Source organism: Phyllostomus hastatus, unplaced genomic scaffold (assembly GCF_019186645.2).
Source record: "Phyllostomus hastatus isolate PE091 unplaced genomic scaffold, TTU_PhHast_1.1 phas_contig_86, whole genome shotgun sequence".
Lineage (NCBI taxonomy): Eukaryota > Metazoa > Chordata > Mammalia > Chiroptera > Phyllostomidae > Phyllostomus > Phyllostomus hastatus.
In genome coordinates this window covers 86,869,661-86,928,014 of record NW_025333977.1, presented here as the reverse complement: position 1 = coordinate 86,928,014, position 58,354 = coordinate 86,869,661, and the positions used below count along the sequence as shown (strand labels likewise).

The following is a 58,354-nucleotide window of genomic DNA, read 5'->3' as shown; positions in this document are numbered from 1 at the left end:
TGGTTGGGCATAGGACAGGAAGGGATGGAACTCAGGGCTTGGAAAGCCCTTCATTTGGAAGGAAGGTGTGACCATGGCAGGGATTTGAGTAGTGGCAGTGATTTGGGAGAGAAGCAAGCCACCAGTACTGCTGAGCTTCCTGGGGAGTGGGCTGGGATGTGGAAGGATACTCTAAGGAAGGTAATAGGAGATGAATACTGAGTCAAGAGAACAAAAAAGTATTTTGTTTGTGTAGGTGAATGGACACATATATAATGCAGATATGGATGTTCTTAAACGATTACTACACCACCATGCCTTAGGGTCTCTGTCCATCATTATTATGACACTTTTTAAAATTTGACCATGAATGAGTGTCAGCCAGAAGGTGTAAATAATATCCTTCCCAAGAAGGAAGAGGGAGGAAATGGGCTCCCAAGAAAGACAGCAATCATCAGCCAAGTAGAGGAGAATCTGGATGAAAGGAAAATACATTTTATAGACATGATAGGTTTACCTAGGGCTGGCCTGGTTTACCTTTAACTCAGTAAGAACAAGTAAAAACTTTATATTTTTCTTTTTCTTTTTTTTAAATAATTTATTTATTTTTAGAGAGGGAAGGGGAAGAGGGAGAGAGAGAGAGAGAGAGAGAGAAACATCAATGTGCGGTTGCTGGGGGTCATGGCCTGCAACCCAGGAATGTACCCTGGCTGGGAATCGAACCTGGGACACTTTGGTTCCCAGCCCGCGCTCAATCCACTGAGCTACGCCAGCCAGGGCTATATATTTTTCTTTATTAACACAGAAAGAATGGATGGGTTTCATATTTTCCCTCTCTTGCTCTTCTCTCTCCTGCAGAATCTTTCTTTAGCATTCTATTCCAATTTTCTTAAATACAACAACATGCATGCTGAACTACCGTAATGGCCAACAGCCCATGCCAGGGGGTCCCCATTCTGGAGTCTGTGGGTCCCACATGGTTGGGGAAGGTAAAGCAAGAGAATCGTGTGTATAAGGAAGTCGGGGACCTATATTTGAGAACTCCGTTTCTCATTCAATGGAAGTGAAATACAGTTACTACCATGTGGAAAATCCCTTGTATTTTCAGCTATTAACAAGCCATCTGCATTTTTCAAAATGCTAGTAATCACTGTACTATGCCTATTACTATTCTTCAGATAATTCTTTCAACCCAGATAAGGTACAGTCATTTAAATGACTCATTACGAAACTTCTTGAGGCAGAAAATAATTTTTAAGATGTTTATTTTGCCACTGTGCCATTTTACCTGCACTAAAAATTGAGGCCCAGTGACCGGCTGGAGGCAGGTGGCCACCTGCTTGATGGCTGCCATCCTGCCACCCCGTCACAGCTGGGCAGGAGAGGTTGGTCTCCGAGGAACTGAGCTTTCCTATAATTCCTGCCCTGTGTATTTTTTATTGTCAACTGCCACTAAGAGGACAAGTTGTTTGCCTGTTGTAGATACACCTACCAGCATTGCTAAGGATCATATGGGTGCAGTCTGTTTGGATACCACCATACTTCGCATGAAGGCTGTGCTACTTTGAAATTTTTATTGGTTAATTTCCTTACTACCACTTATAGCACTCTATGGCCTGCAGTGTTTTTACATGTACTTTATTGGTCCTGTAGAATCCTGAGATAAGAAGGGTAGATTGAGGAAGTGGAGGCTGAAAACAGGTGGGGTGCTTGCCAGAAGTCCCATGGCTAGTAAGTGGCAAACTTGGGGCACAGACTCAGGTCTTCTGACTACAAAGATCATTACCCAATAATTCCTTCACCTGGTGTCTCTCATTCTTTGAGGTAGTTTTTCTGAATCTAAATCCCCGTCCTAGCTCCTGGAGAAGGTCGGTACTTCTGGGCCTTAAAGAGTATGTTCCATTCTCATTTGGTCTTTGAGCTTTCCCCCAGACATCCCACCTGGTGTTTTGGCCCCTAGTGCCCTCACTTCCACTCAAGCTCCTATCAGACTCGTTTCCTGGGGGCCCCAAAATGCTCTGTGAATGCTCTTAGGTGAGTTGAAACCTTTTCTGCCAGACTTGAAACCTCCACTTTCCCCACATCCTGCACATATACAGTCCCTGTGAAAAGCCATGAATACGCCCCATAAGATAGGCACATTTCATAATTTCTTTTTTGCCAGTCGCATTCTAAAACTTCTTTTTAAAAGTCTATTTCTTAGTTCCTTGTATATGTAAGTTGTTGCCCCCTTGAGAAGGTCTGATAGGTCTCAAAAGGGCTGAGAGGACCCACCCCCAGGGGGAATACTTGTACAGGCAGAGTCTTCACCATTCCATTGACAACCATTGAAGTTGAAATGCAAATAAAATTGAACCCTGCCTGCATGTCTCGGGGGTATTTGTGTAATTTTGGACCTTGGGGGAGAGGTTGTAAAGGATAGGGCATAACAATAATTGAATGCCTGCTTCTTATTAGTCAATTTCCCTGTGTTTTTCATTTTAACTTTCCAATAGCCCTGTAGGTACTATACATACTGCAAAGAGAAAACATTCAAGTTAAATAACTTCCCAAAATCAGTAAGAGGGTCTCTTGACTCCAATATCTTGATCTCCCCGAATCCCTTGGAATGTCCTATTGTCAGGATATTGTGAGGTTTCTCTGTGAAGGCAGCACAGGCAGAGATATCATTTGTAGCTAAAAATAATACACAACCTGAGATGTATCCATTAAAATGCCTTATCTTGATGACCCTAGTACATTCTTCCACTATGGAGTAGGAGTTCTGCTGGAAAGCTATTACTCATAGCTGTTGTTTGAGGGCCAGTTGATTTGGACCAAAATATTCAGTCATTAAAGTTATTGCAATAAATTGAAGCAAGATGACATTGGTTGGCATGTTCCCAGGGATTACGGTCCAAGCAGAGTTCTTTGGACCAGATTTATGTTATAATTTCCTATGGTATTTCTTACAGGTTGTTAACTATTCTAATGCACACTGCATGTGTTGCTGAATTCTCCCAGTTCCACGTGAGGACAGACAAGGTTTCCTGAAGCAGTTTCTGAAAGGTCAGGTGACCTGCCAGAGTCATGCAGAGCTGCAGTTTGAAGCCAGGTATCTGACTCCAAAGCTCATGTTCTTAACCATTTCGTGGTCACAGACAAACACACAAAGATAGGAAATAGGATGGGCAAACATTTGGAGGGTGTCATGTCCTTCAACCAGAGGCCCCTCAGGAATACATCTGCAGATAAATAAAGTGGGATTATGCTTCATTGCAGTGACTGAGAACATACCATGGGGAACTATGAGGTATCTCAGGAAAAAGGAGTTACAAAGAATCTATGATAGCATTTGGGTTTGTGTTGGGTCACTTGAGGAGGTTCTGAGGATGCAAGAAGTGCTTTCTATGGGATCCCGTCAGAAGGTGGGGACAGTTCTGTGACTGCATCTCCATACATTTTATCCATAGGGAAGGACTAGCAGGGAAATAAAGCTGTAATGGGTGAACACATAGCAGCCACTCGTTCTAGCTAGGAAAGGGTGTGTTTGGTGTTTTGTGGGTGGCACAGTGGCCTTTTTTTGTCTGTGCTTAGAATTGTAAAGTGGCTTTGCTTTGCCTCTTTTTATCTTGGTCACAGAGTAACCTTATCTGAGGTTGGGATTCTATGAGATTGTTTATGTCTAATAGGAGAATAGCATGGCCTCGTTGTGAGTGCCAGTCTAGCTTCCGAAGGTCAGGGGCTTCTCTTTTTTTCCTTTTCAAATCGGAGTAGAGGCCACTAGAAAGCAGGGCATGATGGCACCATTTCTCTTTAACACCTGGACTTGGCTGTTTGTCTCCCTCGGGTGTGTGTGTTTGGGAGCGCTGGGGCCTGGGGGTGGGGAGGGTTGGGGAAGGATCTGGGAACAATGCATTTCTCAGGAATGCTGCCTTTTCCCAAGCCGTTTTTGGATCTCCTCATTGGATGTGGGCACTTGATCCGAATTATAAACATGTCACACATGAAAGCAAACTCAATAGCTTACAACTCCTTTGGGTTTCTTCTTTGATTTAGTCCTGGTACAGGATGTGATAAGGGTCTGAATGAGGTGAAGCAGGGGAGAGAAACTAGAGGAAATACTGGATACAGAAGGAGAAAGGAAATTGTTCAGTCAATAGAAATGAGAAACAAGCTCAGTTTCCAATCCCTTAACCGTAGCCCAGCTGGTCAATCAGTTTGGCTGGGATTGGGGTAGAAGAGAGAGGAGATTAGATTTTCAAATTCTCATGGTTATTATTATTCCTTCTTTTCTTGATTGGTATCCAGAGAGTACCTGATCTGCTGCTTAGGGAAAGAAGCAGTTCCTATTTATTATAGCTGATGGGGATAAAAAGAAAAGCTACAGAGCTGAAAATATGAGCAGCGGGCTTTCTAATGCTCAGTGTAAACAGCCTGCTGGGAGCCTGGTAGCAAGCTGCAGAGGGAATGGCCAATCAAGAGAGCAGAATGACCCCTCTGGTGTTGCAATCAGGTAAAACTTACCCAAGAGTTAGTCTGACACATGTCTGGTGTTAGGTAATCATTTTTCCTTGCCCACCTGATAAGCAGGAGGACAGACTTGAAGTGGGAGGTTTCATAAGATGGCTTTGTGTGGACATGTCTTAAACCCAGCAACCTGCTAGCATCTGGGCTCTCCAGCTCTCTTTCCCCCTCCCTGGTCTGGTGGAGCTGGAGGTGGTTCTGGTGAGGCTGGGCCTGGGCCTCACCCTGAACAATGGCTAGGTTCTCACTGTGAGTCCCCTTCTAATATCAGATCCTGGAGGGAAGAGGGGAAAGACTGGATTTCCAGGGAAGGCAGAGGGGGATGGAAGCAGGAACTTGGCAGAGCACAAACTGCCCTGAGGTTACACTGAAGACCCTATAGCAGGACACGCAGAAGTCTTAAATGGCTGAATTTTCTGTAGGGGAGTCCTCGGGCCTAGGTCTGTCATGGCCGAAAGGTGTGTCCTCCCCAAGTGTTGGGGGCTCGGACATGGTGGGTTCAGAGCCTTATTTGGTTTTGGGAGCAGTAGAACCTGTCCATATACATCTTTGGGCGAATTGGCACCTTCTGTGAAGGATGAGGCTCCATGTAGGAAGCTAGCTGGAGGGGGTGGGGCATCTGCTAACTGAAGACTCATTCTCTTTCTAGTTACTTCTTCGCAGAGAAGGCAGGTAGTAAGATTTAAGGAGCAGCAGGTGGGCCATCTTCCCTTATAATAGTTCTTTCCTGCTCCCATGGCTGCCTCAGCTTCCACCAACTGGAGATCAGTTTCTGTTATCAAGGAAAAACCTATAGAGAAGATTAAGGGGGGTGGGCACTAGTTGTCACTCACCCCTTAGTAAGAATTAGTTTTCCAAAAGGTTTTATCTTAATGTAGCTGAGATCCAATCACAAGGAGAATGGAATTTTGTATGTGAAGCATGAAGCTCTGGAGAGGAAGGCAGGGTGGGCAGGACTTGCTCAGCCAGTGGAGAGCAGGAGGACAATGGAAAACCTGGTTAGCAGTGGAAGAAAAAGGCACCGGGACACAGGAGTGTATGTAAGGGGAGGTGGGACAGAGGCATTTCAAAGCTTAGCCCAGAGTAAGTTTCTTCTGCCTCTTCCTGTCTCCTAAAAAACACAGACAGAACCTTCTCAGCCAAATGTAGGTGTCATTTATCTCGACACCCAAGCTGTGTCTGGAGAAATGAAGTGAGACAGGGGCAGGACGGGCCAACTGTGCGTCAGGATGCGCGCCTTTAGCCCCACAAGGGTACAGCAGAGGTGTGCCCTCTGTTCCTCTCTCATCAGCCTAACTCACAGGAACCTGGTCGGGGGGGCTGTGGCATTGGGGTACTCCCTCTGGTTGAGTCAGCTGGGAGTAGAACCCTGAAGTGACAGGTACATTTTCTTCATAGGAGACAGTTCAGTAGTTGGAGTCAGGGATGCTTCCCTTGTTTCCAAGGGCAAGAGAGGAAAAAGATTTGAGAAGCAGCAGCTCCATCACCACTGCTGGGCTTCAGCGTAGTAGGAGCAAAAAGTAAAGGTAAATGTAGAAATTCTAACCATTTAACTGTCTAGCAGGGTTACTGATGTCCAACAGGAAACCACACCCTATTGCATTTTCCATCTTCTGAACTTTAATTCCCATGAGCCTAATAAGCTCTTGCATTCATTGGAAAATCCATTTTGTTAGACTCATATGACCAGTTAGGACACTGGTAAGAACAAAAGAAAGTGAATATATTAAAGGCCCTCTTTATTTATAAGACAGATGCTGAGTTATATGAACTTTCTTCAGGGCCACAAATGAAAACATGGTTCAAAAGAGAAACCTTTTGACAGTAAACAAAAATCACCATAAATCACCTATCTAGTAGCTGGCTTGCCTCTCCTCTATTTGAAAGGTGTTTCCATTTGAGAATGGTAAATACATGTAAAAGGCCTCTACTTTGTCCCAAAAAGCCCAAAACTTTTAATTAATGGGAGGCTGAGGTTACTAAACACATACAGTCTACAATGTCCAAGAGGGCACTGGGCATTGTTAACTGAAGATTGGGCACTGTCCTGGAGAGTAAAAGGATCCCAAAGTGGCATTAAAAGAATTGCCTGAGTGTCCATATATGGGAGCTACCGTAGAACAAAAGGCAAAAGGTACATAGAAAAAAAAGGCACCTTTCCTTGGTTCTTTCACAAATGGAGATGAATGAAAGCCTTTGAAAGCGTCATTTCAAAAGTAGTGGGAAATACAGGCAGATTTGGTGTACAAATAGACTTGGTTGGCTGTGATAACACAGGCTCCTGTGAATGTTTCTATGCCCCCAAATTAAAAGTGAACAGGAATGGGAGTAGTTATTGCCTCTTTTCCAAAGTCTCCCACTCCAACAAACAATAAAATATTGTAGAATCCTAGACCAGGGTAAAAACACAGTGCTGAGAATTTCAGGAGTCCGAGAGCCTGAAGGAGCTCCATACCAACTGATGTGGCAACTTGAGTGAGGACATGTGCCCAGGGGGCACACACGTGGAGTGTCGGGAGAGAGCAGTTCCAGCACCAGATCCAGAGTCACTGGGGGAAGGCGGACACTGTCTTTTAATATTCAATTCTGCTCCAGTAGAACATGGTACCCAGGAGAACCCAAAACTAGAATATAAAAAGAAAAAATTAATAAGGAATTGGTTTAGGAACATCTCATACTGGGAGAAAAATGATGTTAGGCTTTGTGACAATGAATTTTTAAGGGTACTCTTGCCTAAATAACATCAGTCATTTCTATGTTCAACTAACCCCCTTGAAAGTTCTTCCTTCTTCCTGTCAGGGCTTCTTACCCTCTACTGCATTTCTACTTCTGGTATGTGTCATTTTGGAATATGAATTTCTTGCTTCTAGTATGAACTTCTCTTCCCAGGGGACTCTCTCTTTTCCCAAAAGTGCTTGTGATGAACAGCTGCCCTCCAGACACTCAAGATATTTGCCTCAGGCCAGGGGTTAGAATATATGGGTTCTGTGGCAGATCTGCCAGCCACTCCCTGCATCTGCAAGGTAATATAATGACATCCTCACTGATTCCAGAGTTGAAAGATTGAATGAGATAATGAAGTAATAATAGTGTCTAATGTTTATTGATGACTTACTATATATCAGGCCCTGTTCTAATACCTACACATATAACTCAATTTAGTGCTTCCAAAACCCTGTAGGAAACTGAGGCCCAGAGAAGATACGTAACTTACACAAGGCCATAGAACTAGCAGGTGGTGAAGCTGGGGGTCAAGCCCAGGTGGTTGGTTAGCTTCCGAGTTTATCCGTTTAACCACTATGAGAAAGCTGTAAGCAGCAGTGAACTGGACCTGCCCAAGATCTCTTCTTAAGCACAGTTCTTAGGAACCCTGTTGAATTTCTCTGTTCCTTGTAAGAAAGATGTCTGGCCACCTACCTAGCAACTGTTGTGGGGATTTAATGTTAAGAGTATTTGACATGGTGCCTTCTCTGTAGCAGGCCTTCAGTAGACCTAGATCCCTTTCCTATTTTGAACTTCAAGAGGACTTACAAGATCCAGAGTCCAGACCATTTGATGCTTGTAGCAATATCAAAGATTTCAACTGATCTGGAGTTCTAAGATTCTCAAAAGCCTTTAAACATTAGCCCATATAATTTCTGCCAGCATGACACAAAAGAAACTTCACTGTTACCATTTTTCATTCACTCAATAGGGATTAAGCGCTTACTGCATGCTCTGCCAGGCACTGGTCGCCAGCCTTTGGGAAGACACAAGCCCTCACACAGCAGTGGTTCCCAGCGGGAGGTGCGTGCAGGGTGTCTCAGGGGCTCCTGACAGCGTAGACTGAGGGCTCATAGAAGCCTCTCAAAGGAGTTGATTTTCCCTTCCTTCCTGCCTCACTCAGTTTCTCACCCCAAACCCAACATTTAATTAATTAATTAATTAATTACTGAATTTACTGAGGTGACATTGGTTAACAAAATTATGTAGGTTGCAGGTGCACAAATCCCAACATTTCTTCAAGTGTGGTGTACAAACAACTGATAGCCCTTTTAGGGGTCTACAGTAAAAGAATATTTACATAACAATATCAAGACTTTATTTGCCCTTTCTGCTATGTTCACATTTGCACGGATGGTGTGAAGGCAGTGGAAGGAAAAAATGTTGGCATCTTAGCAAAATTCAAGGCAGAGACACGAATCCTTCACTGCTATGCGCTTGTAGGAGAACAAAACGCCAGTTTTACTTGAGATTGTCCTTGATGAAACAGTAAGAATCACTGATTGTATTAAATGTTGACCTTTCAGGACACATCTTTTTAGTATTCCATCTGACAGAAAGGAAGTATCCCTAAAGCGGTTTTGTTGCAAATGGAAGTAGGATGGTTGTCTTGAGGAAAAGCACTTAGGTGACTGAGTTGTGCACCGAACTGGTTATTTTTTCATGGAACACCATTTTTACTTGAAAAAAAAAATGACTAACAGATGAGCTATGGTTATTTAGAGTTGGATGTTTGCAGACATTTTCTTGGAAAGTTGTAAAGTGAGTCTGTCATTTTGAGGAAAACAGCTGACGATATTTGTTGCTAGTGATAAATCTGAGCTTTCAAACCAAAATCATAAAACTTGTATTTGACACCACGAACTTGCTAGCATCCCAGTACTTAAATTCTCTTCCAACATGGCAATATCAATGAATGCAATTTCTTGGTATTGCATGAAGAAATTGACCAACATTTGGAAGATTACATGACACAGTGAATCAATATTTTTCCAAATAACCAATGCACAATGATATAGAATTGTACATGAGTAAAAGATTTATGCCAAGTGCAAGACAAACCAATGTAATGTATTCTAATGTAACAGAGTCTGAAGTTCATTGACAGTTTTAGATTCTGTATTGCAGCCAACCCTTAAAAATATTACTTGTCAAGTTTTGTCTAATACCGAAGAAGAATGTTCACACTTATCTTTAAGTAAGGCTACTGAAACATTCCTGTTGTTTTTTCAACTATTTATCTGTGTGAGGATGGATTTTCTTCAAATCCTTCAACCTAAGCAACATATTATAACAGATTGACTGAAAAACTGAATATGAGAATCCAGCTGTCTGTTCTTCTGCCACACATTGAAGAAGCTTTAAAAAATGTGAAACATTTCTCATTACTCCTTTTCTCATTACCTTTCTGTGGTGGAAAACAGTTACTTTTTCCACAAAAATACGTTGTTAATGCTAACAAGCAACTGATTTATTAGTAAGTATATTGAAATTTCTGTGTTACTTTTCAATAGTGTAAATGTCGATAAAGATAGCCTCCATAGACAAAAGCTCTTAGAAGACCTTGGTATTTTGAGAGAATGAAGGGGTTCTGAAATTAAGTTTAGGACTGTTTCCCTAATGCAATAACTCTGAATCCTGACAGGAAATTAGAATCATCTGGAAAAACTTTATTAAAAATGGGCTCTGCAAGAGGTTGGGGTGCAGGCATGCTTTGCTTTTTTCAACCTTGCCTTCCCCACCCACCGGAGACTTTGATGCACAGCCAGGGAGAACCACCGCTGCACCCTCTTGCTGCATGTGCATCTAGTAACGTGAGCGGTAGGACGGGTGAGACTGGCTGAGGCAGCTCTTTGGAAGGAGATGGGCAAATTAGTGTCTGGCCAGAGCCATCTAGATAGATGACAGTCTTTGATAACCCATTCTAATGAGCTAGTGAGATTTGGAGAACTGGGGGAGCAGGCAAGTGCATCCCAACCACTCAGAAGAAGGATCTGGTTAACAGGGTGCATCCTTTCCCTGGCAGGGAACCTCCCAAGGGAAACTGCTGGCCTCACTCCTGTGCCAGCAGCTTCCTGAAGTTTTATTTCCAGACAGTCTAGTGTGGTTGGGCTAAGCAGGAGCAATCTCAAGTTTCCTCCTTATTATCATCTGCTCAGAAATAACGCACGTGCCAGGTAATACTCACAGTCCAGCAGAGAATGGCAAATCCAAACCAGGCAACCCCCCAGGCGTGCCGGTTCATTGGTCCAGAGATCAGTTCATAGCAGCCCTGGAGGAGTAGGCGATCCCACGTCAGTGTGAGAGGACCCAGTGAGAGAGATGTAAGAGATGCAGGGGGAAGCAGACTGTTAAGTGAATCCAAGTCTAGGCTATTTCCACATCCCCATGCCAGTTATTAACAGTTATTGACAGCTCTTTGCCCAGGGAATAGAAATGATTCTGTCAGACAACTTTTCTATATCACCTTTGTTTTTGTCTTTATCATTCAATGTAACTAACAAAGGTCTTACTATTTTTTTTGTAATGACTTCCAATTAAAGCTTTTTTTAAAAAGGTGCTTCTATTTAGCCTAATATTTTTTCATATTGAATACGTGAGTAATGTAAAATATTCTTAATAAAATTTGCATTTTTTCTTTTCCAAAATATGTTATTGCTGATTTGTTTGAGGGCAGAGTTACTTTTGGTTTGTTTTTGAATCAAGGTGCTTCTGGTCTATAAAAACCAGAGGGATTTTTTTTTAATCATTGAAGGAACCCCTATACCATGCTTTCTAAATTTTAATTTGATGTCATATTTTAACATATCTCTTTATTGTTCCAGTGGGACTCTGAAGAGTCTCAGTGTGTGTGCAAAAGTGTGATTCATTTTATCCATCCAGTTATTCATTCATGCATGCCACAACCCAGTACGCTTTTATACGGCACACTCTGTTCTAGTCACTATGCGAAGCGCTGATGTGATAGACATGTGTAGGGCTAGACCTACTTTCTGGTGACCTTCTCTAGAGCCCTGGGAATCACAGGGAATGCCTAGGAAATGCAAAAAACAGGCTGGTTCCCTGAACCACAGAGGTTCACAGGAAAATGTTCTCAACAGGCTGACCTTGAAGTTTAGGCCCTGCCCAGCGGCTACAGGTGGCCACTTGAGGCTCAGTCTGTTCTGCCTCAGTCCCTTGTTAATCCACTGGCATGCCCTGCCTTGCAATGCCTTGATTTCTCCCCAATTCATCCTTCTCCATCTATGTTACAGGCATCTCCATTCACCTAGATGCTCAGATGAAAAATCTTGGAATTACCCTAAATTGTTTTTCTCTTATTTGACATCATATATAATTCTTTTGGGTCCACTTTTACAATATATCTCAAATCCAAACATGAATTGATTCCCACTACCATGTTGGTCTACCATGTCCTCCTCACTCCAGGATTACTACAAGAGCCATCTAACTTGTCTCCCGTGGGCCCGTGTCCACTCTTGGCTCTCTACTAATATTCATACGATGCCAGAGGGATCCTTGTAAAACAGGAGTCAGATCACTTCACTTCCCTGCTCCAAACCCTCCAGTGGCTTCCCATCATCCTTAAAATGATATCCTGAGCCCTCACAATGACCTACAGGCCCTGTGTGATATGGCCCTGCCTCTCCCTAAGATCCCAGCTTCACTGCCAGAGGCTATGTCACTGTAAAGCTAATGAGCTTGAGCTTCAGGGCTGCTGTTTGCAAGACCATTTCAAAGTCCTGTACCTAATTTTTTATTTTTTTAACTTTAAAAAATGATTTTGCTTATTTTTATTTTTTTAAAGATTTTTAAAATTTATTTTTAGAGAGGGAAGGGAGGGAGAAAGAGAGAGAGAGAAACATCAATATGCGGTTGCTGGGGGTCATGGCCTGCAACCCAGGCATGTACCCTGACTGGGAATCGAACCTGCGACACTTTGGTTCGCAGCCTGCGCTCAATCCACTGAGCTACGCCAGCCAGGGCACTTATTTATTTTTAGAGAGGGGAAGGGAGGGAGAAAGACAGGAAGAGAAACATTGATAGGTTGCCTCTTGCATGCCCCCAACTGGACCTGGCCTAAAACCCAAGCATGTGCCCTGACCAGGAATCAAAACTGGAGACCTTCTGCTTTTCAGGATGATGCCCAACTCACTGAGCCACACTGGCCAGGGAAGCCATGTACCTAACTTTGTGTGCATATTTTTCATTGTTTTTCCTAAGGAGGACCCCTCTCTACAAATTTTGTAAGCTTCAGTCCCTACAAGATCTAGACCCATCCCAGCCTTCCACTCTTCCTTCACTCATTCTGGCCTTGCCACATGGCTTTGCCATATTGATGTCCTCAATGTTCCTCCAAAAAGCTAAGAATGCTCTTCCTTGAGGGCCTTTGCACTTGCTGCCTCCTTCATTTAGAACCCTCTTCCCCAATCTTCTCTAAGTGAGGTGCTTATTTTCTCACCTAATTCAGAACTCTGTGCAAATATCATTTCAACAATGCCTTTCCTGACCATGGTAGAGACAAATACCCTTTTCCCCACGATTCTCTATAAACATATCCTGCTTTATTTCTGTCATGGCATTCATCACTACCTGCAATTTATCACGTATTTGGTGATTTGTCATCTGTCTCTTCAGGGCTTTTTGGGACTATTTTCATGTTCTTTCTTGACTTTGAGCCTGGGCTCTGGAGCCAGACTGCTAAGAGGACAGGGGTTCTGCCCTGTTTGTTTTTGAATCTTTAGACTCTCTAGAACAAGTGCCTAGCACAAAGTAGCCACCTAATAAACATTGATAGAATGAATGAAACATGATGTGACATAATGATACAACAGTATTGCATATGACACAGTTGATCATTCACAAACACTCCTGTATCCATTATTCACTTTATCCGACAATCCTGGGAGGTGGTCATTTGTCCAATAATATGTATGAGCCCACTTATGTCAGGCGCCAGGCCCTGGGCTGGGCACTCAACTGTGATAAGGCAGAAATGGGCCTTGCCCTCATGCAGCTCACAAACAAAAACACAGTGTTTTCCCTTCTCACTTAGTGCCTTTTCATTCTTATAGTGGTGCTTAACTGGATCTTCCTTAGCTCCATCCACCATAACATTCTGAAGGTAGTGATCAAAACTTGCACATTGCATTTCTAGGGCAGATGGACCATGATGTATGAAGTCTGTCCAGAAGGTATCCAGCCATGTGGTATGAAATATAAAGACATTTTTTGAAGAAGGTACAAGATACAAGAACATTGTACACAGGACAATGATGCCTCAGTCCTCTTCAAAGTAGGAACCTTGGGACCTCACACAGTTCTCCCAATTGCCATCAGCTGCCCTGTTTCCTGAATTTCATCAATGGTTTGAAATATCTTCCCTTTCAAAGGTGATTTTAGTTTTGGGAAAAGTCAGAAGTCACAGGGTGCCAAATCTGGGCTGTGGTGGGGCTGAGTCACCTGGGTGATTTGATGTTTTGTCAAAAAACTGCATGAGACATGATGCATGAGTGGGGGCATTGTTGTGATGAATCACCAGTTGCCCTTAGTTGTGGCCTTAAGCATCAATTGAATAGTTACCACAGAGGAATGTTCAAACTTGACACAAAATTTGAAACAGATTTATTGCTCTGCTTGCTCAGTCATTTGTGATGGCCACACAGTCCACATGCTCACTCAGTGGCATCTACCACCCCCACTGACTACTACAATGAAGTTGTCATTCATGCACGTGCATTCCAGTCCATTCTCTTTGGCTGCCAAGTTACATCAATGTTGTGCAAACCACTCTTTGATATTAACAATGGGTGGACTTTTCCCAGTCAGACCTCATGAGAATATGCACATCTGCATCTGAAATACTGTGTATGACTGTGGGCAATTTCTATATTACCACACTTATGATGACTTCCCTAATTTTGTTAGCATTCATTTGTACAATGCAGATCTTGAAAAGCTACAATATGAACACAAAAAAGAGAGCCATTCATCTTTTAATTTGCCCACCCACCAAACATTTATCAATGCCTGCTTTGTGCCAGGCATTATGCTAAGTGTTGAAAATACAGAACTAAATAATGCACGGCCCTCAAGTAGACTAATAGAAAAAACAGACGTGCAAACAAGTAATTACAATTTAGTTCAAGGTGGCAACTGCAATAATAGACATGAAGCGTATGAGGTTGTGGGGTGGCTTGTTTTGCTTTGTGGAGCAGGATTGCTATAGGAAAAATAGCAGGCCCTCTAACTTAGAAGAATGGTGATGTGTAAGAATTTGGGGAACAGAGATGGGGAGAGGATTTAATACATAAGAGATTATGCTGAGGGTGAAGAATGAGTGAGACTGAGAAGTTAGGAACACAGGGAATCGGGGACAAAAGGAAGAATTTCAGAATTCAGGAACTTGACTGTGGAGTGGGTTGAGTGATAACAGGTTTGTAGTTGTGGTGCAGCTGGTGGGGAGTGGAGGTGGAAATGTTAAGGACAAGGTGAGGCCAAGGAAGTGCATGGGCTGGTTCCAGAAGGGTTGTAAAAACAGGTGTAGTGATCCCTCATTATTAGAATATAATAGCATTGCTGTGAGATAAAGTGATTATCTGAAAGCAAACATCCTTTTTGTTCCTTCCTTCCTTCCTTCCTTCCTTCCTTTTTTCTTTTTAATTTTTTTAATTATGATGTTCTTTTTTATTGTTTTTAAGATTTTATTTATTTATTTTTAGAGAGGGAAGGATGGGAGATAGAGAGAGAAACATCAATGTGCGGTTGCTGGGGGTCATGGCCTGCAACCCGGGCATGTACCCTGACTGGGAATCGAACCTGCGACACTCTTTTTGTCTCTTTCAAAGAGATCATACGGTTTGTTTGCAATTACAGTCCAATCAAGATATGTCTGCCTGGGCCAGTTCCAGGGCTGAAATACTGAAAGCATTTTATGACTCCTGAGAGTGACAATTATATTGCACATTATAATTGTAGGCCATGCATTTAATTTTTTATAGCTGTGTAAATATGACTGATTCAAATAATTCAAAAACAATGTTGCTGAAAAGCTAAATGAGGGTTCATTTGAACAACTCTGCAAAATACTCTGTGTTTTCCTTTTCTAGATGAATGCAACCTGATCCTAGCCCAGGCATCTGTCCAGGCGTGGCTGGATGGTCAGCGGTGCTATGCCCTTCATTCTGGAAGCACACTTTGTATTATTCTCTCCAAGACTAAAAAGGCTGATGTTTCTTGATTATTTAATGAGTAGGCACACAAGCAGCTTTCCTCAAAGTGGTTACTTGCAAAGCAGTGCTCAGCATTTTAGAGGTTAACCATTCATGGTTGAGGATTCTCTTCAGGGCTTTTGGGAGTATTTCCAAGTTGTTTTTAGCTTTGAGTTCAGGCTCAGGAGCCACAGGGCTAGCGCTGGAGGCCTCACCCTGCTCTTTACGAGCTGCAAGACCTTGGGCAAGGTATTTATTGGAACCTCTGTATTTCAGTTCCTTATTCATAAAATAGGGATTGTACTGGCACCCGGCTTTGAGCACTAAATGAGTTAATATGTATGTATGGCACTAGGAGTAGTTTCTGGCATTTTAAGTACTCAGTAATTGTTACTTTTCATCATCATTATATCATCCTCATTAGGCTGGAGACATTTTTTAAAAAACCATCTGTATGTAAATTACCTTCTACCCAAATCATTATCCTAATATTTTATTAAGACTATCCTACATTATTACTGAATAAGGAATGTGGATATATAATTACTGCACTTACCCTTAGCAATCACCATTGCTTTGGAAGTGGCAAAACTTCTTTTTTCATATTGTTCCTTCCAATTCACATTTTACAAAAATAGATTTTTTTTGAGATACCAATTCTATACATTGTACAGATTATTTTCATTTAAATAAAGTTGGACTTTGCTATTACTATTCTCATGTCCTGTTAATTTTATTAAAATTTCTCAGATCAGCCCTAGGTTAGCATTCACATTTCACTATGTTAGCATTCACAAACAGAGAAGAAAACAATTAATATAAGCGATAGGAAAAAGGATGCAGAGTTCCTTATTGAGACACCATTATCTATAGTTAACTAGTATGCTTTTCATGAAGCACCGAAGGAACTTCTGGCAGGCCTTGCAGGGAAAGGACTCACCTGACTGTGGTAATAACCAGGCACTCCTAGTTTGCAGGCCTCCACGTTGAGAGGTTCTTTCAGCTTGTTCATAACACAGCACTGACGAGGCCAGGGATAGTCAGCATCGTTATTCTCAGTCCGGAAGGCAGACGTATATTTCTGCCAGTCTGATGGACCGTTCACACCGCAGCATCTGTCCTGTCGGCAGATGAGAAACACAAAATTTTATCCTGTGGCCCTCATTACACCCATCAATGTAGCCACTGAGATTTTTATGGAAAGTGAACATACAAAAAATGTACCATAGTGTACATTCACTAAAAATACCCCAGTGAGAGCTGAAGGTATTGATAACTTACATTTTAGAGTTTGTAACTTATTATTTTACAAACCAGTAATGAGCTCTGTAACCTTTGACAAGTTATTGAAACTCTCTAAGTCTCAATTTCCTTAATTGCTTTTTGTCCTTTAAAAAGTGTTCCTTAACTGTAAAATTGGGATTAATAAAGTACCTACCCCATACAGTTGTTGTGAGGATTAAATTAGTTATTAATACACTTAACAAGTATAGTATGCTGCTGAGGTCACAGCAAACCCTCAGTAAATACTAATGCTTAAGAAATACTAATATCTTGATACAACAATGTGAGAGAGGCACACTTAGTCTCATATTACATATGAGCAAATCGAGAATCAGAAAATTAAAATTTCTAGTGATAAATTATGAATAATACTTTTTGTTTTCCTTTTTTACAGCTTGAACATTTTCTATAGTGATTATGCATTACTTTTATGATGAAAGAAAATAAACTGGAAAAATAATCTAAATCTTGTAACACACAACTATGCCTCCACATAAGAAGGAACAATTAACACACAGCTAATGTCCTTACATTCTGGATAGGATTGAAGGTAGAAGAAAAAACACAATTCATATAGCTTTCCTGCCTTTTTATAAATTCTGCTAGAATATTTCAAGGAAAGAAATTGAAACTATGGGCATCTCTCAACATTTAGAGTAAATATATTCAAACAAAGTGTATGATAAATCAACTATCTTTAAAGCATACCTGTTTATGCTACTGGATTATGGGAAATATCTTAGAAACGAAAATAATCATCCTGTATTTGGACCTGAGCATTTTGGGAAAAAATGGTTAAGTTCGAGCCAAGCTTATTTCAGACTGAGCTTTAAAAGGTCGGTTAGTGGACTTTCAACTGTGTGAACATTCACATTCTCATTTGAAGAACTTAATTCTTGCAAACAAGAGAATGATAGAAAATAAAAAAAGTGGCTGAGGAATTGATGGTCCAAATAGGGTGAAGAAAGTTATTGAAGTGGGAATATTAGAGTGAATTACAAAAATTATAGAAGACAGAGGGTAAAGAGAGAGTTCAAAGAAGATGCAGAGGCCACAGGGGAGTTTGCAGGTGACAGGCTGTGAAACGTGGGTGGTGGGGTGGGCTGGGGGCAGGGCTCAAGGGCAGTGTGGGAGTTGGGGTATGCCAGGGATAAGAATTTATGTACATACAGCAACAGACAGGAGATGATGGGTATTCTAAAAGATTTGGACTTGTGGTGGTATTGAGGTAAACTTGGATATGAGGTGTGATTGCTAAGTAGGGAAAACCCATCAAGTCAACCCACAGTCCTTGATCCTTCATGGGACCGTCCATAGGAAGTGTGAAAGGTGCTAAATAAGCAACAGGGATGGTAACTGCCATTTGAGTTCACTGTGAAACAGAGGAGGCAACATTTTTCTTTTAATGTAAGTGATGCCTGAGTTCTAAAAGACAGAGTGTGTGCTTAATCTAAATTTCTTGAAAATGTCATTATCCCTATACATGCAAGCTAATCAGCATCATGGCTTGAAACAAAATATAGGTCTAGGAGTCTCACTGACTCATGTATATGACTCCTGTCCCCTGCTGGTAAAGAAGAGCAATGGATGAACTAGCCTATGTCAAGTCCCTTTGTGCAGGAAATCCTCTTAGAGGCTGTGGTCCTCCACCCTTTGACTTCACTCCCACATACACAGCCCTGGAGACTGGTCACACACAGACTGCGCACAAAGTGGCGTCTGCCCATGATCCCAGGTCTTACCTGGAGCATAAGTCTGTCCCAAGTTTTGGTGACTCCATTGTTTTTCCACTGGTCATCATTGTTTGGGGGGCTGTTGTTTTGGTACCTCTCCAGCATCTGCTTCAGGAAGAGGTTGGGTGTGAACTAAGGAGGGAGGAGGGGACACAAGAGGGAGAGTTAGTCTGCTAATCTACAAGGAGGCAAAGTGATTTGCTCGGCCCATTGCTGGGGGCACTGGACACTGTCTCCTGGGGTCAAACTCTGCTCAGAGGCACGGACTAGGGGTTGGGGAAGGTATGAGGCTGCTCTGGGTGGCTGATGTCCCCCATGTAAGGAGAAATCCCCATCTTCCAAGAAATCTCTGTGAGAACAGGGTGGGCAGGCATTGATTGCCAGGTGGCTCAGGCTAGGGTTTGAAGAGAAGAGAAAGCAAGATGCTGAATTGAGAAGTCTTAGATGTGGTGGACTGTTGATTATCCTTTTGGGGAACCAGTGGCCATGGCAAAGTGGTGAAGAGCACAGGGATTACAAGCTGGAGCCCTGGACGTCACACTGCCTGGACTCAGGAATCTCCCCTTCCCTTACCAGCTGTGTAACCTTGGACAAGTCACTTTACCTTGTTAGGTCTCCTTTTTATCATCCATAAAATGGCAATAGTCATAATACCTATTTCATAGGGTTATTATTAGGATTGAGTAAAATTATATATTTATTATTAATGTGCATATTAGGGTGCCTGGTACGGAGTAAGAACTTAATACGTGTTAGCTATTATCTTATTATAATGGTAATGATGGCTCATATGATTATTTCACTCTGTGCTTCTGGGATGGTACTCACAAAGTCTCTCTGTGTTGCTGCTGTGATACAAGATGCCACTTCAAAGCCATACACAATAAACATCAGGATGAAATACTGGAAGGGAAACAATTTTTTTAAAACAGGAGTTACATTTATCTCCAAGGGAAGCTTTTTTTAAAACAAATAATTGTTATGTTTTTTCAGTACAGGGGTGGGCAAAAGTAGGTTAATAATAAATAAAATAATTAATAAATAATATAAGAATAAACTATGCTTTGGGTACTCACAACTATAAACCTACTTTTGCCCCCCTCCCCCATATATTCACATAAATATAATCATCCAATAATTCCCATAGTTATTCAACAAACCCTCACTGATCAGCTGCTTGGAGCAAGACTTGGTGCTAATCAGCTCAGTTCTCTCCTTTCCTTCAGAGAACAAACACCCATTGAATACGGAGCTTTCTGAGTCCAGTATCCCAAATTTCTGTTTTAACTGAGAAAAACAGAATGAACTGGTGGGGGGTGGGGGGCGGTGTGCATATGTGCACATGCACTCATGATGTGCTCACGCCGTGCTGCCCCTATTTATGTCTGGAAAACTTCTGAACCACCAACGACCTGGCGAATCTGGATTGATGACTATTTGCAAAAATTCTGATTTTGCTTTGCTCAGCTTTGCACATACACTTTTGGTCCTGTGTTCTTCTGGGAAAGTGGTACTTAGGTCAGTGTTGGTGGGGCCATGCAGGTTATACTGCATGTCCCCCTACCCCCAGCAGGGCCCTCAGGTGCCCTCACCACTAGGCCCAGGGCAAAGCTTCGGCTGGAGGGTAAACAGCAAAAGCACCTTCAGAGGCCTTATAATATTTTCCTCCCTCTATGAACTTTTGTCTTGCTCTTTGTCAAGAGCTTGGCTGGCTCCTGTTAAAGAAGCTCAGAAACCCCTCAGAGACACTCTGGAAAGGAGGCCCAGGGCACAGAGGTTTTCTCTGTCAGCTGCTTGTCAGGTGTCCTGCTCTTTCTCTTCAGGGGCGTGGTGTAGAATGTTCTCTCCAACTCAGTTCCCCTGCCTGAGTCAGGCACACATGACTGGCCCACAGCGAGTCTGAGATGCAGCTGAAGCATGTCTCTAGGGACATCTGTCCCTCCCCTACCTTTCCCAGCATTCCTTTCTCCACCCTCCAAAAGTGGGTGCCTTTGCTCTGGAACTAACTCACACCAAGGAGCCAGAGAATGTAAATGGTCTGCATTCCCTGAGTGCCAGGACAATGTCAGAGCACAGGGATAGTGCACCAACAAGCACCTTCAGTTGCTGGACTGGTTTCATAAAGGCGGAACTCAGGTCCAACAGCACTGGCGTAGGAATGGGGGTGGGACCCCATCAGTGTGAACAACTACTGTCTTGAGCCTAGGGGTAGAGAGTAAGGTTCTAGACCCAACCACCGCGTTTCTTAGCTCTGCTGATTTTTGCATAATATCTCAAATTTACTTCCTCTGCAAAGGCAGGGCATGTCTTGCTGTCTGTGGTTTGGGGCCAAAGCCTCCCTGTGGATACACAGAGTTAGGGCATCCCTGGGCAGGTGGGAGCTGAGGCTGCACTCTGCGCCCTGTGCATCAAGCTCCTCCAGGATCCCCGAAAGGGGAATGCACAATATGAGAACTGCAGGCCAACACACAAAATCATCAGCCTTGAGCCCAAAAATGTCTGAAAAGGCTCATGCTTCCTCTAAAAAATTTATGCATATTTTATATCCTAATATTAATTTTTATATTTTATACCTTAGTTTTAATACTGACTGATATTAAAATAATATTTTTAAATCTCTTCTTGTCAAGAGAAAAAATCTAATTATGAAGTTTTCACCCTGTCCTTTGGGCTACATAACTCCTCGTTGTACCAGTTGAATGTCTGCAGACACCAGTCGGAGAAGCAGAGATCTGGAAAACACTCAATAGGGGTCTCCCCTTTGGGTTCCCAACACTGTAATTTTCTGTACTTGCAATAGCAGAAGGCATCCTTGGCCCCACTTGGATGAGCTTCACTGCAGGGGGCGTCTTCCCCTCCTCCGATCCCATGTGGCACCCTCTACCCACCAAAGGCCCGAGCACTGTGCTCAGGGAAGAATAAACAATCCATCAACAGTGGTCCAGGACACAACTGTAGAGAGTTTTAAGGTCTTACTGCCAGAAGGAGTTTCCTGCTGGACTTCATGATGCCTACGATGCCTAGAACAGACAGGCAGAAGAGACAGATGCCGACAAACATGCCGATCCAGGCTGCCCCGTAGATGTCGTCATTGTTGGTGGCTTCAAGCAGTGGGTAGAGGCTATGCTGGTCCGATACAAAGAAGATGCACTCTGCAGTCAGGGCGATGCCGCACATCTGGGGGCAGAGGGGCTTCTGTCAGGCTCGTGGGAGAGCAGCATTGGGAGGGGATGGAGAAGTAGGGGTTAGGGGGTAAGAGAGACTAATTCTGTCCCCTGCATAGGCTTTAGCAAGTGACTCAAATTCCTCATTGCCAGGAACTCAAACGACTCCTTTCATCCTACTAATTGATTGTATGCCTCTGTCCACATTTTGCTGTCTGTCTCATTGCTATTTGGAAAAAGACCCAATTTCAGACCATTATAAAGTTCTTGAGGCATGAACCACTTAAAAAGCATCTCTCTTGTATGATGATAATCTCCCATGTCCAGTCCCTATCATCAGACTGTAATATTCAAACTGGTCCTGGTTGTATTTATCTGTGCCAGAGAACCACTGAATATTAGAGCTGGAAAGAATCCTGGGGTATCTTTCCCACCCTCTGCGTTTTATGGGTGAGTGGTCTTGGCCCGGAAAGACTTGTCCAGAGTCACATGGAGTCAGAAGCAGGGCTGCGTGGAGAGCCAGTGATCCTGACTCCTAAGTGCTCTCCCACCACAGCGGGCCCCACAGCTTGGCCTCTGAGCTACTCTCACATCCTGGAGAGGCCTCTGTGTGATGAGAACCAAAAGACGCAAATATCTGCACCTAACAACCTTGAAGGCAGAGTCCCATGAAATCAAATGAAGGTGAAATAGTAAGGAAATGGCAGAGCCTGTGTGTGGTGGGAGTCTTCAGGTGCTGCCAGGACTAACACGACTCCTTTCAGATTCTGTGCTTCAAACTCAGGAAGGAAATATCTATTTTTTCAATCTATTCTTTTGCTATGTTACATAGCTGTACATAATTGTTTATATAGTTAAATTCAGGCTAATATATTTTACTAATGCATTTCTTAAAATGAAGAAAAGATGTAGGGAGCCTGTAATTACATCATTATTTTCCTTTAAACTTTCACCTTTGATTGATCTAAAATCATGATTATAGGAAGAGCAGAATTGCCTGAAAAAAAATACGCATTACTTACACCAATAATCACATTTCCAAAAATCAGGAGGCCCTGGAAGCAATGAATGGTGGACTCGTCTTTGGCCATCTTCAGGATTTCCCCCAAGCTGGAGACACAGGTGAGGACATTACGACTTAATAGGAGCAGGCGACAAATACTACTACAAGTTTCATAACATGACTAGGTCACACCATTGTGTTTCGCCTTCTCATTCAAAGCATCCAAATCAAAGACATGAAATCATGCAGCAAGGAGGAAATGTGGCTATTAAACTCAGTAATCACTATCATTTTATAAAAGAAGAAAAAAATCAGGCTTGCCAGTGTCTGATTAATAATTTTCAGGAGCTCTTTAAGGTATGGAATACATGGACCATATACTTCTGAATGATGAACTGAGGTCCTGCAAGTCATCAAGGGCAGAGCTGGGGGGGCAAGGGAAGTTAATGGGCAGGGCTGAAGCTCACCGACGGTCCTTGGGATGAAACACAGAGGGTAAACCCATGGCCAGAGTGGGCAGTTGTTCCCAGCAGGACTCTAGGCAGCTGTTAAAGACCATTATTTTCAGAATGTTTTGTTGTCTTTGAAAATAGTTGGCATTTGTTCTCTGGATCTATGAGTTTGTTTCTGTTTCATTTTGTTGGTTCATTTGTTTTTTAGATTCCACGTAGAAGTGAAATCAGAGAACAAATTATTGATTGCTTAAGGAGATGGGGAGAAGGGGAAGGGGATCAGGAAGGCTAAATTTCCATTCATAAAATAAGTCATGGGGATGTAATGTACAGTATAGGGAATGGAATCAACAAATTGTAGTAACTCTGTACTATAATTAAAAGTAAATTAATAAAAATAATTGGCAAATAAAAATAGTACACTGTTACATAAGAGGAAGAATGGGAGAAAGGAGGGACTAACGTATTTAGTCCCTTCTACATGCCACTCTACTGCGTAGTTTACACATGCACAGCTAAGCCTCTTAACCCATTTAGGTAGAAACAGGAAAAAGGTGAGAAGTCCCATTTTTCAGATGAGGAAACTACAGCTTTAATTTAGGTAAATCAAGTTCCCTGGAGTTATATAACTAGTATGTAGAAGAGCTGGGCTGGAGATTTTGGTCTGTGTGACTCCAGAGCCTGAGCTCGTCTGCCCAGCCCACGTGGGCTCCCAGAAATTCTTTACAAGGTTTAGAGCTATGTATGCCCTAAAAATTAGTGGGCTTCTCCCTCCCTGAGGACTCTCTGGAAGGGATACAAGGGTAAGTGACTTTTGCACTTGAATCACTTTGAGAAAAGCCATTCACATCTCACTGTTTTATTAATTAGCTAATCACTTCATGCATTCATACTCTGGACAAAAATGTATTCAATGATGTAAACTGCATTTTGAGATATACAAAGAAATGTAAGGCAGATTGTTGTAGTCTAGGATTTTGTGCTTCAGGGAAGCTGAAATATGTTTCTAAATAGTTGTAACACATCTAGAAAGACCCTAAGTACTGTGGGGGTTCTGAGGAGGGAAGATGTAAGCCTTGCAGTGATAAGTAGAGTGGAGGGGGGTGGGTGTGGGAGGAAGGTGGGGTGGGGGACATTCTAGGTACAGGGAAGGTCTGCACTAGAGCCTGGAAGAGCCAGGAATCTGTGAGGTCGCAATCTAGCCAGTTTGACTGAAGTCCCGGTTTGTGTGGGGGTCAGTAGGAGACAAGCCTTTTATTTGACTCAGACCTTGCTGAATTTTAACTTCATTGTTACACTCTAATGTAAGTATTAACAATCTTCTAAGCAATCCCAAATATCTCTAAACATTTTCCCTTTCCCATTCACCTGGGAAGCTGTGAGAACTAAAAGACTTAAAATTTATGAGTTTTTAGCCCATAAAAATGTAGTGGGCCCTCCATTACTGTTTGCTGAATGAATAGAAGAATCTGGCCATGGTTTCAAGATCTCCATGTGTAGTTTCTGCTTAGAAATGCCATTCATTACTTTCTGTTGGAAATGTCATTTCATGCTTAGCAATGGCATTCATTCTTTCCAGAGACTGTTACACACTAGACTGAGAGGAGCCCAAGTGCCCTGAAGGAGTTAACTCACAAACTCCCCCAAGGGAATCTTACTCAGGTCATTCACATTGTAAAGTTCATTACTTGTATGCACAGAGGTTACTCCTAACCAGTTGGGTTACTGTCTAAACTTGAGACACAGGTACACAGACCGTGAAAGGTAGGAGTTCAAAAATGCAAGTATAGAGAGTAAAGGGGAAAAATCTGGAGAGGCTCAATTCAGCACCATTATCAACCACTACCGCCGATATGCCCATTTGCCAGGTTGCAGCCTATTTGTGGTGATTAGTTGGGCCTAAAGAACAGAAAAAGCTGTTTGTTCTTTCAAGAAATTTAAAGTGTGATGACAGCAACAAGGATTCAATGCAAAAGTGACTGTAGAATAAAGAGGGGGACAGGGCCCTGGAGAAAAGGAAGAAGGGTGGTAGGCCACCAGAGAGGGGCTTTGTTGGTCCAGAAAGGAGTGAAGGGACCCCAAATAGGCATTTGGCCCCAGTGACCCAATTCTGTCCCATAATATCCATATTTTCTTAATGGGGACCCTGCCGCACACTTTTAAAAGGGGGAGAGGTGATTAAATACTCTGTGGGAAAATTGTAAGTCAGACTCGGGGTGAAAAAATGCAGACAAGAGTGGGAGAAAAGAAGGCAGATAGGAGGTTGGTTTGAGCAAAAAGAAGAGTGAACTGAGGAAATCTAGACAAACACGTGGTAGGAAATGCCAGGAGGGAGCAATGATGTATGATGGATGTAACACAGGAATAGGTCGACAGACAAGGTATTCTGAAGTTGAGGATCCTTAGATTTTTCTCCTTTTTCTCTGTGCATCCTCTTCTCTTTCAGGCCTCTGGCATCAGTATCACATAACAACTTAGAAAATTACTGCTTCTTTTAAAGTAACAAATTGATGAAGAAAGCTGTCATTTAACGAGCATTCACAATGGTCTCAGCACATGCTCAGCACTTAATGTCCATCCTATCAACAGACCTGACAGGGGTCTGAAAAGGGTCTTTTCACCCCAAACAGACCCTTTGGTATTTTTCTCAAAATCTGTATTAGGTTCCTATTGCTACTGTAACAAATTACAACAAACTTAGTGGCTTACAGTGGAATATTACTCAGCCATAAGAAAAGATCAAATACTGCCATTTGCGACAACATGAATGGACCTTGAGAATATTAGGCTAAGTGAAGTAAGTCAGAAGAAACTAATGACCATATGATTTCACTCACATGTGAGATATAAAACTGAAACTCATAGATACAGGCAACAGTATGGTAGTTATGAGAGGTGTAGGAGGCTGTTCTACGTGGCATGGGCCCAGTTCCCACTCAGAGATGCACAGGATCCATGCCCACAGATAGGTTCTCCCGTGGGGAATTAGGCCTGCAATGTGCCTAGGCCGCTTTGAGTCTTGCTTTTTGCTAAAAATTCTCTCACCCTGAAATGAGGACATTTACTATAAAGTAACTTCCTAAAATCCATGCTAAACCTTCCAAGGATGAGTGTAACTGGTTCAACCCCTTTTGCTTTTTCATTTGCAAATATCCCTCTTCTGTGATGTGATTAGCGGCATTGGCTCCTTTGTTTTCTGTAAAAGGTAACCACCTAAAGGGAATCTGTGCATAGAAAATGAGGACCATCATGTAATGGGCGGAGAAACCCAATAAAGGCCTGTCATGGCAGAGGCCATGGCTTTTGGTCCCCTTGAGAGAAAAGCCATGCTGTCTCCTTCCCTCCACCAGACTTGGTAGTCAGTGTGAATGTCTCATTTCATCCATAATGATGCAGACACTGTGGGCCGGTGTCTGCATCAGAGAGGAAAGGGGTTGGGCGGTAGTAGAGGGTAAAGGGGGCCAAATATATGGTGACGGAAATGGCTTTGACTTTGGGTGGTGGGCACACAGGCAATATATAGATCATGCATCACAGAAATGTAGACTTGAAACCTATATCATCTCATTATTCAATGTTGCCCCAATAAATTTAATTAAAATAAGTAAATAAAGAAAAAACCCTACACAAATGTATTCTCTTACAGTTCTGGAGGATATAAGTGTAAAATGTGTCTCACTGGGCTAAAATTGAGGTGTGAGCACAGCTACCCTATTCCTGGAAGGTCTAGGGGAGAATCTGCTTTGTTGTCTGCATTTTGCAGATGAAGAGATGGAGGCTCAAAGAGATTACATTGCTTGGCCACATCACTAGAAAATGCAAAGGCGGAGATTCACACCCAGGTCTGCTGGGTTCTAGGTCATTTACTTAATACTCTGCAGCTTATAAAATCCAGCTAATACTTCCAGTAGAAAAAAGAAACACCTGGTACACTTCCTTGCCACCCCCAGGAGCAGAGAGAGCAGGTGCGCTTTTACTGCTCAGAAGATCTGCCTTGTCAAAGGTCAGAATCTCCAGGCCTCTCTTCATTGACTTCTCCGGAATCTTGTCTCCTTAGCCCCTTGACACTGCACTAAAATTTGGACATTTCCTCCCAACCCAGTGCTGCACCCACACGTTTTTCCCCCAGGAAATCCATCTAGATGTATACCAAACCCAGAGCTCTCTCACCACCATTCAGGACTGAAATTTTTGAAAGTAAAGGATACAAATGTGCAGGTCAGTGTGAGAGTCCACATTCCATAGCCTCTCTTTGGCCACTTGTATTTAGGCTTGGTTGATATCTGGAGAACATTTGTACCACCCCCTGCACAGCCACAAATGTCAAAAGGGATGGCAGACGGGGAGCCCAGTCCAGGCCTCTGGTGGTAGTCTCATGGCTGTGGTCTCATGGAGAGCACATGGCACCTGGCATCAGCATGCCTGGATTCAAGCCCCAGCCTGGCCCATTCTTTCTGTGTGGCCCTGGTCAATGCCGCTCAGTGTCTACTTTTGCATTTATAAAATGGGTGAAACAATCCTTATTTGGAGGGGTTGTTGTGACAAGATAAAAGATGCAGAAGTGGTTGGAAAACACTAAAATTATTTACAAACACAAGAAATTATGAATCATAACCAGGGGGATATTTAAGAAGGGAAGGTATCAGGTTATGGTTTTGCTCTATGCACCAGTGACCCTTGCGCCCTAGGAGGGAGGTTCTACATAAATGGCCCAACCACCAAGGGCTCCAAGGTTGAGGTGCGGCAGCCTCTTCCACCTTCCCTCTGCTCCCTGCCCAGTGGCAACTCTGCTGGGAGGTCCTGGAGACTTTACCCACATGTGCCTTTTTTTATTTTCCATGGAAGTGTTCATGGGAAAAAAATCTCTATTTGGAAGACACAAAATAAAAATAAACCACAACTTCCCAGTTGTGCTTGAGGTGTGGCCAGAGTCAGGTACCGGGCAGCACATTTAGGTGGGAGAGGCTCTCTGTGCATTCCATCAGCATTCCTGAACAGTTACCGCCCACCATTGGGCCCCACCCCTCTGGCTTTGGCCAGGTGATGCAGAGGTGAGCCTTGAGGTTCTGTCTCCTCTGTACCAGGGCTGCTTTCCCCCTGACGCAGAAATTCCGCAGGAAGGACTCTGTTCTGCTCTCCCTGTTCATTCCTTTCCCCTGGTATCATCTGAGGAAGGGCTTTTCCTGTATTTTACTAAGAGTCTCCAAAGCAGGAGAAGGCACTGGGACTCTTTTATTTGTCCTTGTAGGTCCAAGGTAGCAGTGTTTGAAACATAGTAGGCACTCAAATTATTTTTGCTAAATAAAAGGGCAGGTAAAGTACACTTAAAAAATGTATATTTCTCAGCCTACTCCTATCTTTAAGTCTGTCTCTATTTTGCTTGTTAGTTCTGGGGAAGGATTGAAAGTGTGGAGGGATTGAGCAAAAAAGGTTAAAAAAAAGATAAAGAACTCATGGACACAGAAAACAGTATGACGATTGCAGTGGAGGAGGAGTGGGTGGAGGTAGAAGAGAGTATGAGGCATAAATGGTGATGAAAAATAAAATAAATACAAAATTTAAAAAAGGTACAGTAAGTGGGAAAAATGTGTATTTGAATGGATGAATGAATATATGAGTGCAAGGTTTGCCTAGACCTCTACTGCAGAACTGGTTAGAGCTGTGAGGCAGAAAGAACATGGGCTTCGGACAGACCTGCATGTGGATCTCGGCTCTACCACGTGAGTGGTTTTGTGACCTCAGGTTGTTGAGCTTCATCTCTAAATGGGCATTGTAATGCTTAACTTGAAGGGTTACTGTGAAATTAAATGAGAATATATATGAAGTTCTACCATCATATTACCCATACTGTATTAACTTTCTTTACTTTTGCCTCAGTTACATGAAGCAAGCAGACCAGCTAATAGGCTAAGTGAATGGTGGAGGTACCTAAAACTGGTGATTTAATTGTGTTTTAAAACTGAGCCACATTTTCAAAGGAACTATGAAAATATGGTGTCCATATGTAACTAATATATAAAACCAGATAAAATCTGGCTGAAACGAGTAGGAAGTCTGGGCCTCACAGAGCTTCTCCTAATCAAGTCTAAACTTCCTAATCACATGGCTAGCCCTAGAGTGGTCAGAGACCACTATTTTAAAATTAACAACAACAACAAAAAAAACCCCATGAAGGAGTCCTGACTGGAATGGCTCAGTTGGTTGGGGATCATCCTGCAAATGAAAGGTCACAAGTAGGATTCCTGGTCAGGGCCCACGCCTGGCTTGTGAGCCGGTGCCTGGTTGGGGCACATGTGAGAGGCAACCAACCGATGTTTCTGTCACACCATTGATGTTTCTCTCCCTTCCTCTCTCTCTAAATAAACAAATAAAATCTTTAGAAAAAAGAAAAAAAAGAAACATGAAGATAAATTACTGAGCTCAGGAGGAAGTTACCCAAGATTTTAGCAGACACTCGAGAGTGAAGTTGGAAAACTCTGGTTGAAATGTGTAAATTGATATTACATAGTCTTTGCATCAAGGAGACCCCCATTCAACACTGATTTTCACGGCTCAGTCGATTGAGCATAGTCCCGCAGAGAGAAAGGTCACTCTTTTGATTCCCAGGTAGGGCACATGCTTGAGTTGCAGCCAGGTTCCCTGAGAGGAGTTGTGTGAGAGGCGACCAATTTATATTTCTCTCACAAATTCTCTCCCTCTCTTTTTCCCTCCCTTCCCCTCTCTCTAAAAATAAAATAAATAAGATCTTTTTAAAATTTTAAAAGAAAGAGACTGCCATTCAGTGGGAGATTTCTAGGAAAGGCTCCTAGAAAACTGGGGCAAGTGAATTGACATCCATAATAGTAAGCTGGAGGAATCTTGAGAAAGGGCTGCAGTCCTGGTGTGCTTAGAGGAAAGGCAATGTAAGTTCCATGAAAGAAAACAATCAGGTCAGGCTAATCTTTCAGAATTCTTTGAAAGCTATTATACCTTGTACACAGGGGAGACTAAAGAACTTATATAGCTTAAAGAAAGAAAAACTTTGATAAAGTTTTACCAATGGCTATTTTAAAAATTAGGAATTTGTTGACCTTTCCAGAGAGGACAAAAGGGATGGACAAATGAGCTACATCTAGAACACAAACTGTGGTGTTCTCTCAGCTTGTAGTCAGTCATTGTCCTTTAAGAAGTTAATAACAAGAATTATTGAGTTTCATCTCTGCCTACCTGATAAGAGAATAACGAAATGAACACTCCGTGAAGGTTGATTTTGTAAACTTGACTAGGATATGGAGCCCAGCTGTTTGGTCACATGCCAGTCTAGATATTTTTGTGAAGATATTTTTTTATATTGGATAAACATTGAAATCAGTGAAACAGATTATCCTCCAAACATGGTGGGCCTTCTCCAATCAGTCAAAGGGCTTAAGGGCAAAGCCTGAGGTTTCCTGAAGAAGAGGCAATTCTGCCTCAAGTTTGCAACAAAGAAGCCCTGCCTGAGTTTCCAGTCTGCAGGTTTCAGACTCAAAACAGCAACACCCACCTCTTACTTGAATTTTCAGTCTGGTCTGTTCTACAGATTTCTGACTTGTCAGCCCCCATAATCCCATGAGACAATTCCTTAAAATAAATCTCTTTGTCTATCTATTGAGAGAGAGAGAGAAAATGAGGGAGAGAGAAAGAAAGAAAATGAGAAAGAGAGAGAAAGAGATTCTTCACAGAAAGATAACAAATAAAATCAGAGCCAATAGGATATATACATACATATAGAGATAGGTACCGTATTTTTGCACTATAAGACACACCTTGCCCCCCCAAATTTGGGAGGAAAATGGAGGTGCGTTTTATAGTCTGAGTGTAGCTTACCTGGCTCGCTGTAGGGGTGGGCGCAGTGGTAGAGCGGGGTCACAGGTTATTAAATATTTTACCATGTTGTTTGCTTCAAAGTTTTTTTCCTGTTTTCCTCCTCTAAAACCTAGGTGTGTCTTATGGTCTGGTACATCTTATAGTCCTAAAAATATGGTAGGTAGTTAACTAGATAGAGAGGGAGAGACATAGGTACATATCTCCCATATGTTCTGTTTCTGTGAAGAACCCCCAATTCAGATTGACTTATATTTTTGATAGAAGCAAAAATGATCATTTTCTGATGTTTCCTGGGACCTACTGACAGCTTTTATCTTCTGGCTCATATGAATTCAAAAGTTTCTGTTTCCGTTCCACACAGTGCTTCCACAGTGAACTTCTAAAGCAGTGATCCTACAGAGCACAGACATTCCACCTACTGGGACAACATGTTTTGAGCCAAAATTAAACAACTCCAGTCATTTCATAATTTGAAGAAAAATTAATGAACAAAATGTGTCATTTTAAACATTTTCCTCTCACAAAATTTTCTTAGATCTTGGGTGTTTGTTACCGCTTGTCTAGTTTATAGTGTGAATTTAGGGCAAAATGATCTACTCAATCCCTGGCTGGTGTGGCTCAGTGGATTGAGCACTAGCCTGTGAACCGAAAGGTTGCCGGTTTGATTCCTGGCCAGGGCACATGCCTGAGTTGCGGGTCAGGTCTCCAGCTTGGGTAATGTGAGAGGCAACCGATCAATATATCTCTTACCCACTGATGTTTCTCTACCTCTCTCCCTCCCTTCCCCTCTCTCTAAAAGTAAATAAATAAAATCTTTAAAAAATGATCTACTTAATTATTTCAAATTTAATATATCTGTACATTGTAGCTTGACAAAAATAAACATGCCAAGTGTCAGCCACTCAGTCAGGCTTGAGATTCACTGTCCTAAACCACAGCTCTGATTTTATATCACTCCCCTGCTTAAACACCCACAAAGGCTCCCTATAGCCTTCATTCAAAGGACAGCCTTGGCCAGCTCCCGCTGCCCCCACAAGCTCTGCCACAGGCTCCTTCTTACTTCCTATTGTCACATGGCTCCTCTTATTCACCCATTCTCTCTTGCTGACCAATCTCTTCAAATCCAGATTTCTTATGACCTTGAAAGTGTTTTGACTTTTCGGCTCTTGGAGACACACCAATGCCTTCCCTTTGCCTGTATATACAGTATTTGTCCAGACCCAACCATTTCATTCTCCTTTTAGACTGTGGAGGAGAGGTTGAACAGCCTAAGAGATACAGCACAAGCTCCTTAGCTTGTATTCAAGACAGTACCAGCCAGGTTTCAGATGGCCTGCTGCTTGTCTCCCTCTGCCACCCTGCGTGTCCAGGTTGTGCTCCGGGTGTCTCTCCTTTTAGGATTTCTTCTCTCATCTCTGCCGGTTGAACTCCTCAGCATCATCTGAAGCTCAGCTGAAAAACTTCTTCTTTCTTCAAGCACCCTTACCCAAAATTATCCTCCCTTCCTTGCTTACCTCTCCTTGCCCTAAGCCAACAGCTCTCCAGACACACCCCTGTCTGTGGGTGTGTGAGTGTGGCTTTTCCCCCCTACTGGTCTCCTCCAAGGCAATCTAGCCTGGTACTTTGTTACCTCTTCTCTTTACCAAAGTTTGTTTAAACAGCTATTCTGAACCAACAAAGGAATAGATTACATTCAAAAGTCAATTTGACAAATAATTGCACTCAAGAAATATAATCATAAACCTTCAAATTAATTGATGAGTGACACACCTAGAAGTCAATGACTGTACTCTTTGTAGTTTTTGTCTTATTGAGAATGTACATGATTAGGGAGAAATTAAAGTGTTATTTATCTTTGGGCCATTATTGGCCACATGCCCATCCATATCATGGTGGAATATCAGCTGTGACTGCAAACTTAGAGGCTTGGTAGTCAGCCCCCTAACTGTACAGATGAATAAGCTTAGGCTCCAAGAGGGGCAGTAACTTGCTCAAGATTGTCAATGTGTCATTGCAGAGTCAAGATCTGAGTCCTGATCTCCTAACTCTTAAGCCAGCCTTATACTGAATTTGTTGCTAATCATTCTTCTTTTTAAGGCAGGGAGATACCATTTCCCTTTATGCTTCCTTAAAATTAAGAGTAACTCCCAATGTCCTGCCTTTGAGCCTGCCCTTTTCCCTTACAAGTTAAGCCACAAGGGGAGTCACATAACACAGCTACAAAGGAGAGAAGAGAGCCTTTCACTCTTTCCCCCCTTTTAACTCTCCCTCACTCTTCACCCTAATTCCTGGAATCCCATAACTAGATAATCACTCCTTTGCTGCTGCTGCTGATAGAATGCAAATACTCCATATAAAAGAGGCATAGTGAGTCTCATGAGCCATCAATGTCAATGTTACTGTGACTGTTGTTATCAGATCCCTCCTCATGTTTCCAAAGGGAGAGAGAAGATGCCATGAGAAAGGAAGGGACCCAAAGAGAGGGTAGAACCCACAAAGACACACACCTCCTAACTCATGATTCGGGGCTTGGTGCTGTCTCTGCAGACAGAGAGTGACTCCTAATAATTTGATGTGTCTTCCCTTTTCCCTTCCTGTTTAGCCCCCAGCATGTCTGAGTCATTTAAAAAAAATGGGATTTACCAAAACTTTCCTATTATTCCAAAGCAGGACTTCCTGCCATATGTATTAGATTTTTTTTTCTAGAGCTAGAAAGGATGCAGATGGGATGGGGTGAATTTTTAAGAGGGGGATTGGTAGAAAGAAGGCAGAGGGCATAGTAGCAACTGTCCACTTCAGGAACGATATTGCCCCTGACTCAAAGTGTGCAACTCACCTCAAAATGTTTTCCACATAAGAAGCAGCCTCTGTCAACCCAACCCTATGGAAAACTGCCCAGTGGCCTGGCACTAAGATGATATATTCAAATTACTCAACATCTTGGGAGTTGTTCTGCTTTGAGGAGTGGGGATTTTTTTTCAAAGGCTAGAGTTTTACTTCTTTTTTTTTTCTTGTGACTTCATTCAGTTTGTTTTCTTATAAATGTTATTCATATCTATAGTGTTGATATTTCCATACACATTGAATAAGTCTAAAAACCATTGACTGCTCACTGAACAAACCAGTTTTCAAAGAACAAGTGAGACTCACCCACCAAACATGAGATCATTTTTTCAAGTTTCATGACCTCTTTTCCTCACCTAAGTTTGTTGGACCAAATAACACAAACCACACCTCAAACTCTATTTCATGCTAGAGAAATTTGTATAAACAAAAGAAAATAAAAGGAGAAGTAGGAAAGGAAGAAACAAGAAACACAATATGCTGTTGCCTTAGCCCTAACATGTGACTTAGAGGTGAGAATAAAAGCGGATGTGGAGGTCTTCTATCAGGACAATTGCTGGTCTACTTCAGTGTCGGGTGGGCTGAGTCCCTGGGGGTAATGAAAGGAGGAGCTGGTTCCCATGACCATGGCAGCCACAGATCACAAACCCCATTAGTTTTTCTTGCTTTAAAGCTCTAAACCCGCTCTGACTAAAATGGTACCTAGCAGCGGCAAGTAGCTATTTAAATTCTAATTATTTCAACTAAAAAGGATTCGCTAGTTGTGCTAGCCACAGCTCAAGTGCTCAATAGCCACATATAGTTAGTGGCCATCATAAAAGGCGGGGAAAAAGTAGGTTTGCAGTTGTCAGCACTCGAAACTCAGGGTTTATTCTTGTGTTATTGTTTATTCATTATTGTGTTAGTTTCCATATGAGCAACTGTAAACCTACTTTTGCTCCACCCTGTACAGAACATGTCCATTCTCATAGAAAGTTCTACGGGACAACGCTACTCTAGACTCCGGATGATGGTTGTGATGATCTCAGTGTCACACACCCACCTGACATCAAAGACAAAGATGAGCAATGGCTCAGCCACTCTCAGCCAAGTGAGGGCTTCAGGCATAGGTCATGCCAGTGGGCTGCCCAGCCCCAGGGCACAAACACTATGGAGAATCCTTGGGGGGTGTGACGTTAGGGTCCCTTCTCAGAATCTGGTTTCTGCCCCAGTTAAGGAACAGTAACTCATTGGGGTGTGGGGAACCATGAGGCCCAGATACCAATAGCAGAATAAAACTATGCTCTAGGGCTTGTCAGTGTTTGATCTGGGTAAGAGTGTATGAGTAGAGATCAAAAAGAAATTCTGAGGCCTGACAGGTGTGGTTCAGTTGGTTAGGTATCATTCCTCAGAGTGAAAGGTCACCTGTTCTATTCCTGGTCAGGGGACTTGCCTGGGTTGTGGGGTCGGTTGAGGCACATAAAAGAGGCAACCAGTGGATGTGTCTCTCTTGCACAGATGTTTCTCTCCCTCTCTTTCTCCCTCCCTTCTCCTCACTCTAGAAAGAAAGAAATAAAATCTTTTTAAAAGATAAATTATGAGATTTCTTTTTTCTTTCTTTTTTCTTTCCCCTCCCTCCCTCCCTCCCTCCCTTCCTTCTTTTACTAGATGGTGTCTAAAGTGTCCTTTGGATCTAAAAGTCTATGATTCTTTCAAGGTAGTTAAAATAGGTGAGTTGACTTTTTTTTTCAATTACAGTTCATGAGTTGATTTTTCATGAGTTGAAAAATCAAAAGAATTTTTTCTCCCCATTGACAAGAATTAATTGAAAGAGAAACCATTTCTTCACAAAGTTTAAAAACTCTACAACCAGTTTATATATATAAACTTTTATTTATAAATATACAACTTTATAAATATATATAAAGTTATTTATATATATAAAATTGAAGTGTGTATATAAATCTGAATTCTTTCTTCTTATGCTTAGCAACTCTTTTCAGGCAAGAAATGGTCAATAAATATTGGCCTTGATATTAAAAAAGGCATTAAAATTAATGAAAATCTAAAAGTCATAAAAATCTTTAAAACTAGTTATAACAGGGGTTTTAAATTTATAAAAATAATACTGGCATTATTTGAAATTTAATTTGTGTGATATGCAGAAATGTTGCTAAAACAAAAAATATATTTAGGACCTGTGGACTGACTAACTGGTGAAGAATAAAAATGACATCTTATAAAGCTAATTTGTTGACTTATTTCAACAGATACATCCTTAAACAGAGTTGTTTCCAGAGGAGAAATCTGAGTAAATTACCTCACAAATCCCATTGCAAGTTGGCAGAACCACATGATTTCTGACGAGGCCAGAAAACTCTCTCTCTGCTAGGCTGATCATTTTAAGAATATAATCAGTATCCTGAAATTTTCTTCTAGTTTTCTGACTCCACGAGGAAACGAGGGTTAGGGTGGGGGTCCAGAAAGTTGTCTGAGTTTTAATCAGGTGATACAGGTTTTCCCAGGTTTTCTTGGTCTTTCTTGGTGAGGAAATCTGGGGTTGAAATCAGGGTGGATGAATAACACCCCCAGAATAATTTCATTCTGAGTTCTGAGAACTGGACAGTACCGAAGGGTTTAAGAAAGCATTTGTATAGTTTAAAGTAAAAGAGAACAGAATGGTCACAATGTCCTAAATTACAAACAAACAAACAAACAAACAAACAAACAAACAAACACAGGAAATTAACTTCCTCCCATTTCAGACTGCTAGCTGCCCTCCTGAGAAAGCAACCCAAACATTGAGAGCCCTGTTATCTTCCCTTTGGAATGAAACCAGTTTACTCACGGTGCCCTCTCCTCCTCCTCTTCTTCCCGGAGCAATGCTGGCCCACTCTGCAAGCCAAGCTAGCCTGAGGTGCTTTTTTACCCTGCAGCAAATCTTTGAACCTTCAGGACCAGGGAAGGATGGTCTGTGATTGGGAGGAGGCATCTCACATGGGCTGAGCTTGATGCTGCCTGAGCCTGCCTCCTGAAGTCGAAGTAACAGGAAGTTTTCGGTCAGTAGATTTCTGCTGCTTTGGAATGTGTGAGTCTGACAGATGAAAGCACCTTGACAGGGCTCAGCACATCACTCCTGGCTCCTTCCGCTGTCTGGGCTTTCCTGAAACTCGCAAAGCTTTTTTGGGGGGGTGGGGGGGTGGGGGTGTTTGTTTTCGTTAGTGTGATTTGATCCTTTATTCTACTTTTTTTGTGCATTAACAGGCCTATTTCTTGTTCTGCCTGCCCAGAGTCATGCTGGTTCATGTATATCTGCCCAGGGTCACGTCTAGTTTCAGTTTTTATAATTTGAGTATGCTACATTTATGGGGCTAGTCATTGCTCAAATCATGCTCACACTGAGGTGGTCCAAAGACTGGGAACAGATTGTGAGACATTCAGGCATAGAGAGAATGCTCAAGAAATTATCTGATAAGGTCTAATTTCTCTCTTCCCTCCCTCCCCTCCTCTTCCTTCCCACCTTCCTCTGTTGCTACCATGTGTCACACACAGCACCAGCAACATATGAATGAAAGGAACCACATTTCTTTTAATGGCTGTGTAACATATCATGATAAAAAAGCACCATAGTTTATTTTGCTTGGTTCAGTGATAAGTAATGGCAGTAATGTTAGAATTTACTGGGTGCTTTAAATCAATAGACTCGGAGTTTCTCACGGGTCAGGACCATCTCTGCAACAGGTTAGGTATTTTGTTAAGCCAACTCTGAGACAGAGTTTAGTGTGCAGTATATTTATTTGGAATTAAACACCCACAAAAAGGAGAGGGAAGAAATAGCATTGGGCAGAGGGAGAAGTAGAACTGTAAGCTGGTGGGACAGCTTCAGGCCTGCCCCCTTCCCTGGCCCAGGAATGCCCTGCATTGGGCCCCTCTGTGATCAGGCTTTAGATATGGGTCACCCTAGGAAGGTGGTTTTCTGTGGCAGAGGCAATCCCTGAAGGGGGCTGCCAGTGGAGGCTGGGGCTGCCAGTGATTCCAGCAGCTGGGCAGCATGTTCCCCCTTAAGGGGGCCTGCATGGGGCTTCTCTGTGTCTACCACATGCCTTGTTGCTCCTCAGCTGTTCAGGAACTGGCTAGATACAGCATGATGATTCACACAATGGAATTCCATGCGATTGTGAAGGAAAAGAATGTCACCGAAAAATGTTTAATGACACAATAATATGTTTAGTGATTTATTCAACAAGTATTTATTGAAAACTTATGATATACCACACACTTTTCTAAGTGCTAAAAGTGAAAAAAGTGGGTTACAAAATAGCTTGTATAATCTGACACACTTTTATTTTTTTGAAGTGTATTTATTGTATGTATGAATTTAAAAGTTAGGAAGAATGTAAATATTATTAACAGAGTTCTTTCGGATAATGTAGTGTGGATGACTTTTTTATAGTTAACATGTTTGCAAAAGATCTATATTACAATTGTAAAAAGAGAAATGTGTAAGTTATTTAAAACATCTACTTTTTGGAAATCTTTGTGATAATGTGACAAGGAAGCAAACAAGGACATATGTTTCCATTTATTTCTTAGGCATTTTATATTCTATTACTATGTGGGTAGAAAATAAGCAAGAATCTTTTCAAAATATGTAATGTGAACACAAAACTCATAACAAGAAACAAGAGACTAGCTAGGAAAAGGAAGATTAATTTCCAGATAACAAGTTCAATGGATTAGATGAGGAATTTCATGCACATAACACATAAGTATGATATTGGTTTATTTTTCCAATAATTGTTTTCTAATTGTGTTCTGCTAATCTCTCCTTTTCCTCAACCACATCTTAACTCAATCCAAAGCTCATCACTGAATTCTCATTACTAAGAATCTCAGTTCAGTTGGAAAGACTTAGATATTTTCTTCTTATCACCACAATTTAGACTTGAGACTCTAGTGGTTTGGGAGGCTTGGGGAGCAGCAGGGGGTTGGTTTTCTCCACAGTAATCCCCCTCCCAATTCCCTGTATACACTCCTATGAGAGTGAAGCAATGTCAACTTATGTGACTGGCCTGGGACTGGCTGCTGTCCCTTCCTCTGGGTCATCACCACCATTCACCATCTGGCTCACTGCCAGCGGCCTGAGTGTAGAGAGTGTGTGGTGCACAGGTCTGGCTGATGAGAGTCCTCACCCAACCCCAGCCAGCTCTCCTAAATCCTAGAGGGTGCTCTGCTCCTTTTGTTAGTTTGCAGCCAGTTTGTATCCTGCATTCTCATCCACACTCCAAGACCCCAGTTCTCAAGCTGAATCCATCTTCAGCACATTTCAGGAACCTGGAGCTAAAGGCAGATATATGTGTCCCCTCTCTGCCTGCCCATACCACTGCACCATGACGCTCCAACACTTTCCTTCTCTGTGGTTGTTCCAAGGCAATTTAACAAGCCTGATGACTAATGTGATTGCTAACTGTGTTACCAGGTGTTAGTCCTACACACACACTCAAACTTTCCAAATCCTCATAGGGCTCTCCACTCTCATCTCTGGGACAGGAACCACTGGAATGTGTCTGTTCACAAACACTTCACTAACTAAAGAGAGGCCTCGTTTAAAATTCACTTTTTTATGGGGGAGGGAGGGAGTTGTAGTGTCAACCGGGTGGAAAGGCGATGGCAGCACACCTGGAAGTTCTCAGAATTATAAATGCGGGTTACCCATTTCGTTCTAATCACCAGCTTTAGGAAAAAGACTTCTCAAGCCATGATGTTGTTCACCACATTTTTGGTACTTACTAAAAGTCCCAGGCATTGTCAAATTTACTCTTCATAACCACCCTGTGAATTATATGCTATTACTACACCCTATTTGGCAGATGAGGGAGCTGCAGGTTGAGAAGGTTAACTCACCTATGGTCACAGAGCTATTTAGAGGTATAGACCCCAGCTGGTGTGTTCTCATAGTCTACACTCTTAAATGCTAGGCTATCTTGTTTGAGTGCAGTTAGACCATCACTGTAAATTTCAAAGTGGTGTTAAAGCTCAGCTTCCAGATTAAAAGCAACTGAGTCAAACCTGAAACCTATGTTCCTGGAGTATCCACTTCCACACAATTCTCTAGAGCCTCTGGAAATTTCTCTTTTTCCAGCAGGTCTTGACTCTCTTTGCAAATTTACTAAACTGTATCAATTCAGGTTTTTTGATCTTTAGTAGGTCCTCTCTCATACTCAGCAATCCTTTTGCTCAACACTGACATTCTCATATCCCCTTCAGTTCCCATGGATGATAAATGCCTTACTTAATTCACATTTTTAGATCATGGCCATCAAAAGGTGACTTCTGAAAGCAAGTGTAGCTGTCTCCCAGGAAAGGGACATGCCAGTATTGATAGACTCTTATCATTAGAAGGGACTTTAGCCCATTTATGGATATTATATGAAATTATACGGAATAACCATATTCCAATAAAATAACCAGTTAGTCCAATTTTTTACCCAATGAAGAAAATCCTCTATAATACCTCTGGATGTCCAATATTAAGAGGCAGCAAGGCTATGAAACCTGTTGCATTTATCACAGAGCAATCATTGAGAATGCCATGCACAATTGTACGTGTTGGGTATACATCACCTCTGGTCTCAGTGTCAGGAAAGATCATACTTGTCCTAATCAACAGATTTGTTTTTTTTTTAAATTCATTTAAATTGTTCTTGCAGTACAATTTTCTATCTTTTACTCCCATCCCAACCCACCCACACAGCCCTCCCCTCCTCCCTCCCATTTCCACCCACCCCTAGTTTTTATCCATGTGTCCTTTATACTCGTTCCTATAAACCCTTCCCTTTTTCCCCTGAAATTCCCTCTCCTCTCCCCTCTGAACTCTGTCAGTCTGTTCTTGATTCCAGTGTCTTTGGTTATATTTTTGCTTGTTTTGTTGTTTAGGTTCCTGTTAAAGGTGAGATCATATGGTATTTGTCTTTCACTGCCTGGCTTGTTTCGCTTAGCATAATACTTTCCAATTGCATCCATGCTGTTGCAAAGGGTAGGAGCTCCTTTCTTTCTTTCTGCTGCATAGAATTCCATTGTGTAAATGTACCATAGTTTTTTGATCCATTCATTTATTGATGGGCATCTGGGTTGCTTCCAACACTTGGCTATTGTAAATTGTGCTGCTATGAACATTGGGGTGCATAGGCTCTTTTGGATTGGTGTTTTAGGGTTCTTAGGATATAATCCTAGCAGTGGAATTGCTGGGTCAAAAGGCAGATCCATTTTTAGTTTTCTGAGAAAATTCCATACTGTTTTCCATAGTGGTTGTACCAGTCTGCAATCCCACCAAAAGTGTACTAGGGTCCCCTTCTCATCACAACCTCTCCAACACTTGTTGTTTGTTGCTTTGTTTATGATGGCCATTCTGACTGGTGTAAAGTGGTATCTCACTGTGGTTTTAATTTGCATCTCTCTGATAGCTAGTGACATTGAGCATCTTTTCATGTATTTCTGGATCCTCTGTATGTCCTCCTTGGAGAAGTGTCTGTTCAAGTCCTTTGCCCATTTTTTAATTGGGTTGCTTGTCTTCTTAGAGTTCAGTCATATAAGTTCTTTATATATTTTGGAGATTAAACCCTTGTCTGAGGTATCATTGGCAAATATGTTTTCCCATACAGTTGGTTCTCTTTTTATTTTAATACTGTTTTCTTTAGCTGTGAAGAAGCTTTTTATTTTGATGAGATCCCATTTGTTTATTCTTTCCTTTATGTCCCTTGTTCTGGGGGACATATCAGTAAAAATGTTGCTGTGTGAAATATCTGAGATTTTCCTGCCTATGTTTTCCTCTAGGACTTTAATGGTGACATGGCTTATATTTAAGTCTTTTATCCACCTTGAATTTATTTTTGTGCATGGTGTAAGTTGGTGCTCGAGTTTCATTGTTTTGCATGTAGCTGTCCGGTTCTCCCAACACCATTTGCTGAAGAGGCTGTTTTTACTCCATTTTATGCTGCTGCCCCCTTTGTCAAATATTAATTGACCATAGAGAGTTGGGCTTATTTCTGGGCTCTCTGTTCTGTTCCATTGGTTCATGTGCCTGTTTTTATGCCAGTACCAGGCTGTTTTGATTACAGTGGCCTTGTAGTATAGTTTGGTATCAGGTATTGTGATCCCTCCTACTTTGCTTTTCTTTCTCAAAATTGCAGCAGCTATTCGGGGTAGTTTATGGTTCCATATAAATTTTTGAAGTGTTTGTTCTATGTCTGTGAAATATGCCATTGGTACTTTAATAGGTATTGCATTGAATCTGTAAATTGCTTTGGGTAGTATGGACATTTTGATGATGTTAATTCTTCCAATCCATGAACATAGTATATATTTCCATTTGTTTGTGTCTTCCTTAATTTCTTTCTTCAGTGTTGTGTAGTTTTCTTTAGACAGGTTTTTTACTTCCTTGGTTAGATTTATTCCTAAGTATTTCATTTTTCTTTTTCCTATGTCAAATGGGATTTTTTTCCCGGATTTCTGTTTCTGCTGTTTCATTGTTGGTGTACAGAAATGCCTTTGATTTCTGGATATTGACTTTGTATCCCACTGTTTTGCCAAATTTGTTTATTAGGTCAAGCAGTTTTTTAGCAGAGACTATAGGATTTTCTAGATACACTATCATGTCATCTGCAAACAATGACAGTTTTGCTTCCTCTCTGATTTGGATGCCTTTTATTTCCTTTTCTTGTCTGATTGCTGTGGCTAAAACTTCCAATACTATATTGAATAGAAGTGGTGAAAGTGGACAACCTTGTCTTGTTCCTGATCTTAGTGGAAAAGATTGTAGTTTTTGCTCATTGAGTATGATGTTGGCGGTAGGTCTCTCATATATGGCCTTTATTATATTGAGGAATGCTCCCTCTATTCCCACTTTGCTGAGTGTTTTTATAAAAAATGGGTGCTGTACCTTATCAAATGCTTTTTCCACATCTATTGATATGATCGTGTGATTTTTGTCTTTGCTTTTGTTTATGAGATGTATTACATTTACTGATTTGCGAATACCGTACCATCCTTGCATTCCTGGAATGAATCCCACTTGGTCATGGTGTATGATCTTGCTAATGTATTCTTGGGTGCGGTTTGCCAATATTCTGTTGAGGATTTTAGCATCTATGTTCATCAGTGATATTGGCCTGAAGTTTTCTTTCTTTCTTATGCCTTTTAGGATGATGCTGGCTTCATAAAAAGAGTCTGGGAGTCTTCTATCATTCTGTATTTTTTGGAATAGTCTGTGTAGGATAGGGATTAGCTCTTCCTTAAATGCTTAGTAGAATTCACTGGTGAAACCATCTGGACCTGGACTTTTGTGTGTCGGGAGTTTTTTGATTACTGCTTCAATTTCATCTGCTATTATTGGACTGTTCAGGCTTTCTGCTTCCTTTTTATTGAGTTTTAGAAGATTATATTGTTCTAGAAATTTGTCCATTTCACCTAGGTTTTCAAATTTCTTGGCATACAGTTCTTCATAGTAATTTCTTACAATCCTTTGTTTTTCTGTGATGTCAGTTGTAATCTCTCCTCTTTCATTTCTGATTGTGTTTATTTGGATCCTTTCTCTTTTTTTCTTGATGAGTCTGCTTAAAGGCTTGTCAATTTTGTTTATCTTTTCAAAGAACCAGCTCCTGGATTCATTGATCCTTAGAATTGTGCTTTTAGTCTCTATGTCATTTAATTCTGCTCTGATTTTGGTTATTTCCTTCGTTCTGCTTGCTCTGGGCTGTCTTTGTTGTTGTTCCTCAAGTTCTTGTAGACGTAGGGCTAGGTTGTTTGTTTGAAATGTTTCTATCTTTTTTAGGTAGGCCTGTATTGCTATGAACTTCCCTCTTAGGACTACCTTGGCTGTGTCCCATAAGTTTTGGGTTGTTGTGAGTTCGTTTTCATTTGTTTCCAGAAACTTTTTGATTTCTTCCCTAATTTCATTCTTGACCCATTCATGGTTTAATAGTATGCTATTCAATCTCCATGATTTTTAGTGTTTTGGGTTTCTTCCCTTGAGGTTGGTTTCTAGTTTCAGTCCCTTGTGGTCAGAGAAAATGCTTGGTATAATTTCAATTTTCTTAAATTCGTTGAGGGTTGCTTTGTGTCCTATCATGTGGTCTATCTTTGAAAATGTTCCATGTGTGTTTGAAAAGAATGTGTATTTTGCTTCTTTGGGATGAAGGGCCCTGTATATATCAGTTAAGTCCATTTCCTCTAGGGCATTGTTCAATGCCACAATATCTTTGTTGATATTTTGTGTGGAAGATCTGTCCATTTTTGATAGTGGGGTGTTAAAATCCCCTACTATAATTGTGTTGCTGTCAATATCCTTTTAAAGTCCTCTAAGATTTTCTTTATGTATTTGGGTGCTCCTATGTTGGGTGCATATATATTTACTATGTTTATGTTTTCTTGGTGGATTCTTCCCTTGAGTATTATGAAGTGACCTTCTGGGTCTCTCTTTATGGCTCTTTTTTTGGAAGTCTATTTTGTCTGATATGAGTATTGCTACCCCGGCTTTTTCCTGTCCATTTGCTTGGAAAATTTGTTTCCAGCTCTTCACTTTTAGTCTGTGTAGATCTTTTGTCCTGAGGTGGGTCTCTTGTAGGCAACATATGTGTGGGTCATGCTTTCTTATCCATTCAGCTATTCTATGTCTTTTGATTGGAGCATTTAATCCATTTACGTTTAAGGTTATTATTGATAGGTACTTATTCATTATCTTTTATGTACGTGTGTTCCTCTCTCTCTCTCTCTCTTTTTTCCTTCCCTTCCTTAAAGCAGTCCCTTTAGAATCTCTTGCAGAGCTGGTTTGGTGGAGGTGTATTCTTTTAGACTTCTTTTGTCTGGGAAGCTTCTTATTTGGCCTTCTATCTTGATTGAGAGCCTTGCTGGATAAAGTAGCCTTGGTTGCAGACCTCTGGTTCTCATTACTTGGAGTATTTCTTGCCATTCACTTCTGACTTGAAGTGTTTCCATTGAGAAGTCAGCTGTTAGCCTTATTGGGGCTCCCTTGTATGTTACTTCCTGTTTCTCCCGTGCTGCTTTTAAGATTCTCTCTTTGTCTTGAAATTTTGCCATTTTAATTATGATGTGTCTTGAGGTGGGCCTCTTTGGGTTCCTCTTGATTGGGACTCTCTGTGTTTCCTGGATTTGTGTGACTTTTCCTCTCATCAAATTAGGGAAGTTTTGCTTCATTACTTTTTCAAATAAGTTTTTGATCCCTTGCTCTTCTTCTTCTCCTTCTGGTATTATACAGATATTATATCCCTATTATACGGATATTATTATGTTTCATATTGTCTTGCATTTCTCTTAATCCCTCTTCATTCTTTCTGAGCCTCTTTTCCTTTTCTTGCTCTTTCTGGGTGTTGTTTTCTACTTTGTCCTCTTGTTTGCTAATCTGATCTTCTGCTTCATCAATCCTGCTTTTCATTCCTTCTACCATGTTCTTCAGTTCAGAAATTGTATTCTTTATTTCCTCTTGGCCCTTGTTGAGAGTTTCTATTTCCTTTTTCATGTTTATATAGTTTGCAGTGAGATTGTTGTAGTTTCCTTCTAGTTCTGATAGCTCATTGTGAGTTCATTGAACTTCCTGATAATCATTGCTTTGAACTCACTATCTGATAGTTGAGTTGCCTCTATTTCATTTAGCATTTTTCCTGAGGCTTCCTCCTTTTTTTTTCATTTGGGGATTGTTTCTTTTTCTTCCCATTGTTTGTGAGACTCTTCTTGTTAGCCTCAGCTTCTTAAATTGATCTGTTCTGGCTCCCTGGGTTTGTGGTGTGAACTTCTGTAGTAGAATTTCAGTGGGTTTCAGTGGTGCAGTTTCCTTGATCTCCGAAGCTCACTTGTCTTGGGCTGTCATTTAAGTTGGTTTTGTGTTTGCCTTTGGGTTTTGATTGTCGTTGGGTCTTTCTTTGGTGGTTCCTTCCCACCAGCTGATTAAATGAGGGTCACTCTGTCCACCACCTCTTGTATTTTGTTGTGCTGGTGAGGGCAGGTTGTGTTGAACCTGGTTCTTCTGTGTGTACAAGGTTTTAAGGATTCTCTCTTGCTCTTGTTCAGTTGTTTGTATTGGGTACTGTCTCTACTGTTTAGTTGTATTTCCACATAGGTCCTAGATTGAGGTTTGTGTGGTTACCACTCCCTCCTTCACCTTCTTCTGTTGTTATCTGTTAGTGGTTCCTTTGTTGTTGGGTTTCCTCTTCCAGTGGGTATCCTGGTGTTCACTGATTCCACCTACTCTTTCTTGTGATCAGTTGGAGGGGGAAGGCAACATGGTTTAAGACAGCAAGAGAGTATTCTATGATATTTACAGTAGCAGCCAGTAGAGAAGAGATAGGAGATCCTTTGACTATGTATCGTGTGAACTGTGATCTTCCACACAGCTAGCTGATTTTTAGAAAGGATGGAAAGAAGATAAGACTCTTGTTGGGGAAGGAAAATTGTGAGTTGGATCTATAAAGCAGTGAGGTTGTGGGAGGTCCGATTCAGAGGTAAGGTGAGAGTAAAGGATAGTAAATAGGTGTAGTGTGTGAGAGAATATAGTTAACCACTATAGTAATAAAGTTCAGGAAACTTTGAAATGGGCTAAGATCTGGGAGGGGTGTTGTGAAGTAATTACAACTGCATGGGACAGTAATTATTTACAATATTAGGGCAACAATCATATGACAGAATCTATGAGATTTAGGTAACAAGAATAGGGAGTACAGAACCTCGAGTAGTGTGCTAATGGGACACAGGTGAGTTAAAGGACTGTAGATTAGCAATACACTATGAAAGAGATATCAGGGCAAATCTGTCAAGTCATACAATATAACCAGCCTAGCAAAGCAGACTACACAAAAAGAAGAGGGATACTATCAAAAATACTATCAAAAAAGATGTAAGAATACTGGGAAAATAATAATAATAATAATAATAATAATAATAATACAAATATGCATTAACTTGCAGGTTCTCTGTAATAGCAGAGTGAAATTTGTCTCGCTGTCCCAGCTGTTGTGATGCCCCTTCTTTGGGTTCAACTTTGGTCTTTTCACAGATCCAGGATTTTGTCTCACTTGTAGATATTTAAAAAATAAAAATAAAAAAGGCAGACAAAAGAAGGAAGAAGAGATAAAATTGGAGGAAAGAAAGGAGGAAGGAATAAAACAAGAAAGCAGGAATGAGAGGAAAAAGAAATTAAAAGAGAATAAAAATAATACAAATTAAGAATTATTAAAAAAATAGAATAGAATTAAAAAGTCTCTTGGTTTCAAAATAGCCAAACTGGTTTTTCTGCTCTTGCTGGCTGTGGCAGGCTGAGGAGTGATTGGTATGGCTTTTCTTCCTTGGTCAGCTGTGCGCACTGTCTGGGAAGCTATCCTGGCTCCTCAGCCCTGTGCCCTGGGTGTGGGAATCAGGCCTTTCCCCAGGGTTACTGCTGTGGACGGGTGTGGGGATGCTCTCCCCGTGCACGTGCCCTTGGCCTGGGTGGCAGGGAGGCTGGAGCGATTGATCATTTTAGGAGAATTCCCCAAACAGTGTCTGTCTTTTCACTCCTTCCTCTTGAGAAATTCCTCCTATTCAAGCCTGCCACTCCACACAATAGCCTGGCTTCTCCCACAGCCCAACTCTCCAGCCAGACCGGTGACTGTGGGGATCAGAGCCTGCTGCGCAACCCAACCCCGCTGGTGTCCACAGCCTCCAAAGGTGCTCACAGCCCTTGTGTGTTTGCTAGCACCTGGATTCCTCCCAGTGCTGCTCAGACCTTGTTTGGCTGGGGAGGGAGCAGTTGTCCTGGCTCTCCCAAGGACTCTGGCAAACCCAGCAGCATGCCCTGGGCCTGGGGCTGCAACCCCTGGACTCCGTGCTGGTCCCTGGGACCCTACTGTGTTGCAGCACTCCTCTTAGGGTCCGGTTTTTTGGTTCTGCCACAATCCTTGGTCTCCTATTTTCACATATGCTGAAGTATGTTGGTTGCTTGCTCCTCTACTCCTTAGATCGGCCAGGATTTTCTCCCCTGTGCAGAGAGAAGCCGAATCTGTTCCTTCCTACTCTGACACCATCTCAGAGTCCATCTCAACTGATTTGTTTTTATCTTTTGGACACTATAGGTAAAAAACCTTCAGCAAGATTCAATCTTGCCTCCATTTTTACCACTCCATTGAAACTGCTTGTCAAATTACAAACAACCTCTATGTTGCCACATTCAGCAGACACTTCTTTGTCCTCATTTTAGTTGGTCACTCAGGGGCAAATGACGCAGCTGATGACTCCATCTTTCTTAAACTACTCTCTTCTCTGGCCTCCATAATACCATGTTCTCTTCATGCTTTTCCTGTTTCTCTGGTCGATCCTTCTCTGTTCCTTCTCCACATTGCTGTCTCATCTTTGGCTTGACCAATTATATTAGAAGACTCCAGGGCTCAGACCCAGCTCTCAGTTCTGAATCCAGCTCTAAATCTGCACTTCCATCAGGAATCAGCCACCCTTGTCTCCAACTTCAGTCGTTCCCACTACTCCCTGGTCAGAAGTTCCAAAATATAAAGGAACACTGTCTGAATTTAAGGGTGATAGTAAAAATTCCAGACCTGTGCCTTTTTACAAATGTAGCTGTATATCTCTGCTATTCCCCTAGAACCTCCTCTTTCTTTCCTTGGCCATCCATTTTGAAAGAACAGTGAATTAGTTCGTGGCCTCTCTTAATTTAATATCTGGCAAGTGTATATACTATTTATTTTTTAAAGTTTTTGTTTATTTTATTGGGTATTGGGTGGGAGATTCTGTGATGCAATTTAAAGCCACCCTCTAATCAAAAACATTCTGAGAACTTTTAAGAACACAAATCAGACTTTGTTGTTCTTCTGCTTAAAATAGTTCACTGGCAACCCTTTGCCCTCAGTGTAAGATTCAAGTGCCTTACCTTGGCTCCCAAGTTGCCCCTGTACTCTTCCCAGCTTCCTTAAGGACTATTTAGCCTCAATATATGCTCCAACCACATGGCTTTTGCCTTTGCTTTTCCTGTTAGTGGAAATCCATTTCTCCTAGTGTTTACCAGGGCTGATACCTTATACCCTTCAGGTGCAGCTCAGCTCACTTCCCCCGAGAGGTTTTTCCTGACCACCCTAATAAAGTACCTGCCCTTTCTACTCCACTTACTGTCTCTCATGGCATCATGTTTTGTTTCTTTTGTAGATATAACCAGAGTCTGGTGTTCTCTTATGTATTTGTCGTCTTTCATCCTCCACCCTTACTGCCTCACCCAAACTAGAATAGTTTTGAGTGAATGAATGAATTTCTAATTTGAAAGGTTTAGGGTGAATAAGATTTACTCAGTCCTGGAAAAACAACAACTACAACTTTGCATTAAGTAATGCATGGAAAGAGCCAAAAGTACGCAATCAGAGTGCTGGGTATGTGAAGGCATCTGCATTTCTTTAAGGATTGTTCTCAAATTTTCTCTGCTTTTAAAAACAACGTTCATCATTTCATTCTGATAACAAAATGAATGTATGTTCATTGTGGAAAGTAAAGATCACTATACTTCCTCACCCAGTGGTAAACACGATGAACATTTCAGTACAAAATCATCCATTCACAAACTATTTGAGTACTAATATGTATCACGCACAATTCTAGCAGGAATAAAAGAGAAAAAACCTCTACCCTCATTGCCCTTTCTGTGTCTCTTCCTTGCATTTCCCCTACATAACTGGGACCATTCTTATTCACAGACTTCCAAACCAGTTATTTATACTTACAATATGGTGTGGACATTTCCTATGGGCTTCTTCTACAAGGTAATTTTAATGGCTGTGTTAATCCTACCACATGACTATGCTATTAGGTGTTTGAATCCTTCAAGTTGAACATTCAGATGTTCAATTTTTCAACATTATAAGTAATTGCATGGAGAATATTCATGTATATAAAATCTTAAGCATGTTTCATTATTTCCTTAGTAAGAAGTCTTGGAATTAGAATTTCTGGCTAAAGAGCATGCTTATTTAAAAATTTTTGGATTTATGTGGTGAAATTGCATTCCAGAGAGTGTGTAAAATGTATGTTTTCCATAACAGTGTAAGAAAGTGCTAATTTCTCTACACTTTTAGTCAGGTTAGCTACCTTCTTAAAAAATGTCTATGAAAGATATTTAATTGGTATCTGATTTTTGTTTTAATTTCTACTTATTTGGCTAATTACATGTTTTTCTCAATACATTTCCCATTCATATTCTTGGTCCTCTTTTTTTGATTGGGGTTATTTATGGTTTTTAAATCGACTTATGGGAACTTGTCACAGATTTAGAATACTGACCTGCCATGTTCACTGCAGCTATTACTCTGTTAATTATTTGCTGTTTTGCAACTTTTTTCCCAATACCTTTTATATTCCACATCAATTATATAAATATTACCCTTAATAATTTCTGTCTTTATGCTTAAAAGGGGCTTTCCAACTCAGGATTTCATATTTCCTTATTCTTTTATTTCTTTCAGTTTTTCTCTTTATTTAACTCTTTTTATGTATATGCATATTGTTATGTACATATATGATGCATATGTATGTTGTATGACATGGGATAGAACTAACTATATACATTCAAATAATTAAACAATAATTATATTAAGTGGATGCATAAAATTTCATTCCATGGATACATCACAATTTATTTGATCCACTTGTGGTTGAACAATTATGTGGTTGGACAATTATCCCACTTTTTTCTCATTATACAAATCTGACGCAAATATTCCCTATAAAATTCTCCAGGTTCAGTATCATTTCTGGAAGTGTAATTTGTCTATGTGAGCGATTTCATTGTGGGGTAGTTTTGGTGGGAGGTGACTAATAGAGTGTAAAGGTCATCAGAAAGGAGGAATCCTTTGTTACTCTCAGCTCACTCCTTTCTCCTGTACTTGCCCACACTGTGCTTGGAGCCCTCTGAGGCTCTGCCTTGAAAAATGTCTTCTCCATCCACTTAGCTGCCTTTGTGGGTTCTAAGATGGGCGCCCCCCCTGGCTTTCTGTCATTCTATCCCATCTGCTTTCTGTTTTCAGAAATCATAAAAATCTCTGGTCTCTCTGCCTCCTGCTTTGAGTATTAAAATAGATTTACTTCTTTTTGTAATTTTACTGTATTTTTAATGGAGTTTGAGAATAATTGCTTTTTCTTTTTCTAAAAAATTAAAACACAGAATTAGGCAAGCTACTTTGCCTATTGGGATCCTATCTGTTCATATTACTAGGTTACACTCCCACTCTCTGGGCTTAGCTTATTGTAAATCCTGGCAACTCTGAAAGAAAAAACAGCCTTTGAGAACCTAATAAGCTACTGGGAGACTAATATTGTTTGTCACTAATAAAAACAATTATCTCCGAGTTTTAGCTTTACAATGTTTTCAACCAAATAATTGGCATGAAGATTCAAACACAGGTACCCAGCCATCTGGAACCAGATTCTCACCCTTAGTGTTCACTCCTCACTTGAGACTATATCCTGGCACTTAAGGACTAAGAACTAAATATAAGTACTTTTAGCTGATTGATCTACACAAGACAGCTTTTTTTAGTAGGGAGCCTGACTCACTGAAAGTGAGCCTTCATCTCTACTTTCTCCCTTCTCCTTTCAGTCAAATATGTTTAGACAGTTTCGCTGAACCATAACAAGCCCATCCCTCTGGTCCACTGCCCCAGTGAAAGGTCAAAGTGACAGTTGTGAAACGTAGCGCAGAAAGCCAATGAAAAGGCTAGAGTAGCTGGTGTGGTCTGGTTTGAGTGTTCTGCTTTAACAGACATATTAAAGCTGTTTGGTATTAGGGCTGAAACCCAGTGAACTAAATTCAATACTTAATTTCAGATGTTATTGATAACATTCCAGAGTTCAGTCATTAATAATAATATTGTTGGCCCTTCAATCTTTGTGTTATTTTGTTCAACCAACTTATTAATTATAACCTTAGTCATGTCACTTAAACTTTTTCCATAAGCTCACTGCAAATTTATCAGGTTTCACCTGACTTTGCCAGCCCACTGTCAATGAACAAGCTGTCTCTCTAAGTGGATAAGATTTACTGAGTGTGAGCACATGCATGTTTTGTGGACAACTGAAAGAAAAACTCAAACTTTGAAGTTATAGGTAGGGGATTTTGGGTAAAATTATTAGAAATAAAATTTGGGTATAAAAAGTAAGATTTGTGCATGAATGTTCAAACAAAAGCTTAATTCATTACAGTGCAACCACAGAATCACACCAAGTCACCAGTTAGACAGTATCAAGTCTGCTTTCATGTCCAAATAGAAGTTAAATATTCAGCTCACAAAAGTAGTACCAAATGATCATCTCTGTCATGATTGCTGGACAGATACTTATACCAGACAGACATCCTTAAAGCTTTTTGTTTTTAAATACCAGTTTGACTGGTTACACATTCCATCAATGTAATTCCCATCAGGGAATAAGGGTAATGAGAAAGAGATATTCTGCCTCTCCCACAGGTGTGGACAGAGTAGTATAACGTGTTTGAATTTTGCTGTGGGTTAAAAATGAGAAGGAACCTGGCCCCATGAATAGATTAAATCACATCTACTAGTGGAAGAATATAACAGTCAGGGTCAAAGAGGAAACTAGTAAAAATATGTTGGAGGTATTAAGAAACAAGAAAAAAGGTATTACAATAATTATCTTCCACTAAGAGAAAAAAGTGCTGTTACAAATTATTTCCCATGCATTTTCTGGCTGTAAATTTTACAGACAGCCTGGAGACATGACAGATATGTATTCTTTAGGAGAATTGCATGTAAATTGCTAGGATTCTGTTTTTGATCATCTCTGGGATTTGTGAATTTGTTATTGTTCAGTACTTAGCAGGGATGAGCATTGAAATATCAATGCATAGATAAGTATAATGTGTATATTTTTGTATGATTAATCAGAGGTATCTGTATGCATTATGTGAATTGTGCAAATATACCTTATAGATTTTTACTTCAACATTAAGAACACATTTAGGCAGAATCACTAATAATGAGCATTTGAAAACCATTTTTTAGGGTAGGAAACAGAACATAGAGTTGATACTGATGGTTGTAAACATTGTTGAAGACAGATTCATTCTTTGTAGGTTTCAGGATTGTCTCTGTTTTTTATCATTTTCTGTACCTGAGGAGAATGAAAAAGATTTTTTTCCAATTGTAATTTTGACCTACTTGGAATTACCAAGTAGTTGTGGGGTTAAAATATGTTGACATCATACTGATGCCCTTCTACTGAACTAGACAAATAATTTAGACTCTGGTAAGTCAAGAATACATGTAATCTCTAGGGGAACCAGTAAAAATATAGGAGGATATTGGGGCAGTAACCCTATTCTGTATGATACTGTAATTACAGATACATATTGCACACATGTTTCAAATCCTATAGAATGTACAACACAAAGAGTGAACCATATGTAAACCATGGACTATAGTTAATGCTTACATTGGCTCATCAGCTGTAACAAATGTACCACACTAATGCAAGATGTTAGTAAGCAGGGGAACCAGAAGTGGGGAAAGGGAGTAAATGAGAACTCACTCTACTGTAATATTTCTATAAACCTAAAACTACTCTGAAGCATAAAGTCTATTAATTTTAAAAGGTTACCCCAATACAAAACCAAAAAATTTAAGAGATTATAACTTCTAAATTAATAGAGAGAAAAATGGAGTGATAAAAGAAGGTAAAAAGTAGAGGAAAAGAAACAGAACAGGTAGAAAAAACAGAGAGCATATGGTAGAAAAGTAGATGTAAACCAAATATATCTTTAATAACATCAAGTGCAAATGGACTAAATTTTTCTATTAAAAGTTTGTCAGGTATTAATAATGATAAAATTATAATACATGCTATTTATAAGAAAGACTTCTGAAACTTAAGGACAGAGTAAAGTTAAAAGTAATAAGGACAGATATGTGTACCTTTTAAACACTGACTAAAATAAATCTGGTAGAGCTATAAAAATATTGAACAGAGTAGTTGGAGTTCATGTTATACTTCTTAATGATAAAAACTTCAATTTACTAGAAAGATGTAAAAGTTCTAAATTAATTTTCACCTAATAACATAGCCTCGACTACATAGACACAGCACAAATTGACATAACTATAGGAGATAAGGCAAATTTACAATCATACTGGAAGACTTGAACAACTTTCTAGCAAATCTGGCCTAATGGGTATATTTAAAACACTCTCCAATAATTATAGAATAAATATTTTTCAACTCCAATAAATCATTCACAACAGTTAACCATATGCTCTATCATAAAGCAAGTCAACACATTTCAAAGGTTTGAAATCTTGTTCCACATAAAGTACAATTGACATAGAAATCATTAGCCAAAGGGCACCTAGAAAATCTGATATTTGATAATTTATATAAATAATCTAATGTCCAAAATTCTATAAGTTGAAGAAGGACTCATAATAAAATCTAGAAGCTATTTTGAACTAAATAAACTGCAAATACCACAAACTTAAGTTTATGTGAGAAAGCCTTAAATGTATATATTATATATAAAAAAGGAAGATTTGCTTCCTAATATGCCAGAGTAATGCACTTAAAAAGTAAATCCTGCCAATAAAAGCTGTGCAATATAAACAAAACAAAATCTTCCCTATGCTAAAAGACAAAAACCAAATCAAACCAATAAAACAAAAACAAACAAACAACAAACCCCTTACCCCCCACAACTGGAGGGTTCTGGAGACTGAGCAAAGACAGGCAGATTTTGGAGGAGATTCAAAACTTGGAGCCACTGACCAACATGAAATGAATTTCTCATCATTTATAACTTTGGCCCAATGGCCATCACAGCCATAGTGGTGCCTAAAACTCTGATAGAAAGCCCACTGTTTTTCAGGATAAAGAAACAGGAGAAGTAGCCTCACCAAATATGTCCAGATGCCAAAGAATTAGGGGAAAACCTGGAAGAGAGAAGGAGATTCTCTAATTCTGTGTATGAACCTTGCATAAGACTGAGGCTGACCCCTGAATTATGCACTCACAGCACAGATTCAAAGTAGTGCAGCAAGAATTCACCTGAACTATGACCATTAACCACAGAAGGCAAGAGAATTCTTACAGATTGAATCTAACCATGTTAACTTCCAGAAAACATAATATTCACAATGTCTAGGATAAAATCTAAAGTTATTTTTCTATCTATATTCACCAGAAATATGTTCCTGTAGTTTTCTTTCCTTGTGTTTTGTTTGGCTTTGGTATCAGGATAATGCTGGGTCTTGGAATTATGCATTTGTAAGTGTTCCTTCTTCTTCTTCAGTTTTTTGGAAGAGTTTGAGAAGTATTCATGTAAATTCTTTAAATGTCTGATAGAGTTCACCATGAAGCCACCTGTTCCTGGGTTTTCTTTGTTGTAAGGGTTTTGATTACTGATTCAGTATTCATATGAACTGTAGGTCATCCAGTCTTTCTATTTTTTCATGATTAAGTCTTGATAGATTGTATATTTCTAGGAATTTATCTATTTTTTCTAGGTTATCCAGTTTGTTGGCATTTAATGAATCATTCATATTAGTCTCATATGATCCTTTTCATGTCTCTTCTTTTACTTTTGATTTTCCTTGAGTCCTCTCTCAGTTTGTCTTAGTCTAGTTAAAAGTCTGTCAATTTTGTTTACCTTTTCAAAAAACCAACTTTTACCTTCATTTTTCTATTGCTTTTCTATTTTATTTATACTCTAATTTTTGTTATTTCCTTCTGCTAATTTTAGGCTTAATTTGTACTTTTTCTAGCTCCTTGAGGTGTAAAATTAGGTTGTTTAATTGAAATCTTCCTTCTTTTTTTTAAAAGATTTTATTTGTTTATTTTAGAGAGAGGAAGGGAGGGAGAAAGAGAGGGCAAGAAACATCAATGTGCGGTTGCCGCTCACGCTCCCCTTCTAGGTCCCCCTTCTTGGGGACCTGGCCCATAACCCAGGCACATGCCCTAGACTGGGAACCCATCCAGTGACCCTCTGGTTCTCAGGCCAGTGCTCAACCCACTAACCACAGCAGCCAGGGCTCTTTCTTCTTTTTTAATGTGTTTATTGCTATGAACTCTCTTCAAACTCTTTTTGATGCATTTGATAAATTTCGGTATGTTGTATTTTTATTTTCACTTACCTTGAGATATTTTTAATTTCCTTTTTTAATTTATTCTGTAACCCAATGGTTGTTCAAAATTGCAAAGGAAGAAGTAAAAATTTCCCTCTTTGCAAATGACATGATCTTATAAAAAGCTCTAAATACTTCATTTAAAAAAACCTGATAGAACTAATAAATGAATTAGGTAAAGTTGTAGAATACAAAATTAACATACAAAAATCAGTTGCATTTCTATACACTAATAATAAACTACCCAGAAAAGAAATAGTAAAACAATACAATTTATAATAGCACCAAACAGAATAAAACATTCAGGAATGAACTTAACCAATAAAATTAAATGCTTGTATATTGAAAACTATAAAATATTTATGAAAGAAATTAAATAAGACACAAACAAATGGAAAGACAGCCAATGTTCATGGATTGGAAGAATTAATATTGTTAAAATATCCATACTACTCAAAGCAAACTACAAATTCAATACAATCCTTGCCAAAAACCCAATATTCACAATAATATTCACATAACATAAAACATAATATTCAGAAAACATAATATTCACAATGTCTAGGGTACAATCTAAAATTATTTTTCCATCTATATTCATCAGAAATATGTTCCTGTTGTTTTCTTTCCTTGTGTTTTGTCTGGCTTTGGTATCAGGATAATGCTGGCCTTTTTATAGAAATAGAAAAAATTCTAAAATTTATATGGAACCACAAAATACCCCGAACAGCTAAGTTAAGCTGGAGAAAGAACAAAGATGGAGATATCACACTTCATTATTTCAAAATATATTGCAAAGCTATAGTAATCAATATAGTATAGCACTGGCATAAACATAGGTATGTATACTAATAGAACAGAATAGAGACCCAAGAAATAAATTTGTCCACATATGGTCAACTGGTCTTCAACAGCAATGTGAAGAATACACAAGAGGGAAAACATAGCCTCTTCAACAAATTATGCTGGGAAAAAACTAAATATCTACATGTAAAGGAATAAAATTGGACCCTTATCTTATGCCATAGACAAAAATCAATGTAATGGATTAAAGACTTAAACATAAGATATGAAACTGTAAAATTCTTAGAAGATAACAGGGGGAAAGGTTTATGTATAACATTGGTTTTGGCAATGATTTAATGGATCTGACACTAAAAGCTTGGGCAACAGAAACAAATAAATAACCAAGTGAACTACATCAAACCAAAAATCTTTTGCACAGCAAAGGAAACAATTACCAAAGTGTACAGGACACCTACAGAATGGGAGAATACATTTGCAAACCATATATTTGGTAGGGGGTTAATCCCCAAATATATAAGGAACTCCTAAACCTCTATAGTATAAAAACTGATAACCTAATTAAAATATGGGCTAAGGACTTGACTACACATTTACCCAAAGAAGGCTTGCAAATGGTCAACTGATACACTCATATGAAAAAATGCTCAGTGTCACTAATCTCAGGGAAATACAAATCAAAACCACAATGAGATATCACCTCACATCTGTTAAGATGGCAATTATCAAAACAACAAAACATAACAAATATAGTTGAGGATGTGGAGAAAGTGGAACCTTTGCACACTGCTGGTGGGATGCAAAATAGTGTAGCCACTATGGGCAACAGTACAGAGATCCCTCAAAAAATTAAAAGTAGAACTGTATAGCATTTAGGAATCCCACTTCTGGGGTTGCTCTATTTATCCAAAATTACGGAAATCAGAATCTTGATGAGATATTAGCATTCCAGTGTTCATTGCTGTACTATTCATAGCAGCCAAAAAAATGTGGTAACAATCTAAATGTCAATGAACAAGTGAATGGATGAAGATAATGTGGTATATACATAAAGTTGAATATTATTCAGCCTTTAAAAAGAAGACATTTCTGCAACATGTGACAACATAGATGAATGAGGATGCTATGCTACATGAAATAAGGCAGTCACAGAAAGATAAGTACTGCATCATTCCACTTACATAGCATGATGTTTCAGTTAAGCAAGATAAATAAGCTCTAGAGATCTGCACAACACTGTACCTATAGTTAACAATAATGTGTTGTACACTTAAAAATTTATCAAGAAGATAGACATCATGTTAAATATTCTTATCACAATAAAATTTTAAAAATAAATGTAAAAAGCAATCAACATATGCCAACTCCAAGATGATCTGATGTTGAGAATTCAGACAAGCATTTTAAAGCAGCCATTGCAACTATGCTCAATAAAGGAAACGAAAATACACTGGAAATGAAAGAAAATAAGAAATCACAGAAAAGAAGTATAAAATATAGGAAACACCCAAACAGAAATTTTAAAACTGAAAAATAAAAAATTAACTGGATGGGCTTAATAGCAGAATATAGATGACAGAGGAGAGAGACAGTGAACTTGAAATCTAGGCCAAGGGAAACTTGAA

At 40.4% G+C, this 58,354-nt stretch overlaps 1 protein-coding gene across 1 annotated transcript; it reads right to left on the bottom strand.

The window, feature by feature from the left end:
- Positions 1-6,207: 6,207 nt before the first annotated feature.
- On the bottom strand, positions 6,208-36,765 carry UPK1B (uroplakin 1B). The gene is made up of 8 exons (XM_045850786.1): positions 36,611-36,765; positions 22,662-22,749; positions 21,452-21,652; positions 19,304-19,378; positions 18,485-18,607; positions 16,399-16,578; positions 10,436-10,519; positions 6,208-7,109 (listed from the first exon to the last, which is right to left on the bottom strand). The coding sequence occupies exons 2-8, from the start codon at positions 22,728-22,730 to the stop codon at positions 7,059-7,061; spliced, it is 783 nt and encodes a 260-aa protein (XP_045706742.1). The 5' UTR covers positions 22,731-22,749; positions 36,611-36,765; the 3' UTR covers positions 6,208-7,058.
- Positions 36,766-58,354: the final 21,589 nt, after the last annotated feature.

Coding starts and splice junctions, on each gene's coding strand:
- UPK1B (XM_045850786.1), bottom strand. CDS start 22,730: ATGGCCAAAGACGAGTCCACCATTCATTGCTTCCAGGGCCTCCTGATT. Junction 21,653..22,661: donor TTGGAAATGTGATTATTGGT/GTAAGTAATGCG, acceptor CTCTGCCCCCAG/ATGTGCGGCATCGCCCTGAC. Junction 10,520..16,398: donor CTGGTTATTACCACAGTCAG/GTGAGTCCTTTC, acceptor CTACTCCTCCAG/GGCTGCTATGAACTGATCTC.